The 72,089-nt window shown below is 45.7% G+C and overlaps 1 protein-coding gene and 1 long non-coding RNA gene across 2 annotated transcripts; both read left to right on the top strand.

Annotated features, from left to right (window-relative positions):
* Window positions 1–33,517: 33,517 nt before the first annotated feature.
* On the top strand, window positions 33,518–48,593 carry LOC144806498 (uncharacterized). Its single transcript, XR_013605815.1, has 3 exons — window positions 33,518–33,582; window positions 48,334–48,401; window positions 48,494–48,593. It is a non-coding gene; the product is annotated as an uncharacterized LOC144806498 (long non-coding RNA).
* Window positions 48,594–55,994: 7,401 nt separating this feature from the next.
* On the top strand, window positions 55,995–64,051 carry LOC144806520 (uncharacterized). Its single transcript, XM_078672861.1, has 2 exons — window positions 55,995–56,909; window positions 60,879–64,051. Exons 1-2 carry the CDS (start codon window positions 55,995–55,997, stop codon window positions 62,715–62,717), a joined length of 2,754 nt encoding a protein of 917 aa, XP_078528987.1. The 3' UTR covers window positions 62,718–64,051.
* The last annotated feature ends 8,038 nt before the right edge of the window (window positions 64,052–72,089 follow it).

The raw sequence follows: 72,089 nt of genomic DNA, 5'->3' as shown, positions 1-72,089 counted from the left end.
CTCTTCTATCCGGGGGCTCCTGGGCTGAGCTTGGGCCTTCTATCCGGGGGCCCCTGGGGCTGAGCTAGGCTCTTCTATCCGGGGGCCCCAGGGGCTGAGCTTGGCTCTTCTATCGGGGGCCCCTCGGGCTGAGCTGGGCTCTTCTATCCAGGGATCCTGGTGCAGAGCTTGGCTCTTCTATCTGGGGCTCCTGGGGCTGAGTTGGGCTCTTCCGTCCGGGGCCCTGGGGCTGAGTAGGGCTCTTCTATCCGGGGTCCCAGGGGCTGAGCTGGGCTCTTCTATCTGGGGGCCCTGGGGCTGAGCTGGGCTCTTCTTTAAGGGGCCCTGGGGCTGAGCTGGGATTTTCTATCCGGGGCCCCCTGGGGCTGAGCTGGGCTCTTCTATCCAGGGCCCCTGGGGCTGAACTGGGCTTTTCTATCCGGGGCCCCTGGGGCTGAGCTGGGCTCTTCTATCCGGGGGCCTCTGGGGCTGAGCTGGGCTCTTCTATCCGAGGCCCTGGGGCTGAGCTGGGCGCTTCTATCCAGGGCCCCTGGGACTGAGCTGGGCTCTTCTATCCGTAGCCCTGGGGCTGAGCTGGGCTCTTCTATCTGGGGGCCCTGGGGCTGAGCTGGGCTCTTCTATCCAGGGGCCTCGGGGCTGTGCTGGGCTCTTCTATCCGGGGGGCCCGAGGCTGAGCTGGGCTCTTCTATCCTGGGGCCCCTGGGGCTGAGCTGGGCTCATCTATCCGGGGGCCCTGGGGCTGAGCTGGGCTCTTCTATCTGGGGGTCCTGGGGCTGAGCAGGGCTCCTCTATCCAGGGCCCCTGGGGCTGAGCTGGGCTCTTCTATCCGGGGGCCCTGGGCCTGAGCTGGGCTCTTCTATCCGGGGGCCCTGGGGGTAGTGCTGGGCTCTCATATCCGGGGGCCCTGAGGCTGAGCTGGGTGCTTCTATCCGGGGCCCCTCGGGCTGAGCTGGGCTCTTCTATCCGGCGGCCCCTGGGGCTGAGCTGGGCTCTTCTATCCAGGGCCCCAGGGGCTGAGCTGGGCTCTTCTATCCGGGGGCCCCTTGGGGGCTGAGCTGGGCTCTTCTATCCTCGGGCTGAGCAGGGCTCTTCAATCCGGGGGCACTGGGGCTGAGCTGGGCTCTTATGTCTGGGGGCCCCTGGGGCTGTGCTGGGCTCTTCTATCCAGGGCCCCTGGGGCTGAACTGGGCTTTTCTATCCGGGGCCCCTGGGGCTGAGCTGGGCTCTTCTATGCGGGGGCCTCTGGGGCTGAGCTGGGCTCTTCTATCCGAGGCCCTGGGGCTGAGCTGGGCGCTTCTATCCAGGGCCCTTGGGACTGAGCTGGGCTCTTCCATCCGTAGCCCTGGGGATGAGCTGGGCTCTTCTAACCGGCGCCCCTGGGGCTGAGGTGGGGTCTTCTATCTGGGGGCCCTGGGGCTGAGCTGGGCTCTTCTATCCGGGGGTTCCAGGGGGGGCTGTGCTGGGCTCTTCTTTCCAGGACCCTTGGGCTCTTCTAACCGGGGGCCCCTGGGGCTGAGCTATACTCTTCTATCTGGTGGCCCTTGGGGCTGAGCTGGGCTCTTCTATCTGGGGGCCCCTGGGGCTGAGCTATACTCTTCTATCCGGTGGCCCTTGGGGCTGAGCTGGGCTCTTCTATTCGGGGGCCCCTGGGGCAGAGCTGGGCCCTTCTATCTGTGGGCCTCTGGGGCTGAGCTGGGCCTTTCGATCTAGGGGGCCCTGGTGCTGATCTGGGCTCTTCTATCAGGGGCCCCTGGGGCTTAGCTGGGCACCTCTATCCAGGGGCCCCTGGGGATGAGCTAGGCTCTTCTAACCGGGGCCCTTGGGATGAGCTGGGTTCTTCTATCCGGGGGCCCCTGGGGCTGAGCCGGGCTCTTCTATCCGGTGGCCCCTGGGACTGAGCTGGGCTCGTCTATCAGGGGGCACTGGGGGGATTTCCTTTGTGCCCTGGGGGTGTTTGTGGGCATCATGTATGTTAAAGAGGGGATCTGTGCGCTGCATCTTAATGCACTGTTAGGAATATGTGCACTGCGGTGCATCTTGTTGCACTGTGAGGGATCTGTGCACTGTGGTGCATCTTGCTGCTCTGTGAGGGATCTGTGCACTGTGGTGCATCTTGCTGCACTGTGAGGGATCTGTGCACTGTGGTGCATCTTGCTGCACTGTGAGGGATCTGTGCACTGTGGTGCATCTTGCTGCACTGTGAGGGATCTGTGCACTGTTGTGTATCTTGCTGCACTGTGAGGGATCTGTGCACTGTGGTGCATCTTACTGCACTGTAAGGGATCTGTGCACTGTGGTGCATCTTACTGCACTGTGAGGGATCTGTGCACTGTGGTGCATCTTGCTGCACTGTGAGGGATCTGTGCAGTGTGGTGCATTCTTACTGCACTGTGAGGAATCTGTGCACTGTTCACTCATTGTCATGACACCATCCACTGTGGGAGAAATCAGTGACAGTCAAATCTGATTGTTCTGTCTTATGAAGTTATTGAGACTGTAATCTACTTGTTTGTTTATTTTATAAGTGAACCTTTGAAGGGAGTGAGCGGGTAAACAAAGGAGACAAATATAAAACTTAATTTGGTGCAGAGTCGGAAAGTTGTTTGAATACACACAGTCCTACCAAATATAAAAAATTACCCACAGAAACAGGAAAAATAGAAAACATTGTCCAGTTTAATTCTAGCAGTTTCTTACATATAATGAATTAAATTCAGGCTATTTCCAATTCACTCCTAAAGACTGGAGGCGGCGGTTCCGTCAGCGGCCACCAGAGGGCGCTCCTCGCCTGCTGATGAAACCCACTGAGCTGCACATTGGATGAAAGGGATAAGGGTTTCCTCTTCCTGGTCAGCGGCGGCAGAGACAGCACCAGCAGCTGCGGTGACATCACTGCCGGCCTCTCCTGGTGTTTGCAGCCTGCAGCAGAGGAGGAAGGAACCATTGTCTGTCTGTGCAGTTACATCCATCTGCAGACCCCCCTCAGACCCCAGATCTGCCCCTCCCACCCCCAGACCCCGGGGGGAGGAGAGAGCCTGGACATGTCTACACAGGTCTCTGCTCAGGTAGGAGATTGTCAGCACCTTCTGCTGTGTTTGTAGAAATAGACTGAATAATCCTGGAGGGAATCTCTGCAAGAGCCATGCTGAGCTGGGCCCTTCTAGGGGAGCCCCTGTGGCTGAGCTGGGCTCTTCTATCCGGGGCCCCTGGGCTGAGCTGGGCTCTTTTATCCTTGGCCCCTGGGGCTGAGCTGGGCTCTTCTATCTGGGGGCCCCTGGGGCTGAGCTGGGCTCTTCTATCCGGGGGCCCTGGGGCTGAGCTGGGCTCTTCTATCTGGGGGTCCTGGGGCTGAGCAGGGCTCTTCTATCCAGGGCCCCTGGGGCTGAGCTGGGCTCTTCTATCCGGTGGCCCCCGGGGCTGAGCTGGGATATCCTATCCGGGGGTCCTGGGGCTGAGCTGGGCTCTTCTATCCGGGGGCCTCTGGGGCTGAGCTGGGCTCTTCTATCCGGGGGCCCTGGGGCTGAGCTGGGCTCTTCTATCTGGGGGTCCTGGGGCTGAGCAGGGCTCTTCTATCCGGGGCCCCTGGGGCTGAGCTGGGCTCTTCTATCCGGTGGCCCCCGGGGCTGAGCTGGGATATCCTATCCGGGGGCCCTGGGGCTGAGCTGGGCTCTTCTATCCGGGGGCCTCTGGGGCTGAGCTGGGCTCTTCTCTCCGGTGGCCCTGGGGCTGAGCTGGGCTCTTCTATCTGGGGGTCCTGAGGCTGAGCAGGGCTCTTCTATCCGGTGGCCCCCGGGGCTGAGCTGGGATATCCTATCCGGGGGCCCTGGGGCTGAGCTTGGCTCTTCTATCTGGGGCCCCTAGGACTGAGCTGGTCTATTCTATTCGGTGGCTCCTGGGGCTGAGCTGGGCTCTTCTATCAAGGGCCCCTGGGCTCTTCTATCCGGGGCCCCTTTGGCTGAGCTATACTCTTCTATCCGGGCCCCTGGGGCTGAGCTGGGCTCTTCTATCCAGGGGCCCTAGGGGCTGAGCTGGGCTCTTCTATCCACGGGCCTCTGGGGGGCTGAGCTCTTCTATCTGGGGCCCCTGGGGCTGTGCTATACTCTTCTATCCGGGGGCACTTGGGGCCGAGCTGGGCTCTTCTATCCATGGGCCCTGGTGCTGAGCTGGGCTCTTCTATCTGGGGGCCTCTCGGGCTGAGCTGGGCTCTTCTATCCGGGGGCCCCTGGGGCTGAGCTTGTCTATTCTATCCGGGGGCCCCTGGTGAGAGCTGCGCTCTTCTATCCGGGGCCCCTTGTGCTGAGCTAGTCTATTCTATCTGGGGGCCCTGGAGCTGAGCTGGGCCCTTCTATCCGGGGGCCTCAGGGGCTGAGCAGGGCTTTTCTATCTGGGGCCCCTGGGGCTGAGCGGGGCTCTTTTATCTGGGGGCCATTGGAGCTGAGCTGGGCTCTTCTATCTGCGGGCCATTGGGGATGAGCTGGGCTCTTATATCTGGGAGCCCTGGTGCTGAGCTGGGCTCTTCTATCCGGGGGCCTCTGGTGCCGAGCTGGGCTCTTCTATCCGGGGGCCTCTGGTGCTGAGCTGGGCTCTTCTATCCGGGGGGCCCTGGGGCTGAGCTGGGCTCTTCTTTCTGGGGCCCCTGGGGCTGAGCTGGGCTTTTCTATTGGGGCCCTGGGGCTGAGCTGGGCTCTTCTATCCGGGGGCCCTTGGGACTGAACTGGGCTCTTCTATCCTGTGGCCCCTGGGGCTGAGCTGGGTTTTTCAATCTGGGGCCCCTGGGGCTGAGCGGGGCTCTTTTATCCAGGGCCCCTGGGGCTGAGCTGGGGTTTTCAATCCGGGGGCCCTGGGCCTGAGCTGGGCATTTCTATCGGGGCCCTGGGGCTGAGCTGGGCTCTTCTATCCGCGGGCCTCTGGGGGGCTGAGCTCTTCTATCTGGGCCCCCTGGGGCTGAGCTGGGGTTTTCAATCCGGGGGCCCTGGGCTGAGCTGGGCTCTTCTATCTGGGGACCCTGAGGCTGAGCTGGGCTCTTCTATCCGGGGGCCCCTGGGGCTAAGCTGGGCTCTTCTATCAGGGGGTCCTGTGGCTGAGCTGAGGTCTTCTATCTGGGGGCCCCTGGGGCAGAGCTGGACTCTTCTATCTGGGGGCCCCTGGGGATGAGCTGGGCTCTCTTATCCGGGGGCCCCTGGGGCTGAGATGGGCTCTTCTGTCCGGAGCCCCTGGGGCTGAGCTGGGCTCTTCTATCCGGGGCCCCTGGGGTTGAGCTGGGCTCTTCTATACGGGGCCCCTGGGGTTGAGCTGGGCTCTTCTATCCAGGGGCCCCTGGGGCTGAGCTGGGCTCGTCTATCCGGGGGCCTCTGGGGTTGATCGGGGCTCTTTTATCTGGGGCCCCTTGGGCTGAGCTGGGCTCTTCTATCTGTGGGCCCCTGGGGCTGAGCTGGGCTCATTTATCCGGGGCCCCTGGGGCCGAGCTGGGCTCTTCTATCCGGGGGCCCTGAGGCTGAGCTGGGCTCTTCTATCCGGGGCCCCTAGGACTGAGCTGGGTTCTTCTATCTGGGGCCGCAGGGGCTTAGCTGGGCCCTTCTATCTGGGGCCCCGGGGGCTGAGCTGGGCTCTTCTATCCGGGGGCCTCGGGGGCTGAGCTGGGCTCTTCTATCCAGGGGCCCTGGGGGGCTTTCATTCCTGCCCTGGTGGTGTTTGTGGGCATAATTTTTTGTTGAAGAGGGGATCTGTGCACTGCATCATACTGAACTGTGAGGAATCTGTGCACGCTGCACTGCATCTGACGGCACAATGAGTAATCTCTACACAACCTCCCTCTGCACAATGGAAATCACTGCATGCTGCACTGCATTTTACTGCATGAGGAATACGTGCTACTGCACTGCATTTTTACAACACTGTGAAGAATCTTTGCACTCTACACTGCATCTTACTGTAATGTGAGAAATCTGTCCACGCAGCCCTGCATCATACAACACTGTAAGAAATCTCTGCACGCTGCACTGTATATACTGCACTATGAGCAGTCTGTACATGCTGCACTGCATCTTACTGCACTATGAATAATCTATGCACACTGCATTGTTTCTTACTGTACTGTGAGGATTATATGTGCACTGCACCTTACTACAGTGAGAAATATGTGCACACTGCATCTTACTACTATAAGAAATCTGTGCACACGTCACTGCATCTTACAGCACTATGAGGAAATTGTGCACACTGTACTGCATCTTACAGCACTACGAGAAGTGTGTCCCACTGCACTGTGAGACATCTGTGCACACTGCACTGCATTGTACTGCAATGAGTAATCTATGCACACTGCACTTCAGTTTAGTGTTCTATGAGAAATCTGTGCACACTGTGCTGCGTCTTATTCCACTCTGAGAAGTCCGTTCACTCTGCACTGTAACGTAGTACACTCTGAGAAACCTGTGAACGCTTCACCGCCTCTTACTGCACTATGAGGAATCTGTGCACACCACAGTGCACCTTACAGCACTATGAGGAATTCGGAGTACTGCAATGCTATTTACTGCACTGTGAGAAATCTGTGCACACTGCACTGCATCTGATTGCATTATGAGGAGTCTGTGCAGTGCACTGAATCTTATTGCATTATGACAAGTCTATGTCAGTGCACTGTACTGTATCTAACTGCACTGTGTGAAATCTATGCACACTGCACTGCATCTGACTGCATTATGAGGAGTCTGTGCAGTGCACTGCTTCTTATTGCACTATGACCCGTCTATGTCAGTGCACTGCACTATATCTAACTCTACTGTGTGAAATCTGTGCACACTGCACTGCACCTTGCTGCACTATAAGGAATCGGTGTCACTGCACTTCGTCTTACCGCACTATGAGAAATCACTGAAGGGGGTGGACTGAGCTGGGTTCTTCTACCTGGGGACCTCTGGGAGGGTGAAGGGGCTTTCCTTCAGGCACTTGGTACTTTTGTGGTCATTATGTGTGTTTAAGGATGAATTTATGCACACTGCACTGCATCTTACTGCACTATGGGAAACCTGTCACACTGCACTGCATCTTACTGCACTATGAGAAATCTGTGCACACTGCACTGCATCTTACTGCACTATAAGAAACCTGTCACACTGCACTGCATTATACTCCACTATGAGAAATCTGTGCACACTGCACTGCATCTTACTGCACTATAAGAAACCTGTCACACTGCACTGCATCTTACTGCACTATGAGAAACCTGTCACACTGTACTACTTTTTACTGCACTATGAGAAATCTGTGCACACTGCCCTGTATCGTACTGCACTGTGTGGAATCAGTGCATGCTGCACGGCTATTTGCACTATGAGCGATCTGTGCATGCGGCCATGCATTGTACTGCACTATGAGTAATCTGTGCCCCCTGCACTGTGAGAAATCGGTGCACATTGCTCTTTTTTTTACTCCACTTTGAAGATGTCTGTGAAAACGGCACTATTTTTTGCTACTTTGTGAGAAATTTGTTCTCAGCTTACTAATAATCTCTGAGAACCGAGAAAATCTGTACATTGCATTGCTTTTCCTTGCTCTGTGAAGGCTGTTGGCAGGAAATCTAATGTGCACACTGCACTGCTTTTTATTACACTGTGAGGGGGGTTACAATAAAAGAAGAAATCTGTGCAGACTCCTCTGCCTTTGACTATTCTGTGCAGGGTGTTTAGAGCCCATCTGTGGTCTGCAAATAGAATTACTTTTTACTACAGTCCGAGGGGCGTTTAAAAAAGAGAAATTCTGGGCACGCTGCACCGCTCTTTGCTCTTCAGTGTGATAAATCTGTCCATACTGTACGTCCTTCAACTACACTTAGGGGCACGCAGCGCAGCACAACAAGCCACCTATCTGCGCTGCGTGATAGGGAAAGGGCAGGAATGTGCTGTATCTATCTGCGTGAGTGGATTTATGAGTGGCTCTTTGGATGAGTCACTGGTTGTGTGAGTGCTGGTATGGGTCTGTGAATGGGTATGTGACAGGTTATGTGGGGTTGGGATTGGGTGTATGAGAGGTTCTATGGGGTAGGAGTGGGTGTGTGTCTGTCTGTAGGTATATGCGGGTGGTTGTATTGGTGAGTGAGTGGGTGCATGAGTGGCTGTATGGGTGACTTAGTGGGTATGCAAGTGGCTGTGTGAGTGAGTGGATTTGTGAGTGGCTCTTTGGATGAGTCATTGGTTGTGTGAGTGCTGGTAAGGGTCTGTGAATGGGTATGTGACAGGTTATGTGGGGTTGGGATTGGGTGTATGAGAGGTTCTATAGGGTAGGAGTGGGAGTGTGTCTGTCTGTATGTATATGCGAGTGGTTGTATTGGTGAGTGAGTGGGTGCATGAGTGGCTGTATGGGTGACTTAGTGGGTATGTAAGTAGCTGTGTGAGTGAGTGGATTTGTGAGTGGCTCTTTGGATGAGTCATTGGTTGTGTGAGTTCTGGTAAGGGTCTGTGAATGGGTATGTGAGGGGTTATGTGGGGTTGGTATTGGGTGTATGAGAGGTTCTATGGGGTAGGAGTGTGTGTCTGTCTGTATGTATATGCGGGTGGTTGTATTGGTGAGTGGGTGCATGAGTGGCTGTATGGGTGACTTAGTGGGTGTGAAAGTGGCTGTGTGAGTGAGTGGATTTGTGAGTGGCTCTTTGGGTGAGTCATTGGTTGTGTGAGTGCTGGTATGGGTCTGTGAATGGGTATGTGAGGGGTTATGTGGGGATGGGATTGGGTCTATGATAGGTTCTATGGGGTAGGAGAGGGTGTGTGAGTGGTTCTGTGGATGTTGTCATTAGCGATGTCACTGACCATGTCATGAGTGATGCAATATGTGAGGTCATAAGCAGTGCATTACAGGGGCATAAGTTATAGTTAGCTCAGGTAACTGTTCCAGCTGAATTTCTATGTTTTGCACCAGTGAAATCTGAGCCTTATTCTAATGTCCATGTAACCTGTAGTTTTTTCAGTGAATATATATGTATATTCCACATGTATTCCACTTTGCCTGTTACTCCTGAGAAAACAGCCACACCAAAGCAGTAGTATTTTATCACTGGTATTTATTTGGCAAATGAAACTGGCGCGTTTCGATCTGTCAAACTTTTTCACATAACCCGTTTTTCTCTATGTTCTTTGCATTTATACAACGTGCAAAAACGCATTCAAGTAGACATAAACAAAATACTTCACATTCTGTAATTCCTCCTCAACTCTTTGTCAACAAAAACTTTATCAATGACGGACAAAAGTTGTTATTTAGTAAACTAAGTTTTACCAATAATATTGACTTTAGCCACCATATATTAGGTATAGTACTGTTTCTATGACAGTTCAGCTACGTTTGGCTTATTTCTGAATTATATTTTTATTTTAATAAATAATTTCTTGTTAGGTCTAGTGCCCTAACTCAAAACTGACAAACAAATGCTGCTGTACTTAAGGGTATAGTACCCAAATGAAACTAAATCGTACTCCCACCTCAGTGAATAAAAAAAGATGTTGCCACATGGGGTCGCCTTCTATAGTCTCCTTAACGCTACCAGCAGATATGCATGGAAGCTTCCAAATATCTATAAGGGAGAAAAAGAACGATTTAGTATACCAGCGTAACGTAAGTACAACCTTAGTACAGCCTTCTTTGTGTTGCATCTTGGAAAACCATTATAAGAGGAGAAAATAATATCGATGATGAATGTGATATGTCTACAGAAAGAAATATATACATTTGTGACCATTAGAAATATCATCAAAAGAAAAGAAAAATGAGTTTCGCATAGGAGCTTCTAATTTACAAATGTGTGTAAAGCTCTTCCTCCTGCTTCATATCATGTGGAGCAAGACTTCCTGCTTCTAGTATGTACCAAGATTTAATTCTGCGAAATGCAGTAGTTCTGTTGCCACCCCTAGGGTGTTTCACAACAGTATCAATGCCAAACAATCTGGCTTTGATCCAATCTCGATCATGGTGTTCCCTGAAGTGTCGTGCTGTGCTGCATTTGTGATGGCATGCCAATGTTCGAGTATACGCTTTTGTATGGGAAAGGTAGTTGACCCTATATACCATCTGTCACATGGGCAGATGATTACATATACTACATAGTCTGTTTCGCATCTGATTGGTTAGTGATACAGTGTTTCTTTCTAATCCTGTCTCGGGTAATCTCATAGACGTTAGTGCTCAATTTGCAAGCCTTGCAGTGACTACATTTTCTGAAACCTCAACTCTGTTGCATCCAAGTTTGTCTGTTACTTGTGAGATGGCTGTGTACTAACATGTCTTTTATGGCAAGATTTCTCTTAAAAGTGATGTTGGGTGTATTGTCTATCTTCGTTCTCAAGGTGGTATCATGTGTTAGTATTGCCCATCTACTCTTTAAGATCTTGCATAAGTTGTTTGTTTGACATGTAAACTTGGTGATAAATCATATCGGTTCTTTGTCAGGTTCCCTTGATATATGTGGTTTTCCTTGTAAAAGTTAATCTCTCTATTTTTTATCAGCCCTTATGCTAGCTTTTATAATGCTTTTCTTAGAATATTTTCTGGCACTAAAGCGATCTAGCATGTCCTGTTTGGTTCTACTACAGCATTCATTGATGCCACTGTTTCTTTTGGCTCTGAGAAACTTGCTATAGGGGATACTCCAGCAGTAGCTTGGTGGATGATAGCTCCGCAAGGAGGATCGAGTTGCCAGCAGTGTTCTTCCTATAGAGATCAGTCTGGAGTGTGCCATTTTTGAGTGAAACTTTGATATCAAGGAAATCTACTGTTTCCTGGCTGTAATTCGTGGTGAATCTCAGATTGATGTTGTTGTTATTGATGACAGATGAAAAGATTTTGAGGTCTTCCTCACTCCCCTCCCAAACGAGGAAGACATCATCAATATACCTGAACCCACACTGATTTGATCAATGACTCTATTCTGATCTTGATTCCATAGGACGTGCTCCTCCCACCAGCCCACCAAAAGATTGGAATAGTTGGGGGCGAAGCATGTCCCCATGGCTGTTCCTTGTATTTGCTTATACAATGTATTTTCAAAGAGGAAAATGTTCTCCTTTAGACAAGTTTCGATCATTTCCATGATCATCTGTGTGTATTGTAGTACCTTAGCATCTCTCATTCTGAGAAAGTATTTACAGGCATTCATTCCATTTTGATGCCTAATACTAGTGTACAGACTTTCCACGTCCAAGCACTCTAGCCAACATTCCTTGTCCCAACACAGATTACTGGATTTTTGGATGAAGTCTTGCGTATCTCTAATGTAGTAATCCAAATTCTGTGCATATGGCGCCAGAAAATGATCTACATAGATTGAGGTATTTTCAAATATACTATTTTTTGAGGAAACAATGGGACGACCTGGTGCGTTTAGTGCATCCTTAAGTACCTTTGGTAACAGGTAGAGTGTTGGTAGGTGTTTCATTTTATAGGAACTGTAGTTCATCCCAACTGAGTAGTTGGTGTTCATGCCACTCCAGTAGTCTTTCTTTATAGTGTGTAATTATATTTTGTAAATATTCCATGTCAGTTCTAACGTAACAGGTGCTATTCCTCACCTGTCTGAGTCCCTCTTTTACATAGTTCTCTCTACACATTATCACTATGTTGCCCCCCTTGTCGGAGGGTTTGATGACTATTGTCTGATCTTTCTTTTACTCAGTTAATGTGTTCCATTGTCTCTTGTTCAAGTTACTCTGTTTCAAGTGTTCTCTACTTAGTTTCAAAATGTCCTCTGCAACTGTGTCTGAGAATACGTCAATATTGTCTTTGGGTATTTGGGGTATGGATCTAGATGGCCTTCTAAAATTCGTCGCCTCAGTACCCCCTTTGTCGATACCAAGGATGTTTTTAATATATTCAATATTCGTGGGATCTAGAGAGTCATTGGAATAACTAGATATAATTGTGGTCTCTTCCATTCCTTCTAAACTGTGTAGTGTTTGTAATATCTCAAGGTCTTTTATTGTAAGGGCAGTCTGAGGAGAATTGGTAGTTGTTGTCACATCAATTGTTTCCCTGTTTGGACGTAATGCATGTATTTTGTACAATTTCACCTTCCTAACAAACTTAAATAAATCAATCCTTAATTGTGCATAATTTACTTGTGATGAAGGACAAAAGGATAGTCCAAGTTTAAGAGTCTCAATGTCCTCTTGTGAGGCTTGTGTTTTAGAGAGGTTTATTACCGTTACTTCCTTAGATTGTACTGCCATTACTTGTTCTTTCCTTGCTGGCCCCGTATTCCCATTCCGCTGTTCGTTTTCCTTCGTTGCCTTCTTCTCTTGCTTTCACTTTTATGCCCCTTCCTCTGCCTCTTTGTTTTGACTGAAAGGAGTGTGCGTTTTCTTTTTGGAGCATCCGAAGTTCCTCCGAAAAAAAAATGTTTGGTGCCATCTTGTTTCTCAAGTCTTCCAACGATCCGAGTTCAGAGCTCTGGTCCGTGCCTGATTCGGATACTTTTGCAGCGTGAATCTTTCTGGATTCACTATGCTGTGCATTATTTGTCGCCTTAGTACCCCCTGTGTCGATATCAAGGATATAGTCAATATTAGTGGGATCTAGAGAGTCATTGGAATTACTAGATATGATTGTGGTCTCTTCTATTCCTTCTAAACTGTGCAGTGTTTGTAATATCTCAAGGTCTCGTATTGTAAGGGCAGTCTGAGGAGAATTGGTAGTTGTTGTCACATCAATTGTTTCCCTGTTTGGACATAATGCATGTATTTTGTACAATTTCACCTTCCTAACAAACTTAAATAAATCAATCCTTAATTGTGCATAATTTACTTGTGATGTAGGACAAAAGCATAGTCCAAGTTTAAGAGTCTCAATGTCCTCATGTGAGGCTTGTGTTTTAGAGAGGTTTATTACTGTTACTTCCTTAGATTGTACTGCCATTACTTGTTCTTTCCTTGCTGGCCCCGTATTCCCATTCCGCTGTTTGCTTGTTTTCCTTCGTTGCCTTCTTCTCTGGCTTTCACTTTTGTGCCCCTTCCTCTGCCTCTTTGTTTTGACTGAAATGAGTGTTCGTTTTGTTTTTGGAGCATCCGAAGTTCCTCGGGAAAAACATATCTTTGGTGCCATCTTGTTTCTCAGGTCTTTCAACGATCCGAGTTCAGAGCTCTGGTCCGTGCCTGATTCTGATACTTTTGCAGCGTGAATCTTTCTGGATTCACTATGCTGTGCATTATTCCGCGGTCTAGTGGTTGGGTCCGGAATCGTAGTCGTTTCTTTCTTTTTTTTTTTCGTAGCCCAGGTGGGCGTCGACGTCCCACCTGTTGGTGTACTTCCTGTGACGTCTGCACGCTTCCTGCGGAAGCTCCCACCTTTGGGAGCCATCTTCAGATTAATTTTTCCGTCGTTGGGTCTGGATCGTCACTGAGAGGCTCCAGAGTTTTTGGAGAAAAGAAGAGGAAAAGATGAATTTTACACAGAAATGATTGGAGAAGATACAGAGGAACGAGATCATCAAGCCGGGACGACGAAGAAGGAGGAGAACTTTGAGATCTTCGACGTCCAACAGAGAATGGGCACACAGGGGGCCCCCTGAGCTCAGGAATGGACAAAACACCTTTTAAATTCTGCCGTAACTGCCACCACAAATACGCGCAGAAGGACAGCACCCGGTCTGCAACCTTTGCTTACCAGTTGACCACAAGAGCAAGGATTGCAAACGCCTGCTCCGCCTTCACCCCGAAGACACTCAGGGTTAGAGAGACACAGAGGAAAGCCAACTACACCATGCAAGGCAAAGGCCACCACTGTCGCTTCGGGGCCTGGGCCTCTCCAGCGATGAAGAGGACAACATTGCCGAAGGACCAGATGATTACACGGTCGTAGAGACGGTTAAGAAGGCATCTAAAGAGGTAGGAGAGACGTCGACCCCTAAACCCCCGACAGGCTCTCGAAAGCCCGAGTCAGACTCTCGAAAAACAGAGTCTAAGTCCTCGAAGGGAGCACTGGCGCCGAAAATCTCGACGGCCGCAGCTGCATCCAAGGACAAACAGCCCAGCGGATGCTTCGAAAAGGACTCCCAGGCAGCGAAGACCGGCGAAAAGCCAAGGTCGTCGAAGCACGTCCCGAAAAGGACCGCTCGACTTCGAAGGAGAAGGACCAGACGCCAGAAGTACAAAACAACATTCTGAGCACCCCGTTCAATGGAGAGACACTGTTCGGGGCGCCGGTGGATGAGAAATTCACCCAGCTCAACAAAGAAAATGAAACTCCAAGGTCCATGGGGGCCTTACAATTCAAAGGGATCAGAAGGGGTACCCCGACACGGAGACCAAACGGAAGGGGAGGAAACCAGCCAGGAACGTCTCACCAGACATTCCAGCAGGCACACCAAGGCGGCAATCTATCACAGCAGGGACAGCAAAAGCAAGCCTGGCAGTACCAACCTCAGGGCCTGTCCTTTCGTGGGAGGGCGAATTGATGAGGGCAAACAAGAAGAGTGGGCCAACAACCCACCTCAAAGTGACTCAGCCACGCAAAGCGTGCCCACCCACACAACCCCTCCGAGGGTGAGGCACAACATGGTCAACAAGAGGGGGTTACATGGACCAAACATCGACGAACATGTAACACCAGTAGGAGGCGGGCTAAGACACTTCTTCCAGGAGTGGAAGAAGATAACTACAGACAAATGGATACTCAACATCATACAGTTTGGATACTGCATTGAACTGGAAAAGAAACCACCAAACAGAAAACCAAAAAGGAAGGCACATTCAGGAAAAGAACTAGCGTTACTCCTAGAGGAATCACACAAACTCCTCCGAAAGGAGGCTAACAAACCAGTTCCATTCACAGAAAGGAACAAGGGAGTGTACTCAAACTATTTCCTAGTTCCAAAGGTGGACGAAATGCTAAGACCCATCCTTCACCTGAGGTTCCTAAACAAATACATAAAGACACAAAAATTCAAAATGACATCCCTACAAGAGGTCATTCCTCAGATAAGGGACGGAGAATTCATGTCCACCATAGACCTCAAAGATGCCTACCTGCACATTCCCATGAACAGGCAGCACAAACATCTACTAAGATTTACCATCAACAAAGAACACTACCAGTTCACAGCCCTAGCCTTCGGACTAAGGTCCGCACCAAGGGTGTTCACCAAATGTCTCGCAGCCGTGGCAGCGTACCTGCGCAGGGCAGGGGTTCATGTATACCCTTACCTCGACGACTGGCTAATAAAAGCAAGTTCACACAGGACATGCAAGGAACACGCACAGCGGGTCACAGAAACACTGACAGACCTGGGTTTCTCCATACACTGGGAGAAATCCTCAATGGAACCAGAGCAAGTGAAGATCTTCCTGGGGGCACAGATCAACACCATACAGCGCAAGGTGTTCCTCAGCGACAAGAGAACACTGGCTCTGCTGAAGGAGACACGCCACTACCAGAAGGGGCGAGCCCTGACAGTGAGGACAGCGAGCAAGAACATGGGGATGATGGCGTCCTGCATACACCTGGTCCCCAATATACAGCTCCACATGAGACCATTCCAGGAATGGCTGCAACAACAATGGTCACAAGCTACAGGAAGTTGGGAAGATCTAGTGGTTGTAACGCACCCAGTGCAGGAGGAGAGTATGTGGTGGAACAGGGAGACCATTACAAAAGGGAAGCCTTTAACACCACCAACCCCAACGGTGACCAGCACCACAGACGCATCCCAGATGGGATGGTGAGCACACATGAACAAACTCAAAGTGAGGGGTCTGTGGACTTCAGCAGATGCGGTCAACCACATCAACTACATGGAACTGAAGACCGTGTTCCTCGCCCTGAAGGCATTCCAGAAACAACTGTACAACCAGAGAGTGTTGATAATAATAATAATAATCCACATTTGTAAAGCGCACAATCACCCGTAAGGGTCTCTAGGCGCTGGGGGCCGTCCGGAAGATTAAGCGAGCTATTGCCCAGAGTCACATGGTGCTGGGCTAACCTGCCGCCGGAGCCGGGGATCGAACCCTGATCCTCAGATTCCAGCGTCAGTCGCCCTGGCCGCGGCGCCACACCTCTCCCAAACAGACAACACAACAATGTTCTACATCAACAAAGAGGGAGGAACACAATCAGTCGCACTATCCAACCTAGAGCAGAAAATATGGAGAAGGGCCATCCCACTCAAAATAGACCTGCTAGCCATACACCTACCAGGGAAGGACAATGTGGAAGCAGACTGGCTCAGCAGAGAGACTTCAGCATCCCACGAGTGGAAGCTCAATGCACAGGAAGCGCAAAGGCTATTCAGGAGATGGGGAACACCGACGATAGACCTATTTGCAATACACCAGAATGCAAAATACCGACACTTCGCATCCAGGTAACCAGGGGAACGATCCCAGGGGACTGCCCTATGGATAAGCTGGTCAAAAACATTTGCCTACGCTTTTCCCCCAATACCACTGATACACAGGGTACTCAACAAGTGCAGGACCAGCAACATGACACTGATCCTGGTGGCACCACAGTGGTCAAGGCAGACCTGGTACTCACAAATAATGGAAATGGCACAGGGACCACCCCACAAGTTCGGGAAAAGAAAAGACTTACTCTCCATGCAAAACGGAGAAGTACTGCACCCAGAGCCAGAGAGCCTCAGCCTAGCGGCATGGCTCCTGAAGACATAGAGTTTGCACACCTAAGGTTACCTGAGAGCACCCTGCGGGTGCTACAAGAGGCAAGGAGACCTACCACACGAAGGTGCTATGTGGCAACATGGAAGAGGTTCACACAATGGTGCAGCAAGAAGAAACTACACAAGAAGATAAGGGAATCAACAGTGCTAAGATACCTCACGCACCTGCTGAAAGCAAAACTAAGTTCATCCTCGGAAGAGTACACCTAGCAGCGATACTAGCCTACACAAGAGGAGAGACAAGAAGGAGCTTCTTTACATCACAAGTAGTAAAGAGATTCCTGGAAGGGGCAAAAAGGATCGCTCCACCTAAGAGGATGCCGCCACCGGCATGGAACCTTAATTTAGTCCTAACAGAGCTTATGAAAGTGCCCTTTGAACCCATCCATAAGACCTCCCTACAAATGCTGGCAATGAAGACAGCCTTTCTGGTGGCTATCACCTCGCTGCGCAGGGTAAGCGACTGCAAGCGTTGACACTGCAGGAATCCTACATTCAAATACACAATAATAGGGTGGTAATGAGAACTGACCCACACTTTATGCCAAAGGTGGTGTCTAGGTTATACATGAACCAGACAGTACAAATACCAAGCTTCTTTCAGAAACCGTCCACAAGCGCAGAGAGGGCACTGCACACTCTGGACGCTAGAAGAGCAGTAATGCATTACATGGAAAGAACTAAGGAGCACAGGAAAACAAATCAGTTATTTGTGTCCTTCGCAAGCAGTTTCCTGGGTAGACCAGTAACAAAGGGAACCATCGCACGATGGATCGCAGAAACTATACAATTCTGCCACAAACAGGCAGGCCAAGAACTAGCAGAGGGGGCACGAGCCCACTCTACTAGGAAGAAGGGAGCAGCAATAGCCTTCCTGGATAACACACCCATTCAAGACATATGCCTGGCGGCAACATGGGCTTCAGTGCACACGTTCACCAAGCACTACTGTGTGGATATACAGGTGAACAAGGAAGCACAAGTAGGACAGAAGGTGCTTCAACATATATTCAACAACCAACGCTCATCTTCCACCCAGCCGCCACAAACATAACAAACCGCTACAAAGTCTATGCACAGCATAGTGAATCCATAAAGATTCACGCTGCAAAATGAATAGTTTCTTACCTGTCAGTGTAGTTTTGCAGCTTGAAGATCTTTCTGGATTCACCACCCACCTCCGCCAGAAAGATGAGGCAGGAGAAGTAGGTGGAAATAAAAAGGACAATATACAAACAGACACCTAAATAGACAAAGCGGGAAAAATCATTTACTTGGAGGAAAAACTAGAAAACATTGCCAAAGGATTCACAAGCAGAACACAAAAACAAGAAATAAGAATACGAAGATGGCGATCAAAGGTGGGTGCTTCCGCTGGAAGCATGCCGAGTGAATCCAGAAAGATCTTCAAGCTGCAAAACTTCACTGACAGGTAAGAAACTAGTTTTCTCTGCTCCATTTCTATCTTTAGCAATTTGTTGGTGGGCTTTATCAAAATTTTGGGCAAATATCACAATCCTTACTGCTGCGTAATCAGTTCATCTCAAAGGAATTTATGTTGTTTGCGCTCTATTACATCCTTTTCATGGGTCTTGAGGTGTTCTTCAATTGGCTTAAAGTATTTTCTTAACGCCTTCCTGATCTATTTCTTTCTCAAATTCATCCATTATGCCCTTGATTTTAGTTGTTAAATCCTTATGCTCTATCCATGCACTCTTGATCAGGATTCTGAGTATTTTCTGTCCAATCCTTCAGTAGCTCAGGTCTAGGATTTGCCAATGTGGGAATTATAAAGTTTCTCAGGCCTCTCGTTATTCTGTTTACATCCAGGTAATTTTGAAGTGATGTGGTTTCCCACCATTGACTGATTTCCGTTTTCCTAATTTTTTCCAGTGTAATTCTTCGTTGTTTCAAAGTGCCGGTTGGGCCATCGGCATCACTTACATCGGCGGCGCCGTCTCGTCTCACAGCTGACTTCGATTTAAAGATTCTATGAGCCGATGCTTCGCGTTTCTTTAACGCAGTCTACGCCATGTGTATTGCATATACTGCGCGGCGTAGGTGTAAATACCTAACGCACCTTAGTCACTGCAGGTTAGATCCCTTCTATGTGTCGCCGGACCCCCGTGTGCTAGACAATGCGCTCAATGTATGTATATATAAAACACTAGCTGTCACCAGTAGGTAGTTATAGTTAGGACCTAGTTTCCGTAGATTTTTTTTTTCTTTTGCTAATAACTTTGGCTCCATTTGACGAGTCTACAAAAGTTTTAAAGCTAGTGTACTATTCAATTCAGCTGCTTGGGGATCATTCGTCAGTAGAGGCCGAGAAAAAGGGTGGTCCCAAAATACCTTTTCCCCATGCAATTTCCCATAGGGTTTTAGACATGACTACAGCCCGGACCGCTGAACAATATTACACCAAACTTGGCAGCAAGGTAGAGCTTGTTCCAGAAAGTTCTCATGTTGTAATTTGGTGCAAATCCATTGATTAGTCTTAAAAAAATTAAAAAGAAAAAGATTTAGCAGCATGGCTTAAAGGGGCCTCCTGCCGATTCCCCTCTCTCCACTTCATGCTGGCAGCAAAACGGCCAACTGGTAACAGGGGACTGTGAATATAGGAGGGGATATGAAGGGATGGCATGGCACTCTTTATCCTCTAACCCATCGTCTACTACAGGGCCTTCCTGACACCCGTTTTGCTCACAGGTTAGACATCCCTCCTCGCAGAGTGATTGGCAAGCAGCTGAGTTGAGGTTTTAGCAGGGAGTGACCTTGCAATGACAGCAAGTGCTCCTCTACCCCAACCTAGAAATGCTTGTTTATTGATAGCAAAAAGCATTCTTGTTCCCAGGCCGAGACCTTAGTCAGGCCACCCTTGTTCATGATCTATTGATAGCTGCTTCGCCTCATGGACGAATAACAAACCGTATCATGTGCACAATGTATGTTCAGACCTTATGAGTTGGTCAAGGTGTAGTGACAGTGTTCTTACGAAGTGGAATTCGTAAGCAAAGTAGTTTCATGGAAACTAATCCTTCACTTTCACAGATGCAAATGCGTCAGAAGTCATCATGTGAAAGAAAAGGCAACTTTGTCGAACGTGTCCATGTTAAAATGCCAGCGTTACTCCCTGGGCACAACTGAGCCATGTGACAAACCGTCACAAGTAAGATTTTGAGAAGGAATAATACAATAGCAGTTTTGAAACAGTGAATAGATATTAGTTAAGCTGGGGAGATTTAGTAGTGAGGTTCAGCTGAGAAATTTATCCAAAAAAGTGTTTAACATTCATGCCCATGAAGACGTCAGATGGTGTGCAAGATGTATTGGCTGATTTGAGAATTGCAATCGGTTCTCTAGGTGAAACAAAAAGAATTAAAGTGAGAGTGTTCAGCATAGAGATAAAAGAGAGATGAGGGGCAGTAAGTGAAGTAGCAGGGTGTTCCCAAAAGTGGTGATGTTAGAGGAAAGTACGAAGTAAGGTTAGTGGTAGAGAGTGTGGAGTGAATGATGAGTGGGCTTAGTGGGGAGTTTAAGTTAGATGAAGGATGTGGGTGAGACTGTAGTCATCAGATGATATCTTGAAAGTATGTGCACTTTATATTAGCAGCAGCTAGAGACTGTGGGCAAGATGTAGGAAGGCAGATACCGGTCGGTAACGGCCGATTTCGGCCGTTACCGACCGGTATTTTGATTTTGGGATGTAGGGGCATGTTAAAATACAGAATCGGTAATTTTACCGATTTGGTAAAATGCCGACTCTGTAAAATTACCGAATCTGTATTTTGACATGTAGGTAGCACTTAAATCAGTGCTACTGGGATTTAAGAAGTAGCTATTTACCACCAACTAGAAGTTGGTGGTAAATAATGAAAACCCTTTCAAAAGCATTTATTTTGCTTTTAAAACAGTGCCATGTTGCAGACATACATGCCCTAAGGGCATGTATGTCTGCAACATGTGCACCCATGCACAATTGAGGGGTGCAACAGGGTGTCAAAGTGACACCCTGCCACCCTTCTATGTTCCCTCAATTACCGAATCGGTATTTACCGATTCGGTAATTGACATTCATTCCTAAGGGCCTCCTGTGTGTTTGGTGCATTTATGTTAGTGGCAAGATTTTCTTGTTTAATTTGTCGGGAGGTCAGTAGAATGAATATAGAATTTTATAATTGTCTGGAGTAGGCCATATTAATTTGCTGCATGTGCAGTAGCATACACATGATTCTGTTTTCACTCTGGCATGAGCAGGTTGTCAGCTCATCTGGTTCTGTTTACTGATAATGTTAAACGCAGATCTAAATCACTTTTTTATTGGTCCATCCCATGTGGTAGATCCTATTTTTTAATCCTCTCTTTTCTCCAGTGAGTTTGGTCAGTAACATACCAATCCCGGTACAGGAGAGAATCCGCTTTAACGCTCTATGCGTCGCCCATAAATCTCTGAAGAGAAACGGTCCACCCCTCATCAAGGCCCTGGTTAGACCATACAAGGCCTCCAGAAGACTAAATGTGGCTCTAGTTGCGCCGCTGGCTGCAAGGCTTGTGATTTGCTCCTGCCCCTCCCCTCCCATCACTGTAAATGAGGTGTGAAAGGCAGGCTGGAAATGCACCAAGCAGAGGTCACATTTCCAGGCTACCTTCACAGACTGGTGAATAACAATTAGAGCAGCCCCTCTGATCAGCTGAAGGACCTGCGTCTCCTAGACTGGTAGCGGGAGGGGGAAGGTTTAAAGACACCATGCCTCCTGCCATACTCTCGCATCACTGTAGTTCAACGAGAGCACTAGGATGAACCCAAACTGCATCTCCCAGAAAGCATTTGGCAACTATTCTTAACATGTAGTTTCTTTATAGGGCAGACCTGGCCCACAGGTATAAGACAGCTTTACAAAAGAACCAGACTATGTAACTTTTTTGTCACAAGGAGATTAAATGATTTGCCCAGAATCACATGATGTTGGGTCAAGGTTGAGATTTGAACATACTTTCCGATGGTCCAATGCCATCATTTTTCGTCTTTAGACCAAACTTCTCCTTCCCTAGGCAAACAGCAGCTTAAAGATTTTTTGTTTTGCAGCAACCTAAAATTGCTCCCTTTTCAAGGCTGTTCCGTCTCACTTACAACTATAAAAACCTTTTTGCAATATACAAAAATTGGTACAGCGGCATAATGATGGCTTTCTTTCAAGACTAAGGACTATTAAATCTCACCTCGACACTCTCCCTTCTCGCATACGCAGATATCAGACCCGCCAGGTAGAGCTAAATTGCAAATGCCCTTTAGATCAATTGTTTCTTAGCGATTTCCATAGTGACTGCCTTTGTGGTTTTGATATTCTAATAGCGAGACCCGCATCACAAATAATTTTTCTTCGGAATCCGTTTGTCTCTCAATCTTTGAAACAGTTTGATAGAAAACACAATTTATTTATGTTTGCTCTGGGGCATGTCTGCATTCAGGTTTTTTTGGGGAAAACATTGTTATTTGATGATCACAATTGCCATGCTGCATAGAGAATTGGCACACCAGCATAATGGCGCTTCATTATTTGAAATTATCCTTCATACAGTCAATAGGCGAGACAGGGTTCCATGAGAATAGACAGAGAGAAGGGACTAAACTCCGGGGAGAGGCAGCAGGTTTCGTTACAGTGTGGGGGCTGTCTCGCGCGCCTTTTGGGCGCCGTCTGTGTTACATCTATGTATGTTGTATTGTTATGTACCTTAAATTGTTTTAGAACACTGTTGTAGGAATGGGTTAGCTCGTGATAAGAATGTTGGAGGGTGTGAAGAGAGCAGTTACTAGTGACCGCATCTCAGGGGTTTTTATCTGCAATAAACTTTATCTTAAATCATCAATATTGTGTCAATTCCACTTTGTAAAAGTGGCGACGAGGGAGAAACGGATCCATTTGACCCCCGAGACGAGAAAACTGTTTGGATTTTCATATCGGTGATGGAACGGATAAAAAAAAAGAAGAAAAAGCAAATATTTTTTTTTTTTAAAGCTACGCGACGATTAGCAGTATTCACATGCACATGCCGGTGAGTTGGAAACTATCTTGAGTAGTGCATGTGAAGTGGCATCGTGAACTGAATTTGCTGTAACTGCCGATCCGCAACTGTTTAACTATTTTCAATCTTTAACCTCTATAAATAACTGCGGAACTGTGAGCTGCCTTATTCTAGAGAACAACACTGTGTGATCTATATACTCTTGTTGAAAATATGATCGATATGAAGCAGTTTGTGGCTCATTTGTGGTGATTTAAACTTACCGTATTTCAGTTGTATTTCTCGAGCCACATCACGAGCTGAGATCGCACGAGCAGCAGTTGGGAGGAGCGTTCATTGTAACTAGCAGTAAACGTCATGATTTGCATGACGTACAGACGCGTATAAAAACATTTGACGTGGTGTGCGCAGTACGTAATGGATATAAAAGAAAACGTGACGGCCATTTTGAGTAATCTTTGAGTTGCTTAGTAACCTACTAAGAAACGAAACGAGAAGAAAATTAAAGCAGTGGAAAACTGTGCCTTAAACGAAACAAACGATATTGAAAGGTCGGGATTATAGACTGTGAGTAAAAACCCAGAGCACGTTTTCTCATGCTCATGTCTTCCATTTCGATGTTTTAACACCAGCGCATCACATTGTCGATCTGCAGGGCTTTGTGGGTAATACATTGCATTCTGATACAGGTTTCCTGATAACTAGACACAGACAAGCATCTGAAACTGCTACAAAGAGAAAATTTCATTAAAGAAAGAAAGTGACAAATGACAACGGTGACTACATTAGTTATATTAGTTTATTATTTTATATATATTTGAATACAACTAGAAGATACAATGACAACGGTGACTACTTTTATTGTGTTAGTTTTTTTTTTTGGTAATTCTTTTGGACATTGGACATGGTTATCTTTTATAGTTTATAGTTTGTGTTTATGCTCTTTAGTCATTGCGTTTAGCCAACCATAGTTTTTTTTAGGTTTTACTATTGGAGATAAATACCATTTTGGCTCCTCTGAAATTTTTACAAGATCCTGGTGTTCCTTCTATGATATGGGAGGATTGGCAAGAATCCTTTGAAACATATTTAGAAGCCATTGGTGGGGAAGTTTTTCTTCCATCACGCAAATTAGCATTGTTAAAACATAGTCTTGGTGTTGAAGGAAGGAAAGTGTTAAAAACTTTGCCTATACGTGCTTTCAGTGCAAGTGGTTCTACTTTAAAAGTTACTGAAGGTGGGGATGAAAATTCTACTGATGAGGAGGTTGTGTTTGATAGTTCAAAAATAGAGCAATTTATGTCTGATGAGTATCTTGACGCGTTAAGAGCGTTAGAAGAAAAATTTGGAAGAAAAACAAGCATTGTTGTTGAGAGGCACAAGTTCTTCTCAAGAGCTCAATTAGCGGGTGAAACAGTAGAACTATATGTTGCTGCTTTAAGAAGATTGGCTGCCACATGTAAATTTAGAGAGTTGCATGAAGAAATTATGAGATCAAATTATCAACAGAACTAACAATGCTAAAATTCAAGAGAAGTTATTAGATTTAAAAGATCCTTCCCTTCAAAAGACTATTAGTGTAGCTAGGAGAGTAGAGAATAATTCTCGTTATGTCAAGGAGTTAAGTGGAGAGCACAGCAAGGATCGTAATGATGTAAGTGGGAAGGATCGTGGTGATGTGTGTGCTGTGGTTAACAACACATCGAAATGTTTTGACAACAAATTCACCTCAAAGCGTGATGTTGTCAAACCTAAACCCCGAACATTCCCTATAAACAACAAAAATACTTTACCGCAAAATAAGTTGTCTTCTAACAAAACACAAAGTTTTAACAAACGTTTTTGTTTTAGGTGTGGGAATAGCAGACATGTAGCTGAAAACTCTTGGTGTCCTGCCTCAAATGTCACATGTTTCAAGTGTAACAAAACTGGGCATTTTGCCAAAATGTGTAGATCTGACAATCCAGGTGCATGGAAAAATGCTGTTAATTTGGTTGATCAGTTTACTTACCAAAGTAGTGATAGTGAAGTTGAGGTTATGGCGATATGGAATAGTGAGGTGAATGAAATATCTGAAGATATCCAACCACCCAAATGTGAGACTTCTATTAACAATTGCAACATGTCCTTGTGGACAGACTCTTGTTCGCCATATACCATAATTGACAAGAACATGTGGGAGTTGTGTGGCAAATGTGATCTTGTTCATCCTGGAAAAACTCCTGTGGGATACTCTGGCGTCAAATTACCAATAATTGGGTGTTTCGTTGGTGATATTTTGTTTAAAGGCAGGAGTACACAAGGAACAGTTTACGTGGTTGAAAAGGGAAAAGCTTTGTTAGGTTGGAAGGAACAAAAGAATTTGGGAATAATTCTAAATCCAAATCATCCTGACCAAGTTCTTTTAACTCCGAGTGATACAGAATCCAAATGGCACAAGAAAATTCCTGACCAAGTTTTGTTAACTCAAAGTGATGCAGGGTCCAAATGGCATAAAAAATGTCCAGAGTTATTTAGTTCCAAATTGGGATGTCTTAAAGAATTTGAACATCTCATAATCCTCAAACCCGACTGCATACCTGTAGTTCACAAAGTGCGCAATGTTCCTTTAGTGTTAAGGTCACAGTTAAAGATAGAACTGCATAGGTTATGTCAACAAAACATCATTGAGCCCATAGAGGCGTCAGATTGGCTTAGTCCGGTGGTTTTGGCGCGGAAATCCAACGGAAAATTACGCATGTGCGTTGATTTAAGAGACTTGAATAAAAACATTTGGATAGACCCTTATCCTTTACCCCAGATTAACGAAATGGTAGCATCAGTTAAGGACGCAAAGTATTTTTCGTCCATAGATTTATCAAATGCATACCACCAGATAAAATTGCACCTTGAATCTCGCCATTTAACATCTTTTATAACACCAGAGGGAGCATTCCAATTTTTGAGAATGCCTTTCGGTTTGACTTCAGCATCAGCTGTTTGTCAAAGAGTTATATGCAGAGTCCTTGAAGGCACATCCAATATGTTGGTGTTTCAAGATGACGTGCTTGTGTGGGGGAAAAGTGAAACAGACCATGATAAAGTTCTAAATGAAGTTTTGTTCAAGCTTCAGTGTGCTGGTTTGACTGTTGCTGCTGATAAATGTAAGTTTGCCACGAGTGAAATCGAGTATCTTGGGCATACCTTGTCAGCAGAAGATGTTAGTCCTAAGAAAAACTTGTTAGATGCTATCAAGAATGCTCCATCGCCTTCTGACAAAGAACAATTACGTTCTTTTCTAGGTTTAGCGGAGTATTACTCCAAATTTGTGTCCCATTTTGCCTCAAAGGTCTTTTGTTTAAGTTTATTAATGAAAAAAGGGGCTAATTTTTTGTGGAGTGCTGAATGCCAATCAGTCTTTGAAAATATCAAGAAGGACATCGTAAATGCAGTGGCACTTAAAAATTTTGATCCCAACAAAAAATCAATCATTGTAGTGGATGCGAGTGCGTATGGACTGGGTGCTGTATTAATGCAAGGAAAAGACAATTTTGAATGGGCAATAGCATTTGCGTCTCGAACTCTGAAAGGCGCTGAACCATCATATTTGGTCATAGAAAAGGAGGCGTTAGCTTGTTTTTGGGGAGTAAATTATTTCAGGAATTATGTTTGGGGCACACATTTTGAATTAAGAACCGATCATAAACCCCTTGTGGACATATTTTCAACCAAAGGGGCAGGCAGAGCTACTCCTAGAATTGCCAAGTGGATTTACAAACTGCAGGAATATGATTTCCAAATGATGTTTGTACCCGGCATTAAGAATGTTAATGCTGATTGTTTATCTCGTCTTCCAGTCAACGATGGTGACATTGTAATGGATCAAGATGAGGATTGGTCGGTAGCTACGGTGGATGAAGCTTGTAATGGTGCTATTGGTTTGGAAGAGTGGAAACAAGCTGTACAAGATGATACTGTGTTAAAACAAGTGATTTCACGGTTAGCTTCAGAGTGCAATCGTCATTCATGGAGTGATTGTGAACTATCTGAGTATAAAACTGTATGGCCAGAACTTTCTTTTGATCCAGTTGTTGGAGTAGTCAGGAGCGCAGACAAACTTATCGTACCATCAAGCTTACTCAATAGGTTGTTGGATCTTATTCATGAAGGGCATTCAGGTATGTCTGGTATGAAGAGAAGGTGTAGGTGTGATTTCTGGTGGCCTGGCATGGACAAGGATGTTGAAAGGTGTGTTAGGAATTGCATAGCTACTGAAGGTGGGGATGAAAATTCTACTGATGAGGAGGTTGTGTTTGATAGTTCAAAAATAGAGCACTTTATGTCTGATGAATATCTTGACGCGTTAAGAGCGTTAGAAGAAAATTTGGGAAGAAAAACAAGCATTGTTGTTGAAAGGCACAAGTTCTTCTCAAGAGCTCAATTAGAGGGTGAAACAGTAGAAGAATATGGTGCTGCTTTAAGAAGATTGACTGCCACATGTAAATTTAGAGAGTTGCATGAAGAAATTATAAGAGATCAATTTATCAACAGAACTAACATTGCTAAAATTCAAGAGAAGTTATTAGATTTAAAATATCCTCCCCTTCAAAAGACTATTAGTGTAGCTAGAAGAGTAGAGAATAATTCTTGTTATGTCAAGGAGTTAAGTGGAGAGCACAGCAAGGATCGTAATGATGTAAGTGGGAAGGATTGTGGTGATATGTGTGCTGTGGTTAACAACACATCGAAATGTTTTGACAACAAATTCACCTCAAAGCGTGATGTTGTCAAACCTAAACCCCGAACATTCCCTATAAACAACAAAAATAGTATACCGTAAAATAAGTAGTCTTCTAACAAAACACAAAGTTTTAATAAACGTTTTTGTTTTAGGTGTGGGAATAGCAGACATGTAGCTGAAAATTCTTGGTGTCCTGCGTCAAATGTCACATGTTTCAAGTGTAACAAAACTGGGCATTTTGCCAAAATGTGTAGATCTGACAATACAGGTGCATGGAAAAATTCTGTTAATTTGGTTGATCAGTTTACTTACCAAAGTAGTGATAGTGAAGTTGAGGTTATGGCGATATGTAATAGTTCGGTGAATGAAATATCTGAAGATATCTAACCATCCAAATGTGAGACTTCTATTAACAATTGCAACATGTCCTTGTGGGTAGACTCTTGTTCGCCTTCTACCATAATTGACAAGAACATGTGGGAGTTGTGTGGCAAGTGTGATCTTGTTCATCCTGGAAAAACTCCTGTGGGATACTGTGGCGTCAAATTACCAATATTTGGGTGTTTCGTTGGTGATATTTTGTTTAAAGGCAGGAGTACACAAGGAACAGTTTACGTGGTTGAAAAGGGAAGAGCTTTGTTAGGTTGGAAGGAACAAAAGAACTTGGGAATAATTCTAGATCCAAATCATCCTGACCAAGTTCTTTTAACTCAGAGTGATGCAGAATCCAAATGGCACAAGAAAATTCCTGACCAAGTTTTCTTAACTCAAAGTGATGCAGGGTCCAAATGGCATAAAACATTTCCAGAGTTATTTAGTTCCAAATTGGGATGTCTTAAAAAAATTGAACATTGCATAATCCTCAAACCCGACTGCATACCTGTAGTTCACAAAGTGCACAATGTTCCTTTGGTGTTAAGGTCACAGTTAAAGATAGAACTGCATAGGTTATGTCAATAAAACATCATTGAGCCCATAGAGGCGTCAGATTGGCGTAGTCTGGTGGTTTTGGCGCGGAAATCCAACGGAAAATTACGCATGTGCGTTGATTTAAGAGACTTGAACAAAAACATTTGTATAGACCGTTATCCTTTACCCCTGATTAACGAAATGGTAGCATCAGTTAAGGACGCAAAGTATTTTTCGTCCATAGATTTATCAAATGCATACCACCAGATAAAATTGCACCCTGAATCTCGCCATTTAACATCTTTCATAACACCAGAGGGAGCATTCCAATTTATGAGAATGCCTTTCGGTTTGTCTTCAGCATCAGCTGTTTTTCAAAGAGTTATATGCAGAGTCCTTGAAGGCACATCCAATATGTTGGTGTTCCAAGATGACGTGCTTGTGTGGGGGAAAAGTGAAACAGACCATGATAAAGTTCTAAATGAAGTTTTGTTCAAGCTTCAGTGTGCTGGTTTGACTGTTGCTGCTGATAAATGTAAGTTTGCCACGAGTAAAATCGAGTATCTTGGACATACCTTGTCAGCAGAAGGTGTTAGTCCTAAGAAAAACTTGTTAGATGCTATCAAGAATGCTCCATCGCCTTCTGACAAAGAACAATTACGTTCTTTTCTAGGTTTAGCGGAGTATTACTCCAAATTTGTGTCCCATTTTGCCTCAAAGGTCTTTTGTTTAAGTTTATTAATGAAAAAAGGGGCTAATTTTTCGTGGAGTGCTGAATGCCAATCAGTCTTTGAAAATATCAAGAAGGACATCATAAATGCTGTGGCACTTAAACCTTTTGATCCCAACAAAAAATCAATCATTGTAGTGGATGCGAGTGCGTATGGACTGGGTGCTGTATTCATGCAAGGAAAAGACAATTTTGAATGGGCAATAGCATTTGCGTCTCGAACTCTGAAAGGTGCTGAACCATCATATTCAGTCATAGAAAAGGAGGCGTGTGCTTATTTTTGGGGAGTAAATTATTTCAGGAATTATGTTTGGGGCACACATTTTGAATTAAACCGATCATAAACCCCTTTTGGACATATTTTCAACCAAAGGGGCAGGCAGAGCTACTCCTAGAATTGCCAAGTGGATTTACAAACTGCAGGAATATGATTTCCAAATGATGTTTGTACCTGGCATTAAGAATGTTAATGCTGATTGTTTATCTCGTCTTCCAGTCAACGATGGTGACATTGTAATGGATCAAGATGAGGAGTGGTCGGTAGCTACGGTGGATGAAGCTTGTAATGGTGCTATTGGTTTGGAAGAGTGGAAACAAGCTGTACAAGATGATACTGTGTTAAAACAAGTGATTTCACGGTTAGCTTCAGAGTGCAATCGTCATTCATGGAGTGATTGTGAACTATCTGAGTATAAAACTGTATGGTCAGAACTTTCTTTTGATCCTGTTGTTGGAGTAGTCAGGAGAGCAGATAAACTTATCGTACCATCAAGCTTACGCAATAGGTTGTTGGATCTTATTCATGAAGGGCATTCAGGTATGTCTGGTATGAAGAGAAGGTGTAGGTGTGATTTCTGGTGGCCTGGCATGGACAAGGATGTTGAAAGGTGTGTTAGGAATTGCATAGCGTGCACTTGTAGTGACAAATCTCACTCTTCACAGTAATCCATCATCAGTTCTATTCCATTTCCAGAAAACCGGGGCAGAAATTGGCTATGGATATTTGTGGTCCTTTTAGTGTTGGTAATATTGCTGGCAAATTTGCTATAGTTTTAATGGATTATCATAGCAAATGGCCTGAGGTGGCATTTGTCAGGGAGATTAAAGCTTCTACTATGATTAGTTTTTGCGAGGAATTGTTCCATAGGGAGGGTTTTCCTGAGATAATTACTACGGATAATGGTCCACAATTTGTAGCTGACGAATTTCAAGATTACTTACCGTCATGTGGTGTAAAACATGTTACTACTGCGGTATATTGTCCACGGGAAAATGGTATGGTAGAAAGATTCAACGGTGTATTGAAGGAGTGCATACAGTTGGCAGTGGTAGAAGGTGTAGATTGTAAAATTGCTGTTAAGAAAATGATTTGGAGCTATCGCAATACTCCACACTCTGCCACATTGGTGACTCCATTCAATCTCCTTAAAGGTCGTTCTGTGTGTAGCAAGGTAACTCCGGCATTGATGCTTAAAACTTCTTCTAAACCTGTTTCCAAAGAATGTCTTAATGAAAGAGTGAATGTGTACCAAGATATGTGTGTCCGTAGAGACAATAGTAAAATCAAGAAACGCATATATGAGTTTTGTGTTGGTGATTGGGTGAAATCTTTTCGTGTTGGTTTGTCAAAGGATGGTTCTTCTAAATGGTCCCAACCAAAAAAAGTTTGAAAGTTTTTGGAAATTGTGTGTTGTTAGATGATGGGCGCAAATGGAATTTCAACAAGTTAACTTTGTGAAATGATTTAGAACGAAACATCTGGTTAAATAAGAGTAAAGATATTACTGTGTCCAAAGATATGTGTGAAGGTGTCCATGGAAGGGTTCAACCAAGTTCTGTAGTTCCTACAAGATCACCATCAACAGCGGAAAGAACTATTTCTAATTCTTCAGGTGTTAGAATGTTATCTGGACGTATTGTAGTGAAACCAGTAAGGTTAAATGACTATGTCTTACATTCTTAAATGCATCATCATGAATTTTAGTTACCCTTAGTTTTTATGAATTTTGTTTTTTTTGTGTTTTTATTTGTTTTTTTGTAGAAAAGGGGACGTGTTACATCTATGTATGTTGTATTGTTATGTACCTTTAATTGTATTAGAACACTGTTGTAGGAATGGGTTAGCTCGTGATAAGAATGTTGGAGGGAGTGAAGAGAGCAGTTACTAGTGACCGCATTTCGGGGTTTTTTATCTGCAATAAACTTTATCTTAAATCATCAATAGTGTGTCAATTCCACTTTGTAAAAGTCAGAACCTCGAGTCTGTCAGGAAGACAGATATCTCAAGGACTGAAGCGATGTCTCATCCACTGTAGCTTTTATGTACTATCCACATGACTGCCACCTGACACTACTGGCTGTCTCACAGTACTACGCTGCACTGGGTCTGGCCACACTACCATCTCATAGGCACCCGTACTATTCCAGTAACTGAACTCTCCAGAGGAGCCCCTGGCTGCCTGGTTCCCTCTGAAGTACCCAAATGTCTATAGTGGACCTGGTTACACTGCCTACCTGACTGCCCAGTCCATGCAATAGGTACCCTGACCACTTTGTATTTGTTTTAATTTTATTTTTGTCTTGGATTTGGAGCCCCTTTTAAGTTGGCATCACAGCCTGCACTAACTAAATGAAGGGACCGCTGCTGCTGAGAGCAGGGACCCCTTAGCCTGCTGGTACTCTAGGTCTGTAGCATTGTGGGCATCACAGGCTGTAGTGGTTACATTAGTAAGTGGCAGCGAGGCCTGGCACAGCACGATAGCCTGATGCCAGCGCTGGCACAGTCCCATTTATTCATGTATGAGCCGCTTTCACGTGCACTTCCTTCCTATTTTGGCACCAACATTAAAGTGGCCCCATTATCGAACCATAAACCTTAACAAGCATTGGTATAGCCAATAGGTCTCGCCTTTGGGACCTTATTAAGTGTATATCCATGCAACAGTTGATGTTGTTGCACCAAGGATATTGTGCTGCATAACTAAATACTTATAAGTTTCCAAAGGCGAGACCTTTTGGCTATGCCAATGCTTGTTATTTGTTTTCTAGTACAATATATACTATATTGTACTAGAAAACTAATAAAATTGTCAATTTAAATAAATGTGGAAAAATACTAGCTGTAGCGTCGTCTTTTGCTTGTGGCAAAAATAAATGTGGATAAATATAGAAAAAATGGCAAAAAAAAAAATACCATAAAACCGGGAACCCTAACTATGATAGAGGGGCCTATGTGAAGGAGTAGAATATTTTCGAGTAGTGAAATGCCCCTCCCCTGTTCCTCAGACCAGTAACACCCACTCATTTTTATGATGCAATGCAAACTGTGTAAGAAATTTCTGGTTCATACTTGATATCTCTATCTTAGGAATTAGTTGTTTCAAAGATAAATTGCTTTTTTTTTGTCAGTGAATCTTTGTTGAGAGAGGATGGTGGTTACTGTAAACAAAACACCAAAGCCTGAAAGAGGCCGCTATCTTAACCTCATAGCTGCTATGGAACGTCCAGCTCCAGTGCTGGACGTTCCATTGCGCAGGTGCAGTTCGAACGTTCAGCACTTAAGGGGTTAATATTAGAACCTACAATTCAGTCTTGTTCGAGGATATAAAACCGTATCAAATATAAGGAATAAGCCACAGTCACAGGAAAATTAGAAATAAGCTGTTCCTTCAATTGTCGCTTTGACACATGACCTATGCCACATTGTACTTGATCTGGTGTTTAAAACTCCATGGTATTTACCTCTGTTTACTTTGCTATCTAGCACGTTGTGGATTTGAAAAACTGCAAATAAATTATTTAAAAGAATAAATAAGCTGTCCAGTTTAATTGCAAAACTGACAGAAATACTCATATATTCATTAAAATACCGATATATTCATTGAAATACAGATATACTCATTGAAATTCAGATATATTCATTGAAATACAGACTGGCACTTCCAGTTGGCACCTTTCTGTAAATACTCTTAAGTCCTTTACATCAGTGTTTGGAAGATGCTCATCTGAAGTGAAGCTATAAATACTTTTTCACAGCGGCAGCCAAGTGTGAGGCCCTATACTTGAACTGTCTGACCCTTAAAAACATTCATGTCTGTGACATCTGAAATCCAAGGTCTTTACAGGTATAAGTGCTTGGTTGTGTGAAATGTATTCACTGCTGGAGCCTGGAGGCAGCAGTTCCGTCAGCGGCCACTAGAGGGTGCTCCTCGCCTGCTGATGAAACCCACTGAGCTGCACTTTGTATGAAAGGAAGATGGGTTTCCTCTTCCGGGTCAGCGGCGGCAGGGACAGCACAAGCAGCGGTGGTGACATCACTTCCTGCCTCTCCTGGTTTGTCCAGCCTGCTGCAGAGGAGGAAGGAGCCCTGTCTGGTGGGCAGTTACCTCCATCTACAGACCCTCACAGACCCCAGATCTTCCCTTGCCCCCCCTCAGACCCCAGATCTGCCCTTGCCCCCCCTCAGACTCCCCCCCCCCCCCCTCAGACTCCTGATCTGCCCCCAGGAGGAGGAGAGAGCCTTGACAGGTTTCTGCTCAGGTAGGAGAGATGCTAACTCACTTACCTGCAATTTATGAAGATCCCCCCCCCGCACACTCCCCCGGCATTCATGGTGACGTCAGGAGAGCTCAGCTCCTCCTGCCGATGAGCCTGAGTGAGGAGCAGAGGAGGACAGGCCTGTCCAAGGGTGCAGAGGAGGTGAGGCCTGTCCAGTGGAGCAGTGTCTCTCTTCGGGGCCTGTGCATAGCTCCATGAGGCTCCGGGCGGAGTCAGAGGTGCTGTATGGGGGAATGAACTCTGGGCTCCTCTGTCCTTAATATGAATCCTTCACCGGGAGGTCTGTCCAGGGAGCAGAGGAGGTGAGGCCCGTCCAGGAGTGCAGAGGAGGAGAGGCCTGTACAGGGAGCAGAGCAAGAGAGGCCTGTCCAGGGAGCAGAGGAAGAGAGGCCTATCCAGGGGACAGAGGAGGTGAGGCCTGTCCAGGGGGGCAGAGGAAGAGAGGCCTGTCCAGGGGACAGAGGAGGTGAGGCCTGTCCAGGGGGGCAGAGGAGGAGAGGCCTGTCCAGGGGTACAGAGGAGGTGAGGCCTGTCCATGTGTGAACAGGAGGTGATGCTTTTCTGGTGGGGGGTTGCAGAAGAGGCCTGTTCTCTGGTGTGGTGCCGTGCAGAGGAGGTGAGGCCTGTACAGAGCTGGGGGGTGCATAATAGGTGAGGCCTGTACAGGGGGGTGCAGAGGAAGTGAGGCCTGTCTAGTGGGGTGCAGAGGAGGTTAGGAATGTCCTGGGGTGCGGAGGAGGTGGGGCCTGTCCTGGGAGCTGCATTGTAGGTGAGACCTGTCCAGGGGGGTGCAGTGGAGGGGAAGCCTATCCAGGGGGTTGCAGTGGAGGGGAGGTCTGTCCAGGGGTGCAGAGGAGGTGAGGCCTGTCCAGGGGTGCAGAGGAGGTGAGGCCTGTCCAGGGGTGCAGCCTAGGTGAGACCTGTTTGGGTGGTACAGAGAAGTTGAGACCTGTGGAGAAGGGGTGAGGGGCAAAGGAGGTGAGACCTGTGGAGAGGGGGGAGGGGCAGAGGAGATGAGACCTGTCCTGTCGGGGGGAGGTTAGAAGAGGTGAAGCCTGTCCAGGGGAGGCACAAAGAAGGTGAGGCCTGTCCAGCAGGTGCAGAGGAGGGGAGGACTGTCCATGGGATGTAGAGGGGGTGAAGCCTGTTTGGAGGTAGCTGCAGAGGAGGCGAGACCTGTCGCGGGATGCAGAGGAAGCAAGGCCTGTCCAGGGGGCTCAGAGGAGGTGAGTGAGGCCTGTTTAGGGGGGTGTAGAGGAGATGAGGCCTGTCCAGGGGTGCAGAGTAGGAGAGGCCTGTTCAGGAGGCTGTAGAGGAGGTGAGGCCTGTCCTGTGTTTGGGTGGTTCAAAGGAGGTGGGGCCACTCCAGGATGGATGCAGTGGAGATTAGGCCTGTTCATCCATGCGGGGTGGTCGAGAGCTGAGTTTAAGTTGGTTAATTGTTGTCCCAAGAGATTTATGGAATGAGTGTAAGTTGCTTGTAAACTGGCCAATTGAAGAGCCACAGAGTGAAGCGCCTCAAAATATTTTATTATATAGTACAAGAGATTAATGCAGTTACTGACAATATTGCAAAGGCAAAGACCGGGTGAAAGAGGACGCATCATTTAGCGTTGCATCCAGAGGTTTGTTCACATATCCAGCAAAATGTGAGGGGCTGCAGACTAACATTCTGGATGAGATTTTGTTGTAACCAAAGTACTGCAGTGACAATTTTATTACTAAGCAGAAGAAGATCAAAATAAAAATAATGATGGCTCAGTCAAAAATTATCCAGAAGGGTGACAAAAGTGGTTCTCGCGGATTGTATTCTCATTTTGATTCTGGGTTTGTTGCTGGTGTGAATTTGGATATGCACGGCGTTGGTGTGCAGAGTAATGATGTTCAGTATGTGCAAGGAGGAAATGTTGTTCCTCTGGGTCAGGGCCGGACTGGGAACCCAAACCAGGCCTGACAATTTTGACGGACCAGCTCCCTGCCTCTTTTGTTGCTGGGGGTGATATAGCAGCACCAGAGCAAAACCAGCCCCCAGTAGCAAATACGTTTCCCAGCACTGAAGAATCAGCCCCCACTCTTCCAGCCCACCGGGGAAACACCCGAAGCCCGTTACGGCCAGTCCGGCCCTGCTCAGGGTATCGGTTTCACTGACAGTGGCAATTTAAATACCTCAAACACTAATAGTGTGCAGAATAAGACACGCTCCTTGCGATGTTTGCAGGAACCTGGGAAACTGGAACATGGATCAGATGGCCAGATGGGATGTCACAGTCAATGGTCCCAGCCCAACTTGCCTCTGTGCTGAGCCTGCAGAATCAAAGGCAGATATATTGGAACATGCCTTCAGTCCAGATGATCCCACAGCCCAGTGCAGAATAGAATGCCAAATTCTCAACAAATTCAGTATTTCAACAAAATCCTTCAGTGATTAATAAGGATTTTCCACAACTTCCTCCTACACTAGGAGTTTCTACTGGACTGAATCAGACACAATGACGGTGCCTGAGATGGGAGAAGGATTGCGTGCTTGGTGCAGTCCTAGAGGTCACTGAAAGGAATACGATGCACAGCAGTCCTGGCAGCAACTGCCGAAAGATCACTCCCCCATTCCACAGCACGAGCAATCCACATTCTACAGCACGAGTCCAGAATACTCGTGCTGACCACTCGCTTATCCCAACACATCCCCCTCCCTTCATTTAAACAAAAGAGATAAACAACCCCCACCCAATACTTAGCAGAACAAAATGCAAAGCAATATTAAAAACAACCTAAATAAAGGAAAAACAAAATGATCATTCAATATGTAACAAAATCACGATATTTGATAGGAGTGGTTCTAGTTCTTAAAGAACCTCGACAAAGAACAACATTGTCATTTGATGCAGAAACACTAGAACTGATAGTCTTGGTAGGAAGAATCGAATCACGGGAGATTACACCAAATTTATCTTTTACAAATTCAACCTTTGACTTGGCAACAATGGAAAAGAGAGATTTGTTCCAAATTTTCCCATTCTCCAACACAACAACATGATTTTTTACCTCCTTGACACGGACAGGGGCAGAAAATCGAGAATGACCCTTGGGCACAAGGATAGGTTTCTTGATTCTTACCCAGTCACCCTGACACACAGGAGACACTCTGATGCTATCATGTGCGTATTTAGCTTGAGCTGCAGCCCTGACATCAGCCACTTCCTGAATTTTATCTACATCAACCTCCTTCCTTAACATCCAATCCTTATTGAGGGTAGAACCAGCTACTCTTCCTCTGAGCAAAGTAAAAGGTGACATACCTGTACTAGCATGAGGAGTAACCCTCATAGCCCACAGCATGTCAGAAATTACTTGTTTCCAGTGAAGACCATTAATGGAAGCTAGTTGCAATTGGTCTTTAATCACACGGTTCAGGCGTTCAACAAAACCATTGCTAGAAGGATGATAAAGAGAAGTGAGAATATGTTTAATTCCATGCACTTAAAAAAAATCTTGCATTTCTGCAGAAACCAACTGAGTACCATTGTCAGATACTAATTCCTCAGGAAATCCTTCACGAAGAAAAATATCCTTGAAAAAATTAATTACCGTGGCAGAATTGATTCCTTCCACAAATCTAACTTCTGGCCATTTCGACATGTAATCAATTAAAACTAACGCATATTTAGAAGTACCACCTAAATCATTGAATGGACCAGCCACATCAAACGCTAATTTATTCCAAGGTGATTCTTTCACTGAAATGGGTTTGATGGCAGAAGGACAAGTAACCTGGGTTTTGTCACTCAAAACACAAGGTCCACAATCTCGAACACAATGTTCAATGGCCCTATCAACACCCGGCCACCAAAAATCTTCATGTACTCTCTGTTTCATAGCACGAATGCCCAAATGACCAACATGAGCTAGATCCAAAACTGCTTTACACATTGATTTTGGAACAACCAATAAACCACCCCTGCGCAAACTTCCATCTACTAAGGATAATTCATCACCAATTCTTTTGAAAGGAACTAACTCAGAAGGAAGAACCTTATCATCCGGCCAACCCTGAGTTAAAAAAACAATTACTCTACACAAATCAACATCCTCAGAAACCGCAAGTTTCCAATCCGCTTCCGATAAAGCAGCACGAGTATTAAGTACAGTACTAACAGCACACACATCTCCAACTGCTCACACTCCGGTTCCAAAATATCATGGGAAGAGGTAACCTAGATAAACAATCGGCTACACAATTCTCCACACCGGGTACGTACTCTAACCGGTAATTAAACTCACCAAGTCTGTACTGCCAATTGGCAATGCGAGGTGTGGCTCTACCCCCACCCTTAGTTGTAAAGAGATCCACCAAGGGTGTGTGATCAGTTTTGAGAACGAAGTGATTACCCCACAAGAAATTCCTAAAGTATTGCACATCCCACCATAAAGCCAAAGCTTCCTTTTCGATTGTGGAATAAGTCCCCTCAGCACCTCAGAGTGTTCTGGAAGCGAAAGCAATGATCTCTTCCCTATTGTCAGACCTCTTCTGCATCAAAACAGCACCGAGACCCACATTACTGGCGTCAGTGATAACCATACATTGGTCCCTAATGTTGAACAATTTCAGTGGGCGTGCCAGCACAATCGCTTCTTTCAAAGAATTAAAATCTTTGGCACACTGTTCAGACCAAATATACTTCACATTTTTTTAAAGAAGATTACGCAAGCATACAGTTCTATCAGAGAAATTTGAAACAACCTTTGCATAATATTTGACCAGCCCCAAGAAAGAGCGTAGCTGGTCCTTGTTTTGGGGTTCAGGTGCATTTGGATGGCATCAAGAAGTTTCATTTTAGGTTCCACCCCCTTAGCTGAAATGTGATGTCCCAGATAATCTACACCATCCCTAAGAAATTAGCATTTATCCCTTCTTAGAGTTAAACCACTAGACTTCACAATATCTAAAACAGTCTTGACTCTGACATTATGTTCTTGTACAGTCTTGCCGTATATAAGAATGTCGTCCTGAAAGAACACGACTCCTACAGTGTCCCTAAATAAATTACCCATGAGACGTTGAAACACTGCAGAAGCCGACGCCAAGCCGAACGACATTCGTAAATAACGGAACGCACCTTCAGGAGTCACAAATGACGTGAGGTGCCTTGAATCTTTGCACAACTCAATTTGATGATATGCCGAAGATAAGTCAAGAGACAAAAAATATCTGGCACCTTCCAAGGTAGACAATATTTCATTGATGTAAGGGCAAAGGTTGTCGATTTATCCATATGCAAGAATTCGAATCGCGCAAATCCACACACATCCTAAGCGATTTATCAGCCTTGCGCTCCAAGACTATGGGAGAAAGCATCTCAGAACCTTCAATTGGTTCAATCACTCCCAAAGCACACAATCTCTCAAGTTCCAGTTTCAACTCGCCACGCATACTTAGTGGTACCTTGCGCACTTTGTGAGCAATTGCCCTAGCACCCTCCTTCAAAATAATGCAATGTTGAAATCCCTTAAGTTTGCCAAGTTTATCACTGAAGACATCAGGATAACTGTGGATCCAATCATTCCCAACTGATGAACTGGCACTGACAGAATGTACCTACCCAACGTCAGGAAGATTAGCATAATACTGTTTAGCTTCCCGTCTAGATAAAACCATATCTGCATGATTAGGATCAAGGATGATTCCGAGCTCACCTTGTTCATGCCATCCTAATAAGTACAAAAAACAAAACAAGAAAGGCCAATACTGATGCTCTATTTAATGCCTTATTCTAACAACCAAAAGAAGTCGCCTGATCAAAAAATGGGAAAAGCTTTTTAATCGCTATTTTATTTTACAAAATGAATTTTAAACGTGCATATATTTAAACTTTCAACATATATTTGTCAAAAAGCAGAACATTTTATATACAAAGAGAAGAATTAAATAGAGGACACAGAACAGGGCAAAAGAGTCAACCATACAGTTCCAAACTCAATCGTATCACAGTCATACTACATACATTCATGCATTCATTCAACAATACTTAACCTAAATAGAGTAAGAAATAAACAAATGGGTTAAGTATTCGGTCTGCTGCATACATAAATGAAATTTCGCAATAATTTGTAGAATACACTCATTAATTTTGATGTAAGTCTAATGAATTACACAAATTGGACAAACGTGTAAATAATAACAACTAGTGCGGCAACAGATCAGCACTAGAGCAATACACAAAGAGCAGACGCTGGACGTAAGGAGGCCTATGCGTTTCGAATCCCTACAAGTTGGGAGGGATTCTCATCAGAGCCAGATCGCTCTAGAAAAAACAAGAAGGGAAAACCTCTGTATTCAGTTTGTCTTTGGGAAAACAAGAAACACTACCAAGCACTACAACACCCAGAGTCCTGTGCTTACCAAAACAGTAGTTATCCAGTAAGAGAGGTTGAAGAACAGTTGTCACCTGTTGACACAAATCAAAAAAGAAAAGAAAAGAAGAAAAAATCGAAAAAAACTGTGTAAGCTTCTGCTTGTTTGGGATGCCATATCGAAGAATGGGTGATATAAAGTGAAGGGCTATTACCTTTAAGTTGCGTGATGGAGTGTCCTGTTGAGCGGGTTTTTTTTGCAGGAAAAGGCGGTTCGCCTACAAAAGAATGCTCTTAATTAGTGAAGGACCTATGTTTGAAGCAAACAACTGTTTCAAAGGAGCGAAAGGCTTCTTACCGGAAAATCGGCCGACCACGTTGAAAACTTTCGGTTCAGCTTCGTTTAAGCATTTTTGGGGCAGTTTTCTAATCACCTGGCTGGAAGAAGAGGGGGGCAGCGGATTAATGCTTGCATTACCGTGAAAGCTAAAAGGTCAGGCACCAGAAACTGAATTCGCTGCGGCTTACCGGCAAGGGAAGTCCTAATCTTCTCTATCGGGTCCTGCAGGCGTTCCGCTCGGCACTGCTTCCTCGCGCATGCGTGGAGCATGTCCATTGGGACACCATTTCAATATTTAAGCAGAACACTGCTATTCTGCGCGTGCGCACTGATTGCTAGTAGTTACGAGGTAGCATAGTTTATTCGAAAATATTTTTGCACGCATGCATCCTGGGGGCCACCTATTGTATATATTACGTGGTCTATTCTAGGGGAGAACAATGGGGGAAAGTGATTTTGGAATGTGGATGGAAAAAATGTGCAAATCGGCAAACTGGGAAAATGTTGAATTGCACAGGTAAGCTCACAAGAAGAACTATCACTGGGGTTCTACAGCTTATAAATTTCAGACAATTCATTAAGTCCTCTAACTGCTGTATCGAACTTAACGATTAGGTATGCTTCCCGTTTGGAAAGTTTTTGATGTAAATCCCCACCACGTGGGTCCTTTTCCACACGGGAGATGACGGTCCATTTAAGATCATTTAGGCGATGTTTACACCGTATCCACTGGTTGACCAAGGGGGCAGTTTCAACTTCGTTTTTTATTCTGGATTTGTGTTGGGCGATTCTCTGGCGGATTCTTGGTTGGTCTTTCCTATGTATAGGAGTCCACAGGGGCATACAATACCATATACCACGAACTTTGATTTACAATTACTAAAAGTTTCATGTTTCCATGAGATGCCACGATGTTGGAATAATGATCCTTCTATGGTTAGATCGCAACAAAGGCACGTGCCACATTTATGATGGCCAACTATGGGTGCCAATCCCATCATTTGTCTTAAAGATGGTTGCTCATCTTTTTTCATCACGGCTCTTACTACATGATTGGCTACACTGTTCTCCTTTTTAAATGCGAACAAGGGAAGCTCCTGTAAACTCTCGTCCAAGTTTTTTATTAGATGCCAATTTTGTCCGATGATTTTTTTAAGGTTATTGGCATTAGGACAATAGGTGGTTACACAGACCTGCCGATTGAGTTTGGTCTTAGTTTTTCGCTCCAGGAGACTGTCTCTTGGTATCCATCTTACCCGCTTCATTGCGTTGCGGACCAGTTTTTTTGAGTAACAGCGATCACACAATTTAGACGCCAGGTTTTCTGCGTGAAATTTGTAGTCCTCATTGGAAGAGCAGTTTCTACGAATACGTAGAAATTGGCAAAATGGCAAGTTTTCCTTCAGGCTCCTCGGGTGATTACTTGAGAAAAGTAGTGCCTTATTGCGATCTGTGGGCTTGGTAAATAATGATGTTGCCAATTTACCCTCTGATGGAAATACTTCCACGTCCAGAAACGAGATTTTGTTTGCTGAATGTGATATACTGAATTGTATGTCTATTGTTCTTGTGTTAAGCCAGTTGAAGAAAGATGTTAAATTTTCTTCACCGCCAGTCCAAATCATGAAGATGTCGTCTATGAAGCGCCACCAAGTGGCTACGTGATCACTAAAGGGGTTGTTGTTGTGGACATAAGTGTCTTCATAGAGTGACATGAAGAGTACCGCCAGCTCCGGGGCAAAAGAGCACCCCATCGCGACCCCTTTTACTTGGAGGTAGAATTCGTTTCTGAAGCTAAAGTAGTTCTTTTTTAAAGCAAAGGTTGCTAGATCTACTAGGAATTTTGTTGGTACCTGGACTGGTCTAGGTCTTAGATCCAAGAAGTGTTCCAGTACTGCCAAAGCTTCGTCTTGAGGAATTTGCGTATAAAGTTGGATGACATCTAGGGTTACTAACAAGTCATTGTCACTGTTGAATTGAACGTCTTCCAACTTATTAATAAAATCGGTCGTGTCTTGTAAATATGAAGAAACAAAATCCATGAATTGTTTTAAGAAACAGTCAACATACTTGGCTATTGGCTCTAGTAATGAATCACATCCTGCCACAATTGGCCTGCCAGGTGGCTTAGTTTGGTGTTTATGGACCTTGGGTAGCCACTTGGTGGCGCTTCATAGACGACATCTTCATGATTTGGACTGGCGGTGAAGAAAATTTAGCATCTTTCTTCAACTGGCTTAACACAAGAACACTAGACATACAATTCAGTATATCACATTCAGCAACCAAAATCTCGTTTCTGGACGTGGAAATATTTCCACCAGAGGGTAAATTGGCAACATTATTATTTACCAAGCCCACAGATCGCAATAAGGCACTACTTTTCTCAAGTTATCACCCGAGGAGCCTGAAGGAAAACTTGCCATTTGGCCAATTTCTACGTATTCGTAGAAACTGCTCTTCCAATGAGGACTACAAATTTCACGCAGAAAACCTGGCGTCTAAATTGTGTGATCGCGGTTACCCAAAAAAACTGATCCGCAACGCAATGAAGCGGGTAAGATGGATACCAAGAGAAAGTCTCCTGGAGCGAAAAACTAGGACCAAACTCAATCGGCAGGTCTGTGTAACCACCTATTGTCCTAATGCCAATAACCTTAAAAAATCATCGGACAAAATTGGCATTTAATAAAAAACTTGGACGAGAGTTTACAGGAGCTTCCCTTGTTCGCAATTAAAAAGGAAAACAGTGTAGCCAATCATGTAGTAAGAGCCGTGATGAAAAAAGATGAGCAACCATCTTTAAGACACATGATGGGATTGGCACCCATAGTTGGCCATCATAAATGTGGCACGTGCCTTTGTTGCGATCTAACCATAGAAGGATCATTATTCCAACATAATGGCATCTCATGGAAACATGAAACTTTTAGTAATTGTAAATCAAAGTTCGTGGTATATGGTATTGTATACCCCTGTGGACTCCTATATATAGGAAAGACCAACCAAGAAATCCGCCAGAGAATCGCCCAACACAAATCCAGAATAAAAAACGAAGTTGAAACTGCCCCCTTGGTCAACCAGTGGATACGGTGTAAACAGCGCCTAAATGATCTTAAATGGATCGTCATCTCCCATGTGGAAAAGGACCCACGTGGTGGGGATCTAGATCAAAAACTTTCCAAACGGGAAGCATACCTAATCGTTAAGTTCGATACAGCAGTTAGAGGACTTAATGAATTGTCTGAAATGTATAAGCTGTAGAACCCCAGTGATAGTTCTTCTTGTGAGCTTACCTGTGCAATTCAACATTTTCCCAGTTTGCCGATTTGCTAATTTTTTCCATCCACATTCCAAAATCACTTTCCCCAATTGTTCTCTCCTAGAATAGACCACGTAATATATACAATAGGTGGCCCCCAGGATGCATGCGCGCAACATTTTTTTCGAATAAACTATGCTACCTCGTAACTACTAGCAATCAGTGCGCACGTGCAGAATAGCAGTGTTCTGCTTAAATATTGAAATGGTGTCCCAATGGACATGCTCCACGCATGCGCGAGGAAGCAGTGCCGAGCGGAACGCCTGCAGGACCCGATAGAGAAGATAAGGACTTCCCTTGCCGGTAAGCCCCAGCGAATTCAGTTTCTGGTGCCTGACCTTTTAGCTTTCACGGTAATGCAAGCATTAATCCGCTGCCCTCCTCTTCTTCCAGCCAGGCGATTAGAAAACTGCCCCAAAAATGCTTAAACGAAGCTGAACCGAAAGTTTTCAACGCGGTCGGCCGATTTTCCGGTAAGAAGCCTTCCTCTCCTTTGAAACAGTTGTTTGCTTCAAACATAGGTCCTTCACTAATTAAGAGCATTCTTTTGTAGGCGAACCGCCTTTTCCTGCAAAAAAAACCCGCTCAACAGGACACTCCATCGCGCAACTTAAAGGTAATAGCCCTTCACTTTATATCACCCATTCTTCGATATGGCATCCCAAACAAACAGAAGCTTTCACAGTTTTTTTTCATTTTTTCTTCTTTTCTTTTCTTTTTTGATTTGTGTCAACAGGTGACAACTGTTCTTCAACCTCTCTTACTGGATAACTACTGTTTTGGTAAGCACAGGACTCTGGGTGTTGTAGTGCTTGGTAGTGTTTCTTGTTTTCCCAAAGACAAACTGAATACAGAGGTTTTCCCTTCTTGTTTTTTCTAGAGTGATCTGGCCCTGATGAGAATCCCTCCCAACTCGTAGGGATTCGAAACGCGTAGGCCTCCTTCTGTCCAGCGTCTGCTCTTTGTGTATTGCTCTAGTGCTGATCTGTTGCCGCACTAGTTGTTATTATTTACACGTTTGTCCAATTTGTGTAATTCATTAGACTTACATCAAAATTAATGAGTGTATTCTACAAATTATTGCGAAATTTCATTTATGTATGCAGCAGACCGAATACTTAACCCATTTGTTTATTTCTTACTCTATTTAGGTTAAGTATTGTTGAATGAATGCATGAATGTATGTAGTATGACTGTGATACGATTGAGTTTGGAACTGTATGGTTGACTCTTTTGCCCTGTTCTGTGTCCTCTATTTAATTCTTCTCTTTGTATATAAAATGTTCTGCTTTTTGACAAATATATGTTGAAAGTTTAAATATATGTATGGTCAAAATTCATTTTGTAAAATAAAATAGCGATTAAAAAGCTTTTCCCATTTTTTGATCAGGCGACTTCTTTTGGTTGTTAGAATAAGGCATTAAATAGAGTATCAGTATTGGCCTTTCTTGTTTTGTTTTTTGATTATGTGGGCTCAGCCTTACTGATTAGAGCCAACCCTGGTTGTTTTGGATCCTAATAAGTTGGCACCCTCTTTAACAACATATACTGTACATGACGTACCATTGCCCTTGTACTCCAATTTACCTTTGAATTTGCATAAGACCTCTACTCTTTTACCCCCACAAGCAAAAATTTTAATGGATGATTGCGTCAAAGCAATTCCACCTAAAGTGTCAAAATCCTTGACATTAACCAAGGTAAAAGGAGAACCAGAATCTGCAAGAAATTTGGTGTTAATATCATTCAGACTGATAAGACACACGGGAGATTTCCTTCTCTGAGGCTCATCAACAGACGCTATCTCCACAACACCCTCAAACTCCATAGACGAGGTAGATAACATCAATAATTCATAACAAGTGTCATCATCATTATACTCCACATTGTGATCCTCTATGTTTTTTACGTGTGTGACGGTCCCTTCTGTGCCAAATTTGCTTTGCATTTACGTGCCAGATGCCCTTTCTTTCCGCACTTGAAACAAGATTGGTTTATGGCGAAGCAGAACTTAAAATTTCCCAGGTGAGATCTACTACCACAACGATAACATGACAGTCTTGACCATCGTTTCTTGTTCTGGTGACTGACGTAGAAGAAGTTCGAGGAATGTCCGTGTTGACAGCTTTGGATGATTTTGCAGAAGACTTGGTACTGACCAGATTAACTTCATTTGGTGAAGAAGATGATGCAGGTGCACTCAGCTCTTTCATACAAAACTGAGAATGTTCAACAGACTTAGCTAAAGTCAGAGCAGTTTCAAAATCCGGATCATCAGCAGACAAAAGTCTATCTCGAACTTTCTTGTCACAAGTACGTTCAATGAGCTGATCTCGAATAATTTCATCCCTAAATTCTCTGTAGTTGTAGTTTACAGCTAAAATTCTCAAAGCCGCAACAAAATCCTCAATAGATTCACCAGGCATCTGTGCACGTTGTAAAAATGTATGCCATTCCAGCACAATATTGCGTTTGGGACTGAATCTTTTATCAAGTGTTTTTATGAGTGAAGCGTACTCATCAATGACTTGAGAATCACCATCATCACCTGTGCTTGCACTTATCCTTACCTCCTCAAGAGGCAAGGTCTCCAAAATGGACCTACCTTCAACACCCAAATTATACACTAGTAACGCTTTCTTCTTTTTGGAAGTGAAAGTATCGCCGTCAATTGCTTCTATGTAAGCTTCAAATGTAGCCTTCCACTGTTTACATAACATGGGAGGAGGACCAGGTGATTGTAAAAATGTGCGTGGGTGAGTTGCTGCCCCAAAGATGAAAAGTAATTAACTACAACAGTGACAATGTCTTCCACAAAAATGTTAAAGTGTTTGCGTGTTTGCCTTGAACACGCTATTGATTCGATGTAAAAATGCCTTTCATAAACCTCATGGAAGAAAAAAACTGTCTCTCTTTATTTATTCAACAATACAGTTCATGGTGAGCAAATGTCCAATACGTTTTGCACACCAAAATGACAACACGATGTAAATGCGTGTACAACCTGTAAAGATCGTCTCTTTAAAACAAGCCTTCAGAGCGAATGCATCGCACCGGAGATTGACGATCAGAAACCATGGCAACAAGTGTAAACGTCAGCACGTCAGCACGTTCAAAAGCAAGCTTCAGGGAACGCTCGCGCAGCAGTGTAGAAGGCAACGAGAGACGTTAAGGGCTCGCGCATCAGGCTAAACAGGAAACACAATAATAAAAAAAAAAAAGAACTCCTCACCAAGAAAAATCCATCTGAAGAACCCACAGCATAAGTATGCTAGTGGCAGTCGGCACACAGCGGCTAGCGTCAGCCCTGGAGAGGTTTCCAAGCTTCACTCGACGCAGCAGTTGCTTCGAAGTGGATTAATCTGACCACGACGTTCAGCAACACCTCTGGGAAACAGCTGACACCGGACCGTCCTGTCGCCAATGAAAGGAAGACGACGCTCGGTGAGTTGTAGGAGCTTCCTCTATTACATCCGATGCACAGCAGTCCCGGCAGCAACTGCCGACAGATCATTCCCCCATTCCACAGCACGAGCAATCCACATTCTACAGCACGAGTCCAGAACACTTGTGCTGACCACTCGTGAGTATCCCAACAGTCACCCAGAGTGGCTCTTTTGTAGAAGAAGTAAATGGGAATTCAGCATCTCTTTTAATCAATAAATGTGCCTCCTGTTCCACAGTCAGACTGACGGGAGCTCCCAACCCACCCCTCTTGGGAAAGGAGTCCAAGTTGTAGGCATTTCTAATAAACAACTATTAAGCTGTCAGCAAATGTTCCCGTACAAATTGGGTCAATGATGAATGGCCAGAAACGTATACTGTGATTAAGATCCAGTTATTATGTTAGGGAATTACCTTGTAAAATGACTTGTGGCTTTTTGGGGAAGAGTCACAATGAATTATTCATTTTTTAGGTGTGGTTTATTAAATTATATTTTGTTGTGCCATGTTTTCATGAACATTTATTGTTTGCTGTCATTTTTACCTCATCGTGAACCATGTCAATAATGTGTTCTCTCTGTCTAAAAACTTAAGAACTTTTCCTTGATTCCTAACTGAGCAGATTCTATATCAGTTTGCTATTTGATATTATAAAAAAAGGTTTTCTTATATCTTAGCACACATTTGTGTGTGTGGTCTGTCTATTGACTTTACAGCTAGATTTATTTCTGATTCTGGCTGTTCATATACTTTAGAGATTCCCTTTATGTGATTCTCCTGCAAATATTATGATAATTATTTCTCTGACTGAGGAACCATGTTTATGCCTTCAGTAATTATTTGAAACCTTTAATATAGCTTTGATGCTTGTTGTAGCTCCACAGGCAAGGGCCTTTACAAAGGGAGCGGTCCTTTAAGGGGCTGTACTGCCTTTTATGGCTGACTATAAGGTCATTACACTGTTTGCCCCATGAGGGCAGAATGTGTTAATTAATAAAACAACGGTGTCCCAGACACCGAGGGGGTTGAAACACCTCCAGTACTCCGAAACCTTTGTTTCAAAGCTGTTGCTGTGAAACTTGAACAGTTATCAGCCGCATGCGGGACCACGCTGGTTAATTGTTGAACATTCACAGCAATAGCTGTTTAAAGGAGGCTGAAGTCAGACTCTGGCTCTCCGTGGGCTCGGTTGTTTTGTAAATCCAGGACGGTTATTTGTAAAATGTGATGAAGTGGGATTGTCGTCTGATGCAAAATGATTTCTTTACTTTCTTTCAAGGTATTCTGGGATGACAGGCAGTGCAGCGTGGCTGCCACCCTTGGGGGAACAAAACAAACAATTGTCAGGTAAGGATTCCTATAACTCTATGTTTCCTTTTCCGCTGTTTCTTCTTTCTCTCTTGCCTTTCTTGATCTCTGTTTTGTTTTTGTCTCTTCAGCTTCAACATTTGACTCTCTCTGTGCACTATTCTTCTTGTTATCAAACTTCTGATAATAATCTGATGGAGCCACATTCCACTCTTGGAACATGTTGGGGGGGTGCACTGCAGATCCAGTTCCTTTTTAGGTCAGTTTAGCCCAGCATATCCTTTACCCTTATCACATTTGTCTCCTCCTCTACACCACGTGATGGTGGTTCACCCTGATTAGAGGTGCCACGCTGTTGCGCTGCTACTGCGTTTAGAAAGTGACTGTGATATTAAAATGTTATTGAATCATTGTGTGCGTTCTAATGGGGGGAATGTTTTAAAAACTATTATAATTGCTTACTTGTGTGGGGTTACTGCATTTTTTCCAGGCACTCTTCTGCTTTTTTCTTCACTTCGAGGATGGAGGTGGGGGGCTTGTGGGGCTCTTTTGCTCCTTCCCCGGTCCACCACGGCTCGCCAATTGTATGGAGAGAAGTGAGTGTTTCACTCTTGCTGCTCTACTCCACTTCCTGTCTCATATCGATGGGCAGCGCTTTAGTTGCTCCTGACTGGCCCAGCTATTTAATCAGGACGCGCAGTGAACGCACGCAGCAGGCGCACCAAAGGCACGCCTGTCTGTGTTAGTCTGTGTTAGTCTCTGCCAAGTTTATGCCTTGTGCCAGGGACGCTGGCCTTTTTATTGTAGACCCTGGTAAGCCCCTTGTTTACCCGAGAGGACAGCTCTTGAAGCTTCAAGGAGAGAAGGATAGAAGGATGTGCACTGCAGGTCGATGAACTGTGAGCATTGGGCTATATGAGTGTGTTAACTGTAAGACAGTCATTCCATTGGGGGTAGCTAAAAAATGTAGTTGAGCTTATATAGAGCACAGCTACCCGCAGTGGGTGTCCCGGCGCTTGCTTAGGGAACCCTTCCTGGTATTCCCCTGTGAGATAGCAGGGTATCCACAAGGTGAAAGTCAGGCATCCCGCCACGAGGGGCCGTTGTGGAGATTAAGCAAGCTATTGCCCAGAGTCGCAGAGTGTGAACCCCTGAGTCGAGGAGGCACCGGAGCGAGAATTATCGAGTCCGTGGAATTTTTAGCCCAAGACCCGCCGAGGCGGGGAATTGAACCCTGGTCCAGGACCGATCTCAGCTTCCGGGTCTGCTGCCTCTAACCCCTGAGCCACACTTCTCCACCCCAAGGGAAAACGTGTCAGCCCTACCCTTACCCATGAAACAGTCCTTTTCAGGGTATCTCCTGATCTCTGATTAAACATAGGGCAGAATTTAATGATTGTGTCTCCTCCCGTAGGCCTGATTGGGTATTTATTACTGAAACCTGGGCTAGAGAATGCTCAGAGCCTGACCTGGAGGAGGCCATCCTTTCAGGGTATGCTCTGTCCAAACTTGATAGGGGGGTTTGGGAGTACTTTATAAAGACACCTTCTTGTGCTTCTCTGAAGCCCTCACCACTCCCTCAGATCCCTATCAGGCCCTATATTTCTCCTTGAAGATCCTACCCACTGATAGTTTTGTGGGAGTGGTCACTTACCAGCCTCCCGGACCCAGAGGAATGTTTAATCAGCACTTCAGCAATCAGATTGAGCCTTATTTGGCTAGATCCACTGTCACTCTTTTGGGTGATTTTAACTTCTATTTGGAGAAAACTCTGTGCTCTGAAACGCAGGTATTCCTGGAAACTATGGACTCCTGTGGACTCCATTCCTCAGCTGGTGAGGAGCCCCTCTAATACGGCAGACACATTCTGGATGGGATCTTCTCTAACGATCCGAGGATAGAGGTGAAGGATCCCATCCCACTCTCTTGGTCTGATCATTCCATTTTTTCTGCAAATTGCAGAATCTCACCCTGGTCCCTATTTTAAGAACTGGGTGGAGATGAAGAGAAACCTTAGCCGCATAAATAAGGAGGGTCTTCTAATTAAGCTTCACAATTATTGCTGTCTCCCTCACCTGGATGTTAACTCAATCTATGATGATTTTTATAACTGGCTCTTGCTGGCTCTGGACTCTCTTGCCCCTCTTAAGGAGCATTATGTGGCCTGAAAACGCCCTTCGGCGCCCTGGTTCACCGAAAGGTTGAGAAACCTTAGGCAGGAATGGTGACAGCAGGAAAGAATATGGTGCCGTGAGCGTATCCCAGCCGAAAGGGACCTGCATAAACTCAGATTGAAGGAATATAGGCTAGCTATTAATGAGGAAAAGGTCATCTACTATCCCAAGATGACGGAATCCATCAAATCCCAGAGGGAACTCTTCACTGTGATTAATTCCCTCTTAGCCCCCTCGGCCTCTGCCAACACCGAGGTCTCCCAGGAGCTATGTGATAAAAAAGCATGCTTTTTTATGACAAAATCAAGGACATATATTCCTCCCTGGAGATATCCAATATCGGAGGGTCAAAGGCTGAGCGTCCTTCAGATTCTCTGGTACCTCCTCCAAAGGATTGCCGCTTGAGCGCCTTTCCCCCTATACTTCAAGAAGACGCGGATGTTAAGGGGAATTAGATCTGGCTCCCCTATGGAGCCCTGTCCCCTGAAGATCCTGAAACTAGGAATGGAGGCTATTGTTCCTCCTTTGACCGTAGTTCTTAATGCCATTATTACTTCTGGCCAGTATCCCACTGCCTGGATGACGGCCGTGGTTAAACCTCTCTGGATCCGGCGGAACTAAAGAACTACAGTTCAATTTCCTGTTAACCGTCCCAGCTAAAATCTTGGAGAAACACCTGAACCTCCATCTTAGCACCTATCTGGAGGATCATCACTTGCTCGATGGCTCGCAACATGGGTTCAGAAGTGAGCACAGTACCGAGACGGCATTAACCGTTGTTTTTAACAACTTTCGACAACAGGTCGACACAGGTCAAACCACCTTACTGACCCTTCTGTACCTAACGGCAGCCTTCAATACCATCTCTCCCCTTAGATTGGCTGGGAGGCTCAATTGAGTTTAAAGCCCTCTGTTTGGTGCACAAGGCCTTTTATAATATGGGATCTGAAGACATTAAAAAACAGTTTCGGAGATATGTCCCTGGTAAGCAGTTAAGATCTTGCAGCAAGAATATGGTGACTGTGCCTAGATTCAGGAAATCTAGATGGGGGGGGTCCTTTTCGCTGGCTGCGGCCAATTTGTTGAACTCCCTTCCTCTTTCAATTTCGATTCTGGAAACTCATTCCTCAATCCGTAAGGCCTTGAAGACCTGGCTCTTTACCAATACGAATCTGTACGCCCTGTATCTATGGACACCCCTGATCATGATCCCTATCCGCAGCGCCTTGATGCCCCTGGGCTAAGTTGACAGAATTTGTAGTATGGTCATTTCCTCAAAGGATTTGAATGAACACCACGTGGCAATATTTTTTGGGGTGTGTGCAGGACGCTCAGGCCACATGGGTGGCTGGGGCTGACGTGTGAAGGTGTCGGGAGGAGATCCAATGAAGTCTTTAAGTCACTTTCCATTTTTTTCGTCTTTCCCAGGAATAAGGCAGCAAGTTCTTCGCAGTTAGGCTGCTGATTAGACCCAGAAGGCAGGTTGGGGCTGCCTGTTAGATTGCAATTTAACAAGTTCAAACAGTTATTTAGGTCGATTCCTGGCATTGTTTAGTTATTTCCTAAAGACGTTTGCTTTTGAGCTATGTATGTGTTTGTTGTAAATGATTCTTAGAGATCTCACTTGCTGGAGGTGTTCAAGCGAGGAGTAGAATCTTAGATTGCATCTTTCAGCGTTTAGACTACCATTGTACCAAGGCTCGGAGTCTTTGGTGGGCACTTTGGTTGGAGGGGTGCCATAGAGTCTAGAATGTTTGTCATTGAATTAGTGTAATGATCAGTAAGGTCCTAGACATCTGACTTGTCTTCGGGAGGTGGAAGGATATCATTGCTGATAGATGTTAGTTCATTCAGGTTTATGTTTCGAGGGTTCCTTTTCCAGGGTCTGTTTTTTTTATGTGAACCTTTTTTGAGGACAGTGATTCAGTGATGAGCAAAGAGATACAGTGGTGGTCTGTCCAATCACATGGAATGATAGATTCAAGTTGAATGGAATTAGCTTTAGAGATAATTAGATCCAAGGTCGCTCTCAGTTTGTGGGTAGGACTTTCGCATATTTGGATCAAGTTTAGATCAGCTAGGAATGTTTTTAGGCTAATCACTGATAGGTCATTTGGGTCATTCCAGTAGAGGTTGAAATCACCAAGGAAGATTTGGGCGCAGTATACACCGGAGTTGTTTCTGATGATTTCTATAATTTGTTCAATGGATGCGAGGTTATCTCCTGGAGGGTGGGAAAACGCATGCAGTTTGTATCGAGGCCTATCTTTACTCAGGATATTGATGCCTAGATATTCACACGAGATGAGAGTAACGGTTTGTGCTTGCTTCACAGAGAGATTATTGCAGTGAGTACAGGGGTTACCTCCTCCAGGTCTGTTTGGGCGATCTAATCTGATGATGTCATAGCTGGGCGGTGCTAGAATGTTGAGCGTTGGTGTGGAGGAGTCATTTAGACAAGTTTCAGTCAGGACTATCAGGTCAAGATCATGATTAAGGATAAGGTCAGCAATATCCACTGCGTGTTCAGATGCCGATCTGCAATTGAGTAGCGTACATTTCAGGTGGGGTATGGCGACAGCGGAGGCAGCCTGAGTGATCGGAATTTGCTTGAAGTTGGAATTGTTACCTACTCTGGGATTGGGCCTAGCATCTCTATGTGGATTTGACTGAAGGAGGAGGGAGTAAATATTGTTGTCCGATTGGGTATCTTTCATCCTGATGTGTCAAGTGGAGGCGTGGGGGTAGGGAAATGTCTTCGAGGTCAAATGAGGAGACGTTGCGATTGCTGAGATCCCATTGGAAGTGCGGGGTGACTTCCGTCTAACGTGGTTGTTATTGGATCCCCTCTGTGGTGGTATTACAAACATATTTAACTCTGGTAAGAAACACTCAGCATAGATTCTACTTAACAAGGCTAAGATTTGGCACACTACATTATATAACAGCATTCTCAAATAAGGAAAAATGGTCCTATATTTTACCAAACTGCCCGTGTGAGGGAAAGACCCCCCCAGTCCACTATGCACTTCTTACTGTTTTGTACCTTTTATAAAGATTTCTAGAGAATTGTTATAAAACCGCTTTTTTAATCAATAGGCTTTATCATTATAAACACGCTTTTAACTTTTTATGTACGATGGATAATATAAAAACTGTTTATTCTGTTATTAATTTTATACAAAGGGCGATTAGGAGAGAAAGGATTTGTCACATCTGGATGCATTAATATATGAAAAACCTGATGACTGCCTTTAGTTGTGTCAATATTCCGTTATGTTGATATCATCTATCATCCTAATCTCAAATATGTTTATGAATCATTTTTTCTTCCCCTTGTGTTAAATGTTAGGATTTTGCACAAAAATGCTCGTTTTGTACATATGCGATTTTTGCACTGATAATTATCAGAGTACCACATATTGAATAAAGATGTATGCCTGTTATGAAATACTGTTTTTTTAAAAGATGTAAATATTTGAAAACTGTTTTTATTTATGTGTATATAGTACCTTCTGTCTAGTATGCTTTATGGTTGTATATTTTACACCAAATAAAGCTGGTTTGACTTGACTTGACAATTGGATTGCTAAAGGGAGTGTCTATTCTTACCCATCGGCCTGGTGGCACACCAACAATTAGCGAGCTCGGAGGTGAGGGATATTAGGCTTTAAACCTCAACCATAAGTTGATGAAGCTCTTGAGAGAGCTTAGTGAGTTTGGTCTCATTAGTAAGGCGGAAACAGGAGGTCGTGATGGGGCCAGCAGTCCAGTTGAAACTGCTCTGGTTTATGGTGTTAGGGAGAAGCTGAGTTGGGTGAACCAGGGGAGGGGGGAATAGAGCTGGAGTCATGATTGAGGAGTGGGGGTGAGGGACTCATAAACAGATTGATGAGTCGATAGGCGCCATGTTATTGGTCATGTTAGGGGGTTCCGAGAGAGCAAGTGTAAGGGTTTGCCAGAAAGGGTGTCACAGATGCATCAGTGCTGACAGCGGTTGCTCAGCACTTTCACCCATTCTTTTTAATCTTCTCATGGAGCCTCTGGCAAACGCATTGAACTTGGCGAACATTCTTCTGTGTTATTGCATTGTTTGCATCACATTTTCCTAGAGCCTGGCCTGTGTTATTGCATTGTTTGCATCAATCCTAGTGCCTGGCCTGTGTTATTACATTGTTTGCATAAGATTCTCCTAGTACCTGGCCCATGTTATTGCATTGTTTGCATAAGATTCCTCTAGTGCCTGACCTGTGTTATTGCATTGTATGCATCGACCCTAGTGCCTGGCTCGTGTTATTGCATTGTTTGCATCACATTTTCCTAGTGCTTGGCATGCGTTATTGCATTGTTTATATCAATCCTAGTGCCTGGCTTATGTTATTGCATTGTAAGTGGGCAGTGGCAGTCTCCCTACCGCTTTTTAACCGCGCTACCGGCGTATTAGTGAGTAATACTGATATGCTGTTACAGCGCCTGTGATAATTTTACTTAACTCTTTTAAAATTTACTGAGCACTGGTGTGGAGGAGAGCGGGTCGCTGTACTCGCGCTGCTTATATCGCGCTATTGCTGGATTTTACCGTAGGACTGGCCGCATTTCGAACTCTGCTCTGCTGAGGCACTCGGGAAGCAGACAGGCAGCCACAACAACCAATCAGAAAGCACTCGACTCGCCCCTCCATCCCGCCTCGTTCTGACGCCGGTGGCTAGCGCCGTTTGTGCAGAGGGCGTGGAGGGTCCGAGCCAGCTGCTTCCTGGAGTCCACCTGCAGCGCTCTAGTTGTTGGGACGCTGGGGGGGATATAAGGCACCAGAAATTGCAGTTCCTCGTGGTAAGTGGGCAGTGGCAGTGTCCCTACCGCTTTTTAACCGCGCTACCGGCGTATTAGTGAGTAATACTGATATGCTGTTACAGCGCCTGTGATAATTTTACTTAACTCTTTTAAAATTTACTGAGCACTGGTGTGGAGGAGAGCGGGTCGCTGTACTCGCGCTGCTTATATCGCGCTATTGCTGGATTTTACCGTAGGACTGGCCGCATTTCGAACTCTGCTCTGCTGAGGCACTCGGGAAGCAGACAGGCAGCCACAACAACCAATCAGAAAGCACTGGACTCGCCCCTCCCTCCCGCCTCGTTCTGACGCCGGTGGCTAGCGCCGTTTGTGCAGAGGGCGTGGAGGGTCCGAGCCAGCTGCTTCCTGGAGTCCACCTGCAGCGCTCTAGTTGTTGGGACGCTGGGGGGATATAAGGCGGATGTTCCCTCGGCAGCGCAGCGGACGAGCGCAGCGGGCGCGACGAAGGCGCGCCGAAGTTGCGCCTAAGTTAAGCCCGTCTGCGCCCGTCCGCGGCCGGGCGCGGGCCAGGGCCATACCCCCTGTCCCTTCTTCTAGGCTTCTATGCTGGAGTCGAGAGGATTTAGTTGCCTTTCGCAGTAAGCACTTGGGATCGTGCTTACACAGTATGACGGCTGAAGACACTGTAGGCTGCAGCCATTGTAAATTTGCCTTTCACCAAGGGGGTGTCGAAACTAGAGATCAAAATGTCTTGGTCTGTGGACTGCTGAATGTTCGATCTTTACGCAGACACAGCCTTGACATACATGACCTCCTCAGCGATAAGCAATGGGACCTGGTCTTCCTCACGGAAACGTGGCTAGACCAGGACTCCATGCCGGAGATTACTGAGGCTATTCCGGAGGGCTATTCCATACTGAGGCTAGATAGACCCCTAGGTAGAGGTGGGGGAATAGCCATTGTAGCCAAACAGGGTCTCCTATGTCAACTGGAACATATTAAAATTGAGGGTAGCGAAGCTGGCTCCTTTTCCATCTCGGTCAGTGGTAACTGTACCTTGAAAGGCCTTTTAATTTACCGGCCTCCCGGCTCAACAGCGAGATTCAGTGAGAGCCTAGTTGAAGGCATCACGGAGGCTGCACTGCGAGCCAATAAATACTTGGTATTAGGGGATCTCAATCTCCATATAGATGACCCAAATGATAAGACGGCCAGGGAATTCTGTCAAGTGATGACGGGCCTTCAGGTTGAGCAAAAAGTCAAGAGGCCCACACACCAACTGGGACACCTCCTGGACCCGATTTTTGCAAACTGGGACCAAGTGGAAGCCCATGACCCCGTACCTATTCCGTGGTCAGATCACCACCTTATACCCTTTATGATCCATATGCAGGGAAAGCGCCCGGCAGAACCTTCTGCAGATAAATATCCGAGGCGCAGATGGGCGGCCTTCTCTCAAGCTAAATTTAATCAGGCGCTTACAATGAAGGGCAACCCAGGGGGAGAAGGAGCAGAGGAAATTAACATCAACCTGACCCAGCGGATTACGGAGGCCCTGGATCTGGTGGCCCCACTTGGCATGGTAAAGGTGGGGGGCCGTGCTCAAAAAACAGCACCGTAGTATAATGAGGAGGTGCGAGCGGCCAAAGTAGCTTGCAAACGTGCAGAGAGACAATGGAGAGCAGCACTTACTGCTCACGCCAAAACAGGGTATATAGCAAACAGGCGCATCTACCACAGATTGATTAGGAAGGCCAAGACTACATACTTTGGCAAGAGGATTGAAGGAGCAGAACACTCCACTAGAGAATTATTCTCAATTTACAAGTCCCTTTCAGTAGGAAAGCCTGCAGTGGTGCCCAAGGAGCTCTGCTCGGCGGAGGGCTGTGACCGCATAGCAGAGTTTTTTGCAAACAAGGTGGCGACGATATACGCTACCTTCCCTCAGCAGGTTGGTGACAGCCCTAAGTCTGTGGATACGACTAAGATAAAAGGAGATCAGTGATTGACCACCTTTTCTACCCCGTCAACTGAGGAACGTATCCACATTTGCGGGACCATAAAATCCGGTTCTCCAAAAGACCCCACTACACCCAGGCGGCTGATGGGGAGTTTGCAGGTATTGGAACCTTATATTCGCCATCTATTAGATGCTTCTTTTGAGACGCAGACTGCTCCCATTGCCTGGAAACAAGCAATTGTACTTCCTCTGCAAAAAAAAGCCAATGTAAGCTTTAAAAAACTAGAAAATCTCCGCCCCATCTCTCTCCTGCCTTATATGGCGAAGGTTGCGGAAAAGATTGTTAATCGCCAACTGATGAAGTTTGTGGAGGAGGCCTCCCTGTTCCACGACTCTCAGTTTGGCTTCCGCCCCCGCCACTCGACGGAGTCAGCCCTCCTCATGGCGGTAGAAGCCTTGCGACAGGGGGTGGATGAAGGCCAAACTATGGCCTTGATCCTTCTGGACCTGAGCGCTGCATTCGACACTGTAGCACATTCCATCTTGCTACAGTGTCTGAGTGAAGGAGGGGTAACAGGTGCAGCGCTTGGTTGGATTCGATCGTTCTTGTCTGACAGGTGCTTTCGGGTCCGCCTGGGCGACTGCTACTCGAAGGAGATGGGACTTGGACAGGGTGTACCTCAGGGCTCATCCCTGAGTCCGACCCTGTTCAATCTCTATGTCTCCCCTCTAGCGACAATTGTTGAAAAATTCGGGCTGCGCCTGGTGTCCTACGCCGACGACACGCAGCTGGTCATCTCCCTCTCACGCGCGCCCGGTCTTGCGGCGGACATCTTCAGGGACTGCATGCAAGAACTGGCTACCTGGATGTCCGCCAACTGCTTGAAATTGAATGGTAACAAGACCTAGGTGATCGTGGTGGGGGGCGGACCAGCGGCCTGGTCGTCGGCATGGTGGCCACCCTGCCTGGGAGAAATGCCTGTTCCCTGTCAGGAGGTAAGAAATCTTGGCATGTGGCTGGATGCGGATTTAGCCCTGGGCCCTCAGATTGGCCGGGTGGCAGGGGTGTGCTTCGGTGTCCTGAGAACTCTAAGGAAGGTATTAGATCTCCTCCCTATGGCAGCTCGCAGGACGCTGGTGCATGCCCTTGTAACGTCGCGCCTGGATTACGGCAATTTGCTGTATCTGGGGGCGACGGGAAAGGGCATAAACCGCCTCCAGGTGCTGCAAAATGCAGCGGCACGCCTGGTTTTGAGGATCCCCAAGAGGTCTCCCTCTAAAGCAGCGCTTCAGGCATTACACTGGCTCCCGGTTGCGAAAAGGGTAGAGTTCAAAGCTCTCTCTACTTGTCACCGCATTCTGAGCGGTAAAGCCCCGGCTCCGCTGCAGACTCTGGTGGCCTGGTATGAGCCTACGCGCAGTCTTCGCTCCTCCCGCACTGGGCTACTGAAGGTTCCAAGAATAAGGAAAGCTCGTATGGGAGGGAGGTCCTTCAGGTACCTTGCGCCTAAGCATTGGAATGCCTTGCCTCTGGATCTACGGTTGGAACCGTCCGAGACCTTGTTCAGAAAAAGGCTAAAAACCCACTTATACAGCAGGTAGACGTTTTGTGGGTGGTTGGGGCTTCTATTTCCACTTACCATAGCACGGGGACACGCCGGTGCGCGTAACCAGGCGCTCTACAAATGTCCAAATAGGAATAGGTTTGCATCAATCCTTGTGCTGGGCCTGTGTTATTGCATTGTTTGCATCAACCCTAGTGCCTGGCCTGTGTTATTGCGTTGTTTGCATCAGATTCTCCTCGTGCCTGTCCTGTGTTATTGCATTGTTTGCATCAGATTCTCCTCGTGCCTGTCCTGTGTTATTGCATTGTTTGAATCAGATTCTCCTCGTGCCTGTCCTGTGTTATTGCATTGTTTGGATCATATTCTCCTCATGCCTGGCCTGTGTTATTGCATTGTTTGCATCAGATTCTCCTAGTGCATGGCCTGTGTTATTGCACTGTTTGCATCAGATTCTCCTCGTGCCTGGCCTTTATTATTGCATTGTTTGCATAAGATTCTCCTAGTGCCTGGCGTGTGTTATTGCATTGTTTGCATCTGTTTATTCTAGTGCTTGGCCCATTTTATTGCATTGTTTGCGTCAGATTCTCCAAGTCCCTGGCCTATGTTATTGCATTTTTGTTTCTTTAACAGTTTTATATAGCGCAAACTTGACCCGAAGGTATCGGGTATCAGAGCGCTTTACACGAACACCAGTTGCATTACATGAGGACACATTAATTTTTGTTAGGCACGGGGAGATTAAGTGATTTGCTCAGAATCACAGGATTTTGCGCGTCCTTGCCGAGACTCGAACCTGGTTCCCCAGATTTGAGGTTGACCGCGCTAGCCATTAGGCCAACTCCTTTCTCCATTGTATTGCATTGTTGCATTGCATTGTTTGCATAAAATCCTTCTAGTGCCTGACCTGTGTTATTGCATTGTTTGCGCCAGAGTGTCCTCGTGCCTGGCCGCTGACTGCAAGGACACTGCACTCTTCCTGCAGTTTGAATCTACTTCCTATTTATGTAGCAACAGACAGCACAACATGTCTGCCAGAGATATTGTAAGGTCAGAAACAGTAAATAGGTAAGTAGGTATGGTGGAAAACAAACTGTTGAGTAAGATTTTCAACGAAGAAGCTGCTTTGATAGACGGCAAAACATCCATGTGGAAACATCATCAGTAGGACAATGGTACATGGAATGATAATGGTAGATTTATTTACACTTCTGTGCAGTGTGTGCGTGTCACTTATTGTTCTTTTCTTCCACTCTCATTGGATGGTAGTAATTTTAAATATCTTTACATCCAACAGGAAACCATCCTTGAATGTATGAAATGACCATCTATAATGAAGCTAATGTTGTAAGTCTTCAATATTAGAAGAAATAATGAGCTACAGTATTCAGCAAAACATCAGTGCAGTCAGCGACAGAGGAACCTGCACACAAACAGACAGATCCCGGATGAAGCATCAGGGCAGTTCGGTGATTGTAAGAGGCTGAGCTGTGCACCTCCACGCCACTAGACGAAGAAATTACCTCTACAAAATTAAGGCAACAACAATAACCAACAACCTCCTGTATAAACACGTGTCCAACACCAGCTTTGATCGTGGGATCAGTATGATGTGATTACGGCAGTGCTCTGTATTCTAATATAATGACAAGCCATCATTTAGTGCTCTAGGTGAATTGTAAACTCTTTCTGGGTAACTCACAACAGCCAGAGAAAAGCACAACAGAGCGGAGCCAGACAATTGACAGGTAAAGGAAAGAGGAGTTCTTGTATCTACAATACAACAGACTGTCCTAATTTGCACCAGCCAAAAGGGAGATACATCTTTACCCGCAAGCGTGCATAGCCATAATCCAATCTAAAGGCACAATCACCTACAAAGACACCTTCTACGTATTAGGAGTGTGGCAAATGTTTGGTGGCTATTGCATTTTATTGTTAAAACAGAAATCAAATGTGTAAAATACCGCACACATATAAAGTGTGTGAGAAAAACACAAGTGCTTTATCAGCCATGTTGGCCCATTAGGAAATACAGTCAAGGGATATAGACAAATATATACCCGACCCAAAGACACTAACCAAGAAAGAAGAATCATACACATGCAGCAAGAGCTTTAGTTTGTCATCACTACTCAAGCTTCATCAGCACACGTACACAGGACAAAAACCTTTCAAGTACAGTGAATGTGTAAAGAGCTTTAGTCACTTATCAAACCTCCAAATTCATCAGCGAACACACACAGGGGAAAAACCATTCAAGTGCACTGAATGTGCAAAGTACTTTAGTAAATTATCAGAACTACAAAGACACCAGCGAACACACACAGGGGAAAAGCCATTCAAGTGCAGTGAATGTGTGAAGAGCTTTAGTCAGTTATTAAACCTCCAAATTCATCAGCGAACACACACAGGGGAAAAGCCATTTAAATGCAGTGAATGTTTAAAGAGCTTTAGTCGATTATCAGTGCTTCAAAGCCATCAGCGAACACACACGGGGGAAAAACCATTCAAGTGCACTGAATGTGCAAAGTTCTTTAGTGAGTTATCAAGCCTTCGAAGACATCAGCGAACACACACGGGGGAAAAGCCATTCAAGTGCAGTGAATGTTTAAAGAGCTTTAGTCGATTATCAGTGCTTCAAAGTCATCAGCGAACACACACAGGGGAAAAACCCTATCATTGTAGTGAATGTGACAGTAGTTTTCGAGTCTCTTCAGCATTAAGGAATCATCAGCAAACTCACACAGGAGAAAAACGATTCAAGTGCAATGAATGTGGGAAGAGCTTTATTCGATTATCACACCTACAATGTCATCAGCAAACACACACAGGGGAAAAGCCATTCAAGTGCAGTGAATGTGTAAAGAGCTTTAGTCGGTTATCACAACTTCAGTGTCATCAGCGAACACACACAGGGGAAAAGCCATTTAAATGCAGTGAATGTTTAAAGCGCTTTAGTCGATTATCAGTGCTTCAAAGCCATCAGCGAACACACACGGGGGAAAAACCATTCAAGTGCACTGAATGTGCAAAGTGCTTTAGTCGATTATCAGTGCTTCAAAGTCATCAGCGAACACACACAGGGGAAAAACCCTATCATTGTAGTGAATGTGACAGTAGTTTTCGAGACTCTTCAGCATTAAGGAATCATCAGCAAACTCACACAGGAGAAAAACGATTCAAGTGCAATGAATGTGGGAAGAGCTTTATTCGATTATCAGACCTACAATGTCATCAGCAAACACACACAGGGGAAAAGCCATTCAAGTGCAGTGAATGTGTAAAGAGCTTTAGTCGGTTATCACAACTTCAGTGTCATCAGCGAACACACACAGGGGAAAAGCCATTTAAATGCAGTGAATGTTTAAAGAGCTTTAGTCGATTATCAGTGCTTCAAAGCCATCAGCGAACACACACGGGGGAAAAACCATTCAAGTGCACTGAATGTGCAAAGTGCTTTAGTGAGTTATCATGCCTTCGAAGACATCAGCGAACACACACGGGGGAAAAGCCATTCAAGTGCAGTGAATGTTTAAAGAGCTTTAGTCGATTATCAGTGCTTCAAAGTCATCAGCGAACACACACAGGGGAAAAACCCTATCATTGTAGTGAATGTGACAGTATTTTCCGCTTCTCTTCAGCATTAAGGAATCATCAGCAAACTCACACAGGAGAAAAACCATTCAAGTGCAGTGAATGTGTAAAGAGCTTTAGTCGGTTATCACAACTTCAGTGTCATCTGCGAACACACACAGGGGAAAAGCCATTTAAATGCAGTGAATGTTTAAAGAGCTTTAGTCGATTATCAGTGCTTCAAAGCCATCAGCGAACACACACGGGGGGAAAAACCATTCAAGTGCAGTGAATGTGTGAAGAGCTTTAGTCGATTATCAGACCTACAAAGACATCAGTGAACACACACAGTTGAAAAGCCATACCATTGCAATGAATGTTTGAAGAGCTTTAGTCTGTTATCAAGCCTTCAAAGACACCAGCGTAGACACACACAGGGGAAAAACCATTCAAGTGTAGTGAATATGCAAAGTGCTTTAGTCAGTTATCAAGCCTTCGAAGACATAATCGAACACACACAGGGGAAAATCAAGTTCAAGTGCACTGAATGTGCAAAGTGCTTTAGTCATTTATCAAGCCTACAAAGTGATCAGCGAGCACACACGGGGGAAAAACCATTCAAGTGCAGTGAATGTGTGAAGAGCTTTAGACAGTTATCAGACCTACAATGTCATCAGCAAATACACACGGGTAATAAACCCTATTATTGCAGCGAATGTGACTGTAGTTTTCGCAGCTCTTTAGCATGAAGGTGCCATCAGCGAACTCACACAGGAGAAAAACCATTCAAATGCAGTGAATGTGCAAAGTGCTTTAGTTGGTTATCACAACTTCAGAGTCATCAGCGAGCACACACGGGGAAAAACCCTATTATTGTAGTGAATGTGACAGTATTTTCCGCTTCTCTTCAGCATTAAGGTATCCTCAGCGAACTCACACAGGAGAAAAACCATTCAAGTGCAATGAATGTGGGAAGAGCTTTAATTGATTATCAGAGCTACAAAGTCATCAGCGAACACACAGGGAGAAAACATAGAAGGGCGCTGAAAGTGTGAAGGACTTTTGATAGACTAGCAGTAAAGAAGAAAAACAGATAACAGTATTTGCAGAATTATAAAACTGTTTGTTTCCAGAGACTGTTCATATCACTACACAAAGCAAAGCAACATGATGCACCAGGATACACAGTTGGAGGCGAGCACAATGTGGATTAAAAGAAAAGAAACATTCTTGTTTTTTATTTGGTGAAGAAGAGATACAAAGAAAAAAATTAAATCGCACCTGATCACACTTCCTGTAAAAGCAACACTGAACAATACTGGGACTAACAATGGTATTTTCAGCTAACTCGTGGGATTAGTGTCCGCAGAGAGTAGAACGGGATGCAGCTCTATCTGTAGAGAGTAGAGTGGGATGCAGCTCTATCTGCAGAAAGTAGAGTGGTACACAGCTCGGTCCGCAGAGAGTAGAGTGGGACACAGCTCCGTCGGCAGAGAGTATTTTTAAAAAAAATGTTTTTATTGTTGTATCAATATTCCAATCATATACATACAACCAGTTTCCAATTTCGTTACAATGTTATCATCTTATGTTGTAAAGTAGAAACAATAAAGGAGTGCAATTTTCCATTTTCTCCCTGTCTCTTTCGTCTACAAAGAACGTTCATAAACTCTTCCCCCTCCCCCCACAGCACTTACTGAACACACAATTCTCAATATATCTGGTAATGCCTCATGAGTGTATAACTTTATCACTGTTGTAACTGTCGACCCCCTGCCCTTGCACTGCATATGATTCGTATCATTAGATCAGGTTCCGCAACCTGGTCTGCGGGTGAACCATGAACGTGTACGGCTTGTCCAGTAACTAGGTATCCGGTGATACGGGGTGTAGACATAAAACCTTGATTCGCCGGTTCATCGCTAAAGCCTACTCAAAGTGCACCGTAGCGCGTGTGTCGAACTCTAGTAGTAGTGTGTTCCAGTCTAGTGAGATGTGTGTTTTCCTAAGACCTCTGCGTTCCTCTCTCTGCAGTTCTACCCCTTCCGCCTTCCCCCATCTCATTACCTCTCCATGCCAGCTCTCAATGTCCGGTGGCTTAGGTGATTTCCACCTCATCGCTATTGCACGTTTAGCCAACAACAGTGCCAGGTCCACAAATCTAGTAGCAACACTTCTTTTCTTTTCTTTGTATCCCAGACCCAGGACGCCGAAGAGCAGGGACGTGTAAGGTCTGTTCGGGCCACAGCTTTTAAAATCTCATGTATTGTTACCCAATAATGCCCGAGCTTGGGACAGTCCCAGAACATATGCAGAAGGCCCGCGTCTTCCGCGGTACATCTGGGGCATGTATTCGCTGACTCCGGGAACATTGCATGCAGCCTATGTGGAGTCAGGTATGCTCTGTGGACTACCATTAACTGAATGAATTTGAACTTCGGGTTGCGTGCTATTTTCTTGGGATATTTCAGTACCGTTTCCCATTCTTTGTCCCCGAGGGCTCTGCCGGCGTCCACTTCCCAGCGGGTCCGGAGGGGCTGCAGTGATATCGCTCTGCCCAAACGAATGCCGTTGGTCAGCCACTTCGTTAGGTGACTACCCGCCCCCATAAGGTATTGCATTGTAAGTAGTGTGTTCGTATCTGGTTCCTGTCCGTCCCTTGCCCAATGCGTGGTTATGTAATGTGAAATTTGCGCGTGAGTGAGAAACAGTGCCCCTGGAGTCTGGAGTAACCCGGTGAAATCTGCGTGTGATAATAGACTGCCATCCAAGAAAAAATCCCCGACAGTTAACACTCCCGCGTCATGCCATAATTTCAGCCTGCGTTCCGTTAGTGTACCAGTTCCCAGGGGGATCCCCAGCAGCGGTATTGTGGGGGTGTATGTAGAGTGTTTGTTAGCGTATCTGACTGCTGCCTTCCAGTGTTGGAGTGCCAGCCTGAGCAAAGGTGGGCCAGAGTTCATTACCTTGGCATGCGGTAGTAGCAACCGGTGTATCTCTCCTCTTGCCCTATCAGCATCAGATATATTCAGCTCATGAAGGTTGCGGCCCGCTAGCCAGTAGGCCAGCCACTGCAGCTGGCACGCGTAGCTATAAGCAATTAGGTCCGGTACTCCCATACCTCCCCAGTCTGTCGGCAGTTGCAATTTTACCAGGCTGATTCGTCTCCTGCCGGATCCCCACACCAACTCTGTTATGACCGTGTTTAGTGCTTTAAAAAAGGACATGGGTATTAGTATCGGTATGTTTGTGAAATAGTAGAGCATTCTGGGCAGTACCACCATTTTTGAGATAGTGACCCTACCCGCCACCGAGAGCGGCAACGTGGTCCAAAAGTGGACCTGTGTCTTCAGGGTAGTAAGGGCTTTACCTAGGTTACCATCTAGCATATCCTGTGCCCGCCTATAAATCTGTATACCCAAATATTTGAAAGTCTCGGGCGCAATCCAGAAACTATGCGGTGTAAACTGCAGGTGTGTGTCCTCAAGAGACCCATGAAAGCTGAAAGCATACGATTTAATTTCATTTATCGTGAGACCCGACAGTCCCCTGAAATCTCTAAATATCTCTGGCAATGGTGTTAGCGGGCTCGACAGGTCTCTAAGAAACAATAAGATATCATCCGCGTAACCGGAGATAATATGATGAGTGTTTAGACTTGTCATCCCCTTGTCGACCTCCACAGTCCTTACCTTTAGCAGTAAGGGTTCTAAGGCGATAATGAAGAGCAAGGGCGACAGTGGGCAGCCCTACCTAGTCCCTTTTGCTATTTCAAATTGTTCTGAGATACACTTGTTGGAACGGACATGTGCTGTGGGGCCCTTGTATAGTAATTTCACCCATGTAATGTATTCAGGTGGTATGCTGAATCTTGCCAGGACTGCGAACATGTAATCCCATCTCAGGGAGTCAAAGTCCTGTCTAAGGTCCAGGGAAATACATCCTTCCGTGTCTCCCACCCCATCACCCTGTGACATCAACTGACTGAGTCTTCGCAAATTCAGCGCGGTGCTCCTACCCGGTACAAAACCACACTGGTCTGGGTGTATTATGTCTGCGACACAGTGTGAGAGGCGGTTCGCTAGCAGCTTACTAAGGATTTTATAATCTGTGTTTAATAAGGATAGTGGTCGATCACTATCAGAGACACTATCAGTGCTTGTGATGTCGTGTCTGGCAGTGCGTTACCTTCTAGGGCTCCCTTGTACAACGTGTGTAATCTTGGGGCTAGGATATCAATGTATGTCAGGTAAAATTCAGCCGGCAAGCCGTCGGACCCCGGGGTTTTGTTCCTTGGCATCCCTTTAATGGCCTGTCTGATTTCCGCTAGCGATATGGGTTTCGACAACTCAGTTCTTTGTGTAGGTGTCAGTTGTGGGATGTATAAGTCTGAAAGGAAGCATTCCAGCTCATGTTCCGACAGTGTGGCATGTGGACCATATAGGTCAGCGTAATAATGTTTAAATGCGTTGTTAATTTCTAATTGGGGTCGTATTATTGATCCGTCTTGGTCTTTCACCTCCGTTATAGGAGCACCTTCTGGAGCGTTGCGTGTTAAGCGCGCCAGCAGGGGCCCTGCCCTGTCTGCTTGCGTGTGTTGTCTGTTGGTATATTCCCTGTAATCTATTACTCGTAGTTCCTCTAATAACTCCGCATGTTGAATATGCGCCTCTGGAAGTTGAGTGAGGTTGTCAGCCGTACCCACAGTTTCGGTCCCAAGCAATGCCAGGCTACCTTCAACAGCCCGTAATTTGTCTAATACCAGGTGCTTGACCACAACCTTCATGCCCATCGCTACCCCACGTATGGTTGCCTTAAACACGTCCCATTCAATTTGTCTGGTACTGGCTGTGTTCTCATTTTTTGCAAAGTATGCGGTGCTGGCATCTAGTAAAGTGGATCGGAGAACCGAGTCCTCCAATAAGCCTGGCGATAAGCGCCAAGTTGGTACAGGGGTGGGGAGCCTCCCCCACTGTAATGTTAGTTCCACCGGATTGTGATCTGATAGTGTTTTGACCATATGGGTCACCGACAGTATGGACCCGGACAGTGTGCGTGAACAAAATATACGGTCTCTTCTAGTATGTAATTTATGAGGCGGAGAGTAAAACGTGTACTCCCTATGTGTCGTATTCAATGTCCTCCACGCATCAACAAGTTCCCAACCGTCAGCCCAAGACGCTAGTGCCGCAGCTTGCCATCTACTATCAGTGGCATGTAGTGGGGGTGTGATCTATCAAGTGCAATATCTAAGACTGCATTGCAGTCTCCTCCCACCACCCAGTCATGTGCCACCCACCCAGACATTACTCCACTAATATCCTGTAAGAATTTCGATTGCTCCGAGTTGGGCACATATATACAGCCCAGGACTATGCATAAACCATCCAGTATCCCCCTTATGAACACATATCTCCCTTCCTTGTCCACCTTATGCTCCAAGACCCTGAAAGGGACAGTATTCCTGATCCAGAAGGCCGTACCTCGGGAGAACGCTGAATATTCTGTGGCATATAACTGGCCTCTCCATTTCCGTAGTAGCTTAACACCCTCCTCTCTATTCAAATGAGTTTCCTGTATATACGCTATGGATATTTGGCGCCTGTTCAGTTGCGATAGAACTCTATGCCTCTTATGGACTGAGCCTAGGCCCCTCACATCCAGGTGCAGATTTTGTATTTATTAGGGGTCGACATGGCACAAAACATTACTCTTACAAGACATTACTCTGAGGTTCAACTTGAACATCATGCTGGTATACAGTATAAGTGTTACCTTTGTGCTGAACTCCCCAACTAAAAGGCCCCTCCTCTTAAACTGTGAAGGGCCAAACCAAAGTACCCAACTGGGGTAGTAACAAATCACCATTGTGCCTACGCCTGGGGGGTGTGCCCAGACGTCCCCTACTATCAGTTGTCCACCAAAAGTCACACCTCCGTATCACCCCATTACCAATGTGTTGCTCGGTACCTTTTCCCCCCCTTTAAGTAATCAGGCTGACGCACGGCTACTTTACCAAGCTGCATCTGTCACACCAGTGTTCATAAATCTTCCGCCATCTGAGCCGTGATGCGTGGGAACAATTGCACGCTAGTGTCCGTATCTGATGCAGCTGTGTGAGAGCTGGCTTGACTGACGTTTGGCACACTCGTTGAGTCGCCTTGAGTCTGCGGCGGCATCAGGGTCACCTCCATCCATTCAGAGGCGTCCTCCGGGGTGTCGAAGAAGAAGGTCCTGCGGTCATGAATAATTTTGAGTCTCGCTGGGAAGAAGAGTGAGTACTTCATGTTACGCTCCTGCAATGTCCGTTTCACTTCCCAAAAGGACGCCCGGGCTTTCTGCACAGCTTGCGTAAAATCCGGGTAAATGGAAATCGTTTTGTTCTCAAACTTTAGTGGGGTTTTCTCTCGTGCACTTTTCAGTACTGCATCCCAGTCTTTGAAGTGTAGGAGTCGTGCTATTAGTGGACATGGGGGGGGGCTCCTGTTTTCGGCGGCCTTGGGGGCACTCTGTGGGCCTTTTCTACACTGTACATCGGAGTGAGGTCCCCGGGGTCCATAATGGACTGCAGCCAATCTTTCACAAATTTCGTCGGGTTTGTCCCTTCACTGCGTTCCGGCACGCCTAGAATTCGCACATTGTTACGGCAAGAGCGCCCTTCAGCATCGTCCACCTTCTCCCGCAAACCTTTAAGTTTATGTTCCAAGACCTCTAGTCATGTAGAATGTTCAGTCTGCTGGGGAATCAGATCATCCAGCGCAAGCGTTTGTTCAGCCACTTTTTCGGACAGTTTTTTGTGGTCATCTTTGAGCAGCGAAAGGCCCGCTGACATCGTATCCATCCGCAGTTCGAGTGCTTCTCTGGAAGCTCTGATTTCAGCAAGGATAAGGTCTAGTTTGGCTTCCTGTGACCCCAATCCCGTCATTTGAGGAGGCCAGTGGATCTTCCGAACCAGAGGAGTGCACCACCATCCGTGAAACTGGGTCAGGTTTGGGGGCGTTATTCCGCACCATCGTTCCACTACTCTCGACGTGCAGGCTTCTCGGTATCCGGAAGGCGCCCCCACCGCAATCACTCGTGTGTTCGATCCAGCGGCGGTCCGACTCACCACTCACCCCTGCAACCAGCCTCCTTGTCGGTCTGTGTGCCTAGGCCCACCTGTGGCGTAATGTTCTTTGGAGCGCCCAGCTTTGAAAACTTAGCAGTGCCTCAAAGGAAGCTTCCAGGGTCTTCACGGTGTTCTCTACTTTCTCAGCGTTCCATTCTTGGTCTTGCACCTGTACAAATCCTCACCCCCTTCGCTGTCTGAAGTCTTACACTCTCCATGTACTTAGCAGTTAGATCCTTGCAAGTGAGTCCAACAGTGGACCGCGTGTGACGCACCCCCTCCTTTAGCCCTTTCGGAGCACAGTGTTATTGCAGTGCGTGGGGTCCCAGCCTGAGCTCGGAGGCGACTGTCGACGTCAGCCACGGAAAATGGAGGAGGATGTCGTAGGCGAAGGGGGGAGGGAAGGGAAGGCGATAAGGGGTGCGTCTGCACCAGTCCCACGGGCGTCCCCCATCCAGCAGTACAGTGAGTGCAGGGCGAAACAGGTGTGGGGGGGGTCAGCAGGAACAACAACCGCTCTTCGGGCCACCCCGCCGTTCACTCGAATCGCTGGAGGCGGTCAGATCTCACCTCAGATGCAGGGCAATGGCCGCCATCCTCTTTTGTGGGCGTGTCCCGGTAGAATAATCCACCGCGTCTCTCTTATTCCGGGCCCTGAGTCGTCCCGCGGGCAAGGCAGCGCACCCCCCTCTCCCCGGCAAGAGTTCGGAGGGTCACCCCCTTAGGCAATAGTCTGTGCATTGCTTTGCAATAGTCTCTGTGCATTGCTTTGCAATAGTCTCTGTGCCTTGCTTTGCAATAGTCTCTGTGCATTGCTTTGCAATAGTCTCTGTGCATTGCTTTGCAATAGTCTCTGTGCATTGCTTTGCAATAGTCTGTGCATTGCTTTGCAATAGTCTCTGTGCATTGCTTTGCAATAGTCTCTGTGCATTGCTTTGCAATAGCCTTTGCGCATTGCTTTGCAATAGCCTCTGTGCATTGCTTTGCAATAGTCTCTGTGCATTGCTTTCCAATAGTCTCTGTGCATTGCCTTTGCAATAGTCTTTATGCATTGCTTTGCAATAGTCTGTGCGCATTGCTTTGCAATAGTCTCTGTGCATTGCTATGCAATAGTCTCTGTGCATTGCTTTGCAATAGTCTCTGTGCATTGCTTTGCAATAGTCTCTGTGCATTGCTTTGCAGTAGTCTCTGTGCATTGCTTTGAAATAGTCTGTGCATTGCTTTGCAATAGTCTCTGTGCATTGCTATGCAATAGTCTCTGTGCATTGCTTTGCAATAGTCTGTGCATTGCTTTGCAATAGTCTCTGTGCATTGCTTTGCAGTAGTCTGTGCATTGCTTTGCAATAGTCTCTGTGCATTGCTTTGCAATAGCCTCTGTGCATTGCTTTGCAATAGTCTGTGCATTGCTTTGCAATAGTCTCTGTGCATTGCTTTGCAATAGTCTGTGCATTGCTGTGCAATAGTCTCTGTGCATTGCTTTGCAATAGTCTCTGTGCATTGCTTTGCAATAGTCTGTGCATTGCTTTGCAATAGTCTCTGTGCTTTGCTATGCAATAGTCTCTGTGCATTGCTTTGCAATAGTCTCTGTGCATTGCTTTGCAATAGTATCTGTGCATTGCTTTGCAATAGTCTGTGCATTGCTTTGCAATGATCTCTGTGCATTGCTATGCAATAGTCTCTGTGCATTGCTTTACAATAGTCTGTGCATTGCTTTGCAATAGTCTCTGTGCATTGCTTTGCAATAGTCTCTGTGCATTGCTTTGCAATAGTCTCTGTGCATTGCTTTGCAGTAGTCTGTGCATTGCTTTGCAATAGTCTGTGCATTGCTTTGCAATAGTCTCTGTGCATTGCTTTGCAATAGTCTGTGCACTGCTTTGCAATAGTCTGTGCATTGCTTTGCAATAGTCTGTGCATTGCTTTGCAATAGTCTGTGCACTGCTTTGCAATAGTCTGTGCATTGCTTTGCAATAGTCTGTGCATTGCTTTGCAATAGTCTGTGCACTGCTTTGCAATAGTCTCTGTGCATTGCTTTGCAATAGTCTGTGCATTGCTTTGCAATAGTCTCTGTGCATTGCTTTGCAATAGTCTGTGCATTGCTATGCAATAGTCTCTGTGCATTGCTTTGCAATAGTCTCTGTGCATTGCTTTGCAATAGTCTCTGTGCATTGCTTTGCAATAGTCTGTGCATTGCTTTGCAATAGTCTCTGTGCATTGCTATGCAATAGTCTCTGTGCATTGCTTTGCAATAGTCTGTGCATTGCTTTGCAATAGTCTCTGTGCAATGCTTTGCAATAGTCTCTGTGCATTGCTTTGCAATAGTCTCTGTGCATTGCTATGCAATAGTCTATGTGCATAGCTTTGCAATAATCTCTGTGCATTGCTTTGCAATAGTCTCTGTGCATTGCTTTGCAATAGTCTGCGCATTGCTTTGCAATAGTCTCTGTGTATTGCTATGCAATAGTCTCTGTGCATTGCTTTGCAATAGTCTGTGCATTGCTTTGCAATAGTCTCTGTGCAATGCTTTGCAATAGTCTCTGTGCATTGTTTTGCAATAGT

The sequence above is a fragment of the Lissotriton helveticus genome (genome assembly GCF_964261635.1).
Source record: "Lissotriton helveticus chromosome 1_1 unlocalized genomic scaffold, aLisHel1.1 SUPER_1_unloc_8, whole genome shotgun sequence".
Classification (NCBI taxonomy): domain Eukaryota; kingdom Metazoa; phylum Chordata; class Amphibia; order Caudata; family Salamandridae; genus Lissotriton; species Lissotriton helveticus.
The sequence above is the reverse complement of the archived record's forward strand: the minus strand, read 5'-3'. Positions and strand labels throughout refer to the sequence as shown.

Excerpts from the sequence above, each read along its gene's own strand:
- LOC144806520 (XM_078672861.1), top strand. The coding sequence starts at position 55,995 with ATGACGGCTGAAGACACTGTAGGCTGCAGCCATTGTAAATTTGCCTTT. Across the intron at positions 56,910-60,878 it reads TGGTGGCCCCACTTGGCATG|GAAATACAGTCAAGGGATAT; the intron begins GTAAAGGTGGGG and ends TTGGCCCATTAG.